Genomic DNA, 72,089 nt, shown 5'->3' with positions numbered 1-72,089 from the left:
GGATGTACTCTATATGTTGTCAACAGCCTAGCATTTTATTGTCTGTTAAGCCATAGTTGCAGAGACAAAAAACTTGTGCTATGATACTGCATACATAACTACTTAAAATTCTTTATTTATTTGAGAGAGAGAGAGAAAGAAACACACACACAGAGAGAGAGAGAGAGAATCTCATGTGTTGGTTCACTTCCCCAACCCCAAATGCCTGAAAGAGCCAAGACTGGGCTCTGAGCCAGGCCAATGCCAAGAGCCAGGAATTGAATCCAAGACTCCCACCTCCCAGGGTGTACATTAGCAGGAAGCTCGAGTCAGGACCCAGAGCTCACACCTGAACCTGGACAGTCTGATGCGTAACATGAGCATCTTAATTACTAGGCCGAATGCCTGCCTCCTCGGCATATTTTTATTCACAGGATAGCTGTCCTATCTAATCACTCTGCGTGTGCACTAAATACACTCAGACAACTTCACTACGACTTTGCTCTGCACTACCACCTTCTTGGGAACACCACTGGGAGCACAAAGAATTGGCAACCAAAAGCCACGGCCAATCACATGCTGTACATCAACTCCTAGCTCATTGGAGCAAGTGCCCTGTGTCCATGCATAGAGTGTGTTCTAAGCCTTTTGTTCCCAGAACAGCAATACTCACTTAACCCTGAAATTGCCGAAACGCAATCGAACGATGGAATGTTGGCAGTTAGCACTGAAATGCAGCTTTCCTGTCTCAGCTGCTTGTAGGGAGGTTAAAGTGGGGACCACGTGCGAAAGTCACCGTAAGCAAAGACGTCTGCTCACCTGTTCTCTTTGAACTGGAAAGCTTGCTCCCATCTGAATGAATCAAACAGGACCCTGAACGAAATCAAGCTAATTTCCTTCAGAAAGCCTGTCGCCAGAGGGCTCGGGGAAGAGGTGTATTGGCACATTTGCTGACTAACTGACTGCTGTTGCAACATCTGTATCCATCTTGCTTTGCACTTGGCCATAGTCCAGAGAAAATTTGGTGCTCTTGCTGCTTGATTTTGTTTTGGTACCGGTGCATTAGGGAGCTTGTGAAAGATCCTTCCCGAGAAATAGTTCAAATGAAATTCTGCAGCTCTGTAGTGCCTGTATAGACACACACCTGGCTGGCGGCAGGGTGGCACCAAGAAACCCCTGGGGGACATTTGAAGTCCTGCATCTGTTGAATTTCTGCAGGAACTAGAGTTAAACCTAAATGCTCCTTCTATACAAATACTCCCAGAGGCCTCCCGCGCTGAAAGAGAAATGAGCAGCATGCAAATGAGAAGCCTCCTGCCTTCCACGGGGTGGCGATTTTGGCAACAGCTCCCCACTATTTCTGGGGCCACAGCCCTCATCCCCAAGGTGACGTCCTGATCCTGAGCTCTCAGGCTCTGCTGTCTCAAGGATGGCTTCCACACTGTCCAGTTCACGGGGAAAACAGCGCCCTGGGTGGCTCTGTGTGCTCGTCTCCCTGCCGCCTATCTGCCTCCAGGTCTAGATTCACCCCTATAATCCACAAAAGGCATCTGGCTGTCTTTGCAGTGATCTGTTTCATTGCCTCAGCCTCAAAAAAAACCAAAACCCAAGGGGGGAAAGGACTTAGTTTCAAAAAGCCTTTGTGCAGCGGATGGTGGTGAAATGAGAGGAGGACATATTTGCTCTGCACACGAGAGCTCTCATCATTTGGCGCCGGAACAATGCAGCACCCGCACACATGAAAGCAACTAAAACCTCTGTTAAGCCTGGCATCTCTGTTGTTCAACACTCAGACCTTGGCCTTGAGAGCCCACCCATCTTAGGACAGCCGTTAGCTGCCACACTGCAGAGTGCGTGCTTTTGCAGGAAAGAGAGACGCCAATGGCCGGCACATCCTAGGTGCTCAGTACAGCCAAGGTACTTCAACAAGCTCAGGGAAATTGGGATTAAAACATAGATTTATTTTGGTGCAAACGATTTTGAAATGCATGCATAGTTATTTTTCATAATACACATTTTTCCACAAACTTTTATAAGACCTCTTGGATTTTTTGTGCTTGAGTTTGTTACAACAAAATCCCTAAGATACCCTGATAATTATCGATACGAACAAAACAAATGCATGTTAGGTTGTAGAGGGTCCACAGCTTGGCAAAAATGAGGCTGAGATAATCTAAAATAATCTTAAATATAGGTCCATATAAATGTTGTGTTCCGTATGCACACATATGCACACACATAACATACACTTTCTTCCCATAAAGCAAATTTAGTTCTGCTATGACATGACAAATTTGTGATCTAGTTTCTTTTTTTTTAAGATTTATTTTATTTATTTGAAAGACAGAGTTACACACAGAGAGAGAGAGAGACAGACAGACAGACAGAGAGAGAGGTCTTCCATCTGATGGTTCACTCCCCAGATGGCTGCAATGGCTGGAGCTGCACTAATCTGAAGCCAGGGGGCAGGAATTTCTTCCAGGTCTCCCATGTGGGTTCAGGGGCCCAAGGACTTGGGCCATCTTCTACAACTTTCTCAGGCCATAGTAGAGAAGTGGATTCGAAGAGGAGCAGCCGGGACGAGAACCAGAGCCCATTTGGGATGCTGGCACTTCAGGCCAGGGCTTTAACCCACTGTGCCATAGGGCCAGCCCGTGATCTAGTTTCAAAACTGTGTAGCCTTACATTCCCACATGCAGCCTGCAGCCTCTCCGCCTACAGTACAATCTCGACTTACAGGCATGGCCTCAATTGTGAGCTCATCCACACATGAACTCAGAAGGGAGAATGGAGAGGGGCCAGCATTATGTCAGTGGGTTAAGCTGCTGCCTGCAATGCCAGCAACCCATATGGGCACCAGTTCAATTCCCAGTTGCTCCATTTCCAATGCAGGTCCCCGTTAATGTGCCCGGGAAAGCAGTGGAACATGGCCCAAGTTCTTGGGCCCCTGCACCCACATAGGAGACTCAGAGAAAGCTCCTGGCTCCTGGTTTTAGCCTGGTCCAGCCCTGGCCATTGCATCCATTTGAGGAGTGAACCAAATAATGGAAGAGCCCTCTCCCCCCCCCCTCCCCTACCCCTTAACTCTGCCTTTCAAATAAATAAGATAAATCTCAAAAAAAAAAACCCAGCATGGAGAATGGAGGTTGCCCCCATGTCAGGGTTTGCAGCAGCGCCCAGTCCCCAAGCTCTGGCCTGGCCTTTGGGCTGAGAAGACTCCGCTCCCTGCAGCTTCATGAGGTGGGGCCGCTCTCTGCTGAATGAGCAGTCTGCATTCCAAGCCAGCATCTGGGGTGTAAGAACGCAGATCCTGGAACTTATTTCAAGGTCAATTTGCTTCAGAATCAAAACCCATTTGCCATAAAGTAGAGATATGCTACAGAGAGGAGGAGGGCTTGGGAAAGGGAAGGCACATTCATTACAACAGCTGCAGGGAAACCAAGCCAGCAAACAGGCAGGCATAGCCCCATGACCTGGGGGATTCTAACACCCTGGGCTGATCTGGGTATCCCTCAAGGTCTCCATGCTGTGGACTAAGCAAGTGTGCTCCACCTGCAAAGGAGAGAGTGAGAAGAGAGCTGATCCCGCGGCTCACCCCTTGGGGTGGGAACGGGGCCAGACTACCCTGCTGCAGCCCCATCCTCTGGCCTCACTGGTCCATGTGCAGTCACCAGGTCCTTGCCAAACTGTCACTAGTTTCTCACAGACCTGTCCCTGAGCCGGTCACCAACCTCCTGATGTCTACGCTAAAGCACAGGGGCTCCAGGAGAAAGGGGACAGTGACCATGTCCAGCTCAGGGTCAGATTGCTTCCTTTGTGTTCTTTTTTTTTTTTTTTTTTGACAGGCAGAGTGGATAGAGAGAGAGACAGAGAGGAAGGTCTTCCTTTTTGCCGTTGGTTCACCCTCCAATGGCCGCTGCGGACAGCACATCTTGTTGATCCGAAGCCAGGAGCCAGGCGCTTCTCCTGGTCTCCCATGCGGGTGCAGGGCCCAAGGACTTGGGCCATCCTCCACTGCCTTCCCGGGCCATAGCAGAGAGCTGGCCTGGAAGAGGGGCAACCGAGATAGAATCCGGCGCCCCAACCGGGACTAGAACCCGGTGTGCCGGCGCCGCAAGGCGGAGGATTAGCCTGTTAAGCCACGGCGCCGGCCTGCTTCCTTTGTGTTCTGTGCAGACCCGGATCCCCACTGGCCCTCAGTCTTGGTCTTTCCTCTCGCCTCCGCCCCAGGTTTAAGAAATGCGTTTCCTCTCTCCTTCAATTCCCAAACCATGTCTGCATTGGAGCCAGAGCTGCATATGGAGCAGGCTACACAGAGGAGGCCGAGAAGGAGACCCCTGGGTGCGGCCATGGTGAGTTAGATGGCAGTGACCTGTTCTCTTCTTGGTGCTGCTATTGATGTGGATGCTCCTTTGCCTCTGTGGACATGAACTATCCTTGGCCTATGCCCCCTGCACGGAGCCTGATGTGCAGGGGACTTGCTACCCCCTAGCTAAGGAGACTCTGTAACTGCAGGAAGTAGACAAAAGAATTGAAAGCGGCCAGGAGCCCCAGGCAACTTGTTGCAAAGATTCTCCTGCAGGCCATATCTAAGCAGCCGGTGCGCATAGGACTCTCACCCAGAGTCTCACTGTCCCCCTGTGAAGAATGCAATGGATGTGCTGCAAATACCCTCTGTCCCTCATTCTCACCATAGGCTCTGCATGGACTCCAGGTCACGACCCCGCTTCCTACACACACACACACACACACATGCTTCCCAAGGGAGGCCCAGGTCCTGTCACATTCATGGGTCGTAAATGTCCCTCCTGGGGATTAACGGCCACTTGGGACCCAGCATCCTATATCAGATTGCCTGGTTCAGGTCCCCATTGCTCTGCGTCAGACCCAGCTTGCTGTTCATTTGCCTGCCTGGCAGGCAGCAGATGAATGGCCCAAGTACTTGAGCCCTTGCAGCCCACGTGGGAGACCTCCATGGAATTCTTGACTCTTGAACTTCAACTGGCCCTGGCTATGGTGGGCATTCGGGGAGTGAACCAGAGGATGGAAGAGCTCTCTCCATCTGTCTCTCTGCCTTCCAAACAAAAATGAAAAGAAATACACAGAAGTGTAAAGAATGTCCATGGGGGCCGGTGCCATGGCTCACTTGGTTAATCCTCCACCTGCAGTGCCGGCGTCCCATATGGGAGCCGGGTTCTAGTCTCAGTTGCTCCTCTTCCAGTCCAGCTCTCTGTTGTGGCCCAGGAAGGCAGTGGAGGATGGCCCAAGTGCTTGGGCCTCTGCACCCGCATGGAAGACCAGGAGGAAGCACCTGGCTACTGGCTTCGGATTGGTGCAGTGCACCTGCCATAGCAGTCATTTGGGGGGTGAACCAACGGAAGGAAGACCTTTCTCTCTGTCTCTCTCTCTCACTGTCTATGACTCTACCTGGCAAATAATAAAAAGAATGTCCATGGTCCTAGCCAGAGGATTCCACAGCTACTCAAGGGGCCCCTGGCTTGGCGATTCTCAGCACAGCACCAGGGGCCACAGGGCTTACAAAAGAAGCATGGGAGAACGAACCCTGCTTCTAAGAGCTGGAATAGTCCATGGCCTGGACTCCTCATTGCACAATGGGAGCCACCATCTAATAAGAAGTTGCTGTGACTCAGGAAGGCATCCTGTGGAGCCTCCCACATCCCTTCACTTTGCCACCTCACCCCACGACACAGGTAACAACTACTCCCACCTTGCTAAGTCAGTGACAGAGGCTGGGAAAGGCTCAGTAACTGGGTGAGCTCCCCAGAGTCAATTAGTTCTGAAAAGCAGAGATTTGAACCCAGGTCCCACAGAGTCCGAGCAAGCACAGTGTGTCGCTGTTGTGTGCACTGTCCCAGGAAACAAAATGCCACTTTCACCAGAAATGCACCTGCTCTCCACCCTGCGGGGCAGGAGATGCTGGAGCAATGGGGAACCCCTCCCTGGGGGCTGGTGTTGTGGCATAGCAGGCTAAGCCATGGTCTGCAGTGCTGGCATCTCTTATTGGCGCAGGTTCGACCCTCAGCTGCTCCACTCCTGGCTGCTTTACTTCCTATTCATCTCTCTGCTATGACTTGGGAAAGCAGTAGAGGATGGCCCAAGTCTTTGGGTCCCTGCACCCATGTGGGAAACCCAGAAGAATCTCCTGGATCCTGGCTTCGGATCGGCCCAGCTCTGGCCTTTTGGTGAGTAAGCCAGCAGATGGAAGATCTCTGTCTCTCTCCTTGTCTCTCCTCTAACTCTAAGTTTCAAATAAATAAATAAATCTTAAAAACGAAGAAACAAAAACCCTCCCTGGCTAGGGCCACTTGTTTCCACCACATCACAAAGGTCAGAGGGTGCAGGAGACCAAAGGGAATGAAGGAGTGTGGCCAGTGAGCCACAGAGTAAAAAGAGGGCACTTTGAAAATGGAGTGAGGGGCTGGTGCTGTGGGGTAGTGGGTGAGGCCATTGCCTGCAGCACCAGCATCCCATATGGGCACCAGTTAGAGTCCCAGCTGCTCCACTTCCCATCCAGCTCTGTGTTGTGGCCTGGGAAAGCAGTAGAAGATGGCCCAAGTCCTTAGGCCTCTGCACCCACATGGGAGACCCGGAGGAAGCTCCTGGCTTCTGGAAGCTCCAGGCTTTGCAGCCAATTGGTGAATGAACCAGCAGATGGAAGACTTCTCTCTGCCTCTCCTTCTCTCTGTGTGTAACTCTGACTTTCAAATAAATAAATAAATCTTTAAAAAAAAAAGAAAACAGAGTGACAAGATAAGTTTGCTGTGATGTGAAATATTTCTTGATTTAAAAATGGGGCAGGGGGAGCAGTATTGTGGCACAGTGAGTTAAGCTGCAGCAACCCACATGAATGCAAGTTGTAGCCTCAGCTGCTCCACTTCTGATCCAGTTCCCTGCTAGTATGCCTGTAAAAGCAACGGAAGATGGCCCAAGTACTTGCCCCACCCTGCCACCCAAGGGGGAAATCTGAATGGAGTTCCTGGTTTCAGATGGACCCAGCCCATATGTTGTCGCCATTTCCGGGGGGAGGCGGTGAACCAGCAGACAGATCTCTGTCTCTCTCTATCTTTGCCTTTCAAATAAATAAAATAAACCTTAAAATAAAAACAATTTGAAATCCTTGCATTTGGGGGATCTTCAAAAAGTTCATGGAACACACACATTATGCAAAATTACATCGGATTTACTATCATATAAAGCACTAGAATCGCACGGGGGAAGGGGCCCCCAGGACACCTGCTGGTTATGTGATGATTCATGTCTCCTGTGTCTCCCTTCCACTCTCAGCACATTCTAAATCTGAGCACACTTTCCAATGCCATCATCTTCCTGGGCACTACGCAGCTGCAGTGGCCGCCTGTCCTCTGAGACCTGGGACAGACAGGGAGGTTCCTAACTCAGGGGAAGCTTTAAACAAGAACTGACAAGGCAGCCCCGGAAAACTGGGCCAAATGGCACGGAAGAGCTGCAAGCTGGCCCTGGCCTTGGGGAATAGCCCCGAAGCTCCCTCGGCCCCTGCCTCGGGCTTCCTAGGGGCCTGCTCTTTCTCCTAGGGTGGCCAGGGGAGCTGTCCTCCCCTCCAAGCTGGCTTCCTCTGTCATCGGCCCATCAGTGTTTCTGCCTCCTTTGGGAAGAAGAAGAGATTAAAAGAAAAAGAGCTGTCCCATTTTTAGGAAAGTGCTTATTTTCCAGTGTGGATTTGCACTTGCTAATAATAGAGCCAGGGCCAGGAGTGTCTTCACGGGTGTGGGACAGGCTTCCGCCCAAACTCCGCACAGCCCCTCTGGTTATCAGGGTATTTCTGGGAACTGCTCTCTCTGCCCAGGTCCCACCAAGAAGGCTCCAGAAACAGAGCGGTGCACACTGCACTCTCAGTCCCCCCCTCCATAGATTCTTGCCCTCTGCTTTGCAAGGAGAAAGCTCCCGTGGAAGAAGGCAACTCCCTACGACCTGTCCTGGATCCATTCTGGGCCTTGGTGACTTCTTGGGACACCCAGGCATCTCCATGTCATTATGTGCCTGGGTGTGTTGGGAAGCTACTCTGGGTTCCATTATGAAGGACTCCAGCATTGGCGGTTTTCTGCAGAACGAGGGATAGCACCATGTGTGTCTGCATGGGAAATGGAGCTTCATGGAAGACAGAGGCCACTGTGTGTGGAAGAAAGAAGTGCCAAGCATGGAGGGGGGTGCAGACAGAGGGCAACTGTGCTTCCTGGGTTTCGAAGTCAAGGATGCTGTGTGAGGTTCTCCCAGGAGCCCCCCCAAGAAAGATCTCAGATCTTACAGGCTGCGTGGCTTCAGGTTGAAGACTGGACTTCCCACAGTCCCAGTTTCTCCTTCTGTAAACTAGAATTGCTGAAATTATCTCCCAGCACTCCATGAGCAAGGAGGTGTCTGCACCACTCGGGATAGCTAAGATACGGAATCAGCCTGCATGTCCATTGATGAGGGAACGGATGGAGGAAATGTGGTATGTGCACTCACACACAATGGAACAGCATCCGGCTCTAAGAAAGAATGAAATCCTGTCATTTCTGACAACCTGGGTGGAACAGGAGGCCATCCTGTGAAGAGAAATAAGCCAGACAGAAAGACACTTACTGTGTATGCTCACTTATTTGTGTAAGCTAAAAGGGGCTGATCCAAACTTAGAATAGTGATGGTTAGAGGCTGGCAAGGGTGGGTGGAGGAGGTAGAGGGAGGTTGGACCATGGCTCCCCAAATGAAGTGGCCTAGCGCTCCACAGTACAGGGAGGGTGGCCGTTGTTCACAAGACTGTGTCACCTATTGTATAAAGAACTGGACAAGAATGTGTCACCTACTGTATACAGATCTGGTCAAGAGGTGACCTGTAGGCTCCAAACACACAGACAAGACAGAAAAATGGAAATACCAATCACATGATTCAATCACTTTATGCTGTATGCATGTGTTGAAATTGCACTGTATTCCATAAAAATGAACATGTGTTACTTGTTAATGAAGATATTTTTATAATTTGAAGGGCAGAGCAGCAGCAGCAGCAGCAGAGAGAGAGAGAGAGAGAGAGAGAGAGAGAGAGAGAGGATCTTCCATCTGCTGATTCACTCCCCAAAAGGCTGCAACAGCCAAAGCTGGCCAGCCCAAAGCCAGGAGCCAGGAACCCCATTCTATTCTCCTACATGGGTGGCTAGGACCCAAGTACTTGAACCATCTTCTGCTGCCTTTCAAGAGACATTAGCAGAGAGCTGGATAGAAAGTGGAGTAACCAGGACTAGAAGCGGCACTCAGATATAGAATGCCAGCATTGTAAGTGGTGGCTTAACCTACTGTAAAACAATACTGGCCCCTGAATAAATTTTCAAATAAATAAAATTTTAAAAAGAGACGAATAAACAAGTGGTGACTGTGTGATGTCATCAACACAGTGCCTATGCTTTTGTCGGTGGAAGTTGTAATTAGCAATATTTTAAATGTGAACGTGAGTCACGGTAAGTCTGTGATTTTTAGCAAATGGGAGAGAAGTTCCCATGCTCCCGTGGATTCCCTGCTCTGCCCAGTTTCTGTGACACAGTGTTGGAGGGAGGTGGCAGTGTGCTGTATCAGGGCCGTCTGAGCAAGGTGGCTGGGACACCCTGACTGATGGCTGGCAGACAAAATGTGCTCCTCCAAGGCACTGTCTGGGAGATCTGCAGTCACTGAAAATTCCCTTTCAGAAACCCCAGGATGAGGGCTCAGGCTTTGGTCAAACTAAGAATCCTGGGGTCTGGCATTGTGGTGCAGCAGGTTAAGCTGTTGCTTGCAAAGCCAGCTTTCCCTGTCAGAGCACCAGTTCGAGTCCCAGCTGCTCTGTCTCTGATACAGCTTCCTGCTAAGGTACCTGGAAAGCAGCAGGGGATGGGCCAAGTGCTTGGACCCCTGCCATCCACATGGGAGAACAGGGCGGTGGAATTCCTCTCTCTTGGCTTTGGCCTGGCTCAGACCTGGCGCTTGTGGGCATCTGGGGACTGAACCAAGGGGTGGAAGACCTCTGTCTCTCTCCCCCCTCCCACCTTCTCGGCCTCTCTCCCTCTAAATCTAGCTCCAAATAAACAAGAAAATACATCTTTAAAAAATTGACAGGTGTCTACCATCAGCGGGATGGAGAGGAGGCAGGCAGAGTTTTCTTGTAGGTGTGACCTATACTTGTGCAGAGCAAGCCCAGCACCCAGATCTGTAGAAGGGTGGCTAGAGCCCAGGGTAAAGCTCTTAGTCATGCCTTTTCCTGCAAGAAGTGGGTCAGATGGGGGAAGAAAGTCCAGTGAGGGAAGCAGGATGGAAGAATTGCATCTTGAATGAAGAACACAGCAGGGTAGGATTGGGGGCAGACAGCAGGAGGCACAGTGGGGTGCCACTGTGCTGTGGACTCAAGGAGCCAAATCTTAACGCAGGAGAAAGGCAACAGGTGCAGATAGTTTTACCTGCTTCCTGAAGAGGCAGGGCAGGACCAGGATCCTACAGTGAAGGCCAAGGGCGAGAACGACCACCAGGTCCTGGAGTTCAGAGGGGGCTGGGGGTGTAGGGCTGTGCTTCCGCTGTCTGTGCTTGGAGCCTGAGCCAGAGAGAAGCAGAAGCAGTTCGTCCCTGTTAGCTGAGCTCTGTTGCGTGAACCTGTGTTCCACTGCGTTAAGTGGAACCACGGAAGCAATCGCGTCGTACTCTGTTGTCAGGAGTTGTGCGTTTGATAAACATGTGAGATGACAATGTAAAGTGCTTCATCTGTGACTGTCTGCAATTGCAATTCAATTTAGCTCAATAAGCACATGTTTGACATCTAATATGCATCCATTTCTTGCCCGAGTTCTGTTTCCCTCCACGAAAGTTTGCACACTTCTCATAGACTTTGGGGCTGGAAACATTTTATTTTCATAAATTTCAATAGGTTGGTGATGCATTAAAGCAGCTAAAATGTTTTTCACATTCAACACTGAGAAGTGAGCTCTAAACAGTTCTAGCATGTTCTGTGTGACTCTCAGATGTTACTGATTTATTTCTGCATAACAAATCAGCCCACATCTTGGAGGCTCAATTGCAATAACAGCTTATCATCATCCAGTTTCTGTGGGTCAGGAGTTCTGGAGCAGCTTGGCCCAGCAGTTCTGGTTCAGGGTCACTTAGGAGGTTGAGGTCGGACACTAGCATAGGGCTGGTGTCATTGTCCGGGGTTGCAGGATCACATGGCTGAGGGCTTCGGTGAGGAGCTGCTTCAATTTGCTTAGGCTATGGTGGCCTCATTTTCCCTAATCAAGTGACACAGACATCAGAGAAGAAATGGTAGTGCTGTTTTAAAAAATATTTATTTTATTTATTTGGGTGAGATAGAGAGATCGAGGGAGAGAGGAAGAGAGGGAGGGAGGGGAAAGGAGAGAGAGAAAGGTCTTCCATCTGCTGGTTCACTCCCCAAAGACCAGGGCTGGGTCAAGTTGAAGCCAGGAGCCAGGAGTTTCTTCTGAATCTTCCACATGAGTACAAGGGCACAAGGACTTGGACCATCCTCTGCTGCCTTCCCAGGTTCATTGGCAGGGAGCTGGATTAGAACTGGAACAGCTGGGACTCAAACCGCCATCCTTATGGGATGCTGGCGTCACAGGTGGCAGCTTTGCCAGCTATACTACAACACGGATCCTGGTAATGCCTTTGGTAACCTCACCTATGAAGTCACATCCTACCACTTCTGCCACATTGCAGGAGCTGCACAGGGTTAGTCCTGATTCATTATGAAAATGGACTGTCCAAGGGCACATGGCCGTGGAGGAGGGGGTCATCTCAGAGGCTGGCTACCAAAACTCGCAATTAGTCTTAAAACTCCACTTTTGGCCAATATTTGAAACATGCAATCATGTACTCAGATGCATGAGTACATCATTATATGCAGGAAAAGCCTAGCTTCTCCCACCTGGGTTGGCCTGTTTTCGTTGGTTCTAGGACATCTGCTCCCTCACCCCATTGAAGTCCAGTTCCAGTGGAGACCTCTTGTTTTATTTCCTCTGTTTTCTCAGTGATTCTGTTCTTGTAGCTCCAGTGATTCTGCTTGTAGCTCCAGTTCCTTGCTTCTCGCTGTGCAACCGAGTGCTTGTTTAGGTTGCCAGCTCCTCTAAAATGAAAAACGTCTGCCTTTCTTCCTTGTTCTTGTCCTCTTTCTTTATGTGAGTGGCTTTCTCTTTGCTCCATCATTCTCTTAGTCCCAGAGAAATATGGTTCTACACAGAGGAGCTTGAGAGGCAAGCCCAGAAGAGTTATCCTGTAATTACCGGATCCATGTACATACACCATGGGTAACATATGATTACCTGAACCAACACAAATGCAGGGACCAAGAAGGAGTTCTGCACAGATCCAAGGTGTCATTGCAAGCTTGAGGTCTTTTTTAAAAATGTCTATTTATTTATTTGAGAGGCATAGTTACAGACAGAGATAGAGAGACAGAGAGAGAGGACTTCCATCTGCTGGTTCACTCCCCAGTTGGTTGCAATGGCCCGAGATGAGCTGATATGAAACCAGGAGCCAGGAGCTTCTTCTGGGTCTCCCATGAGGGTGCAGAGGCCCAAGGACTTGGGCCATCCTATACTGCTTTCCCAGGGCATAGCAGAGAGCTGGATTAGAAGAGGAGCAGCCAGAACGCGAACTGGTGCCCACATGGGATGCCAGTGCTGCAGGTGGAGGGTTAGCCCATTATGCCACAGCGTAGGCCTCTGGAAGCTTGAATTCTAATGGATGTTTTTCTACCTTCCTATGCTAGGATGCAACACGTTTTAATAAGGCCAAATTAATCATCCTCTTAAACTTAGCTTCCCCTCCTGATTCACCTTTTTCATCCATGTCTCCACCCTTTCCCACTGCTTTGGCTTGGATGTGGTTCATCTTCCAAAGTTTCATACACTGGCAAGATGGTCCCTGAGAGTGGTGAGGGTGAGGTGGTGGGGCCCTAGGAAGTAGGGTCTACTGGGAGGTAGTTCTCTTCAGAGGGTTTTTGCAAGTGTCTGACCTGGGCCCCACCCACCTCCTTGGCTGCCTGATGCATTCATTCAGTCATGCACAGGCCTCTGCCATTGCCATCAGCTGTCATAGGACAGCTGAGGGGACATGACTGCAGCCTGCACCATGCCTTTTGGACTGTGAGCTAAATCAACCTCTCTGCTTCATAGAGTATGCCTGTCTCAGTTGTTTCATTATAGCAATGAGAAGCTGAGATGCCCTTGCTGAGAGGCAAAGGCCAAAAACCTCCGCATGTCCTCAGCTTACTGAAGTCCACTGTTCACTCCCCTACACACACACACACACACACACACCAGGTGTCAAGGTTGATCTGCTTCGCTCCTCCACCGATTTTCCCATCCTTATGGCCAATCAGTCCAAGTTCACTTCTCATCATATTACCCCCATCAGGATCCCCAGTCATCTGGCCACCTCAAATGCCTCCAATCTGATTTCGTTTGCATCCGTTTTTCTTAAATGCACTTTGTCACTGCATTCTTCTCCATGAAAAAATGCTTTCAATATTTCACTCCAGGTCTGATCTCCTTGTCCTGGCATTTAGGCTCCTCAACACTCATTCCAATGGATACGTCTGCTGGCCTCCTCCCAGCGTAAGCATCTTAACCTCATGCTTCTACTCCAGTCTTTTTGTTACAGATTTATTTATTTATTTGAAAATCAGAGTTACACAGAGAGAGGAGGGGCAGAGAGAGAGAGGTCTTCTATCCAATGGTTCACCCCCCAGTTGGCCACAACGGCCAGAGCAGTGCCGATCCAAAGCCAGGAGCCAGGAGCTTCTTTCAGGTCTCCCACGTGGGTGCAGGGGCCCAAGCACTTGGGCCATCTTTTACTGCTTTCCCAGACCATAGCAGAGAGCTGGATCGGAAGTGGAGCGACCAGGTCTCAAACCAGCATCCCTGTGGGATGCTGGCAATGCAGGTGGTGGCTTTACCGGCTACGCCACAGTGCTGGCCCCTCTATTTGAGTCTTGGTAGGATCTTGTCATTGCACATTCACCGAGATCACACCTATCATTGTCCTACATCTTCCTAGAATACTTCTATGAGGGCTCTCACTTGTCCTTCGCGTCCTCTCTTTAGCTCCAACCTAGGGTGTTGTGCACTGTGCTCACTTGCTCCAGCTCCTCCTCTCGTATCAAAACCAAGCTGTCCTTGCTCAGGGAGCAGTTTCTCAAGCAGTAGTCTTCCACCCCACCCAGCTGGGTCGAGCACACTCTCCTACCCTACCCGGGAGAAGCATCCACTACTTATTCCCTAGTGAATTCCATGCACCAAAGAAACCAATGAAAACCCCAGGACCAAAGTTCTCAGTGGACTCCCTTCTTCCTCTTCTAGCTCAACAGTGGCCTTCAGTGGAAAAAAGTGGGGTTTCCTGTCTTGATTTAGTCCCGAAACATTTGACCCTGCCCCTGTGAGGGGCCTGTGGTACCTGCCAGCAGAGGAGCCACACTCCACTTACTCTGTTGTTGCTGCTGAATCCCCAGTTTGCTTGCTTGCTTGCTTGCTTGCAGCAGGTTTGTTTTCTCTCTCAGTTTACCCTGTTCATTGACAATTTAACGATTGTGTTGGAGCCATTGGCAACTGTCCTACTTTGAGCTACCCCACTGTGGGAAGCTGGAGTCATTTGTGCTTGTACATTTTTTGTTTTTGTTTGTCTGTTTGTTTTCCACAAGATGCTGCTAGAGTGCTAATGCCAAAACTGCAAAGGACTGAAATAAAGAAGAGTATTTCTCCTGCTATCAAGGGCAGGGACTCTCAGGCCTCGTTAGATAAGCGGGTAGAGGGAAGAGAAAGACAGACTTCCTGCGTATGCCTTCCCTGGAAAAGGAAGGCCTATCTTTGATGCCTTCTCTCTGAGAGAGAATAGCGACCTTAGACCAGCATCCTAATTAGCATTTATATTAAGTGAACCTGAGACAGGCCAGCAGGGTTGGAGGCAGAAGTGTGTTTGGCTGCTAAGGAAGAGTGAATAAAGGGAGTATTTACACATCCAGCAAATAAGGATCTGTGAAGTGCCAGGCCCAGGGCGTGGCATTGTTATTCACACAAAAACCTCTGAGAAATAGACCCAGCTCAATTGCAAGCTACAGGCTGCTTTTCTAGTGCCTTGTCCCCTTCCAGAAGTCTTCCATCTTCACAGAATTAAGTTGCTGGAAACCCAAACTGAGTTCTGGGCAGGAAACTACCCAGCAGGAAAGCAGAGCTGGGGACATTCAATGGGAAGTGGAGAAGGCGTGGGTCACAGCTTCCATTACCCAGTGTGGGCAAGGTGCTGCCCTGCAGGGTGTGCTCTCAGACCAGGTCTTGTCTGGACTGCAATGACTTTAATAATAGGGCTTTGACCGTGCCTCTCGGCACTCTTATTAAGCCAGGAACAATAGTCGTGAAATAGCACACTCTAGCCAGCAACCCACACCTAAGCTCTCAGTGCATCTGGAGAAAACCAAAGTTGGATATGTGGTGTGGGTGACCCAGGCAACATAACCCTGACAATCACATCTCCCCAGATCCAGCATCTAGAGCGAGAGGACCCTGTGGGAGCCCTGGCACCAGCCCTGATCAGTTTCCTAACGTCCAGAGGGGAGCTGAGACGGGGTGTATCCTGCTTTTCTTAGTTATAACTATGGAGCATGTGAGCACAGGTTTATTTTGATAAAATTATTTTCCTGGTAATTAAGAAAAAGTTCTAAATTATGATATTAATATATATTTGCCACAACTATCAGCTGTCCAAATACAAGAAAGCCAAAAGGATCAGGATCAAAAGTTTCAGTCTCATCATACCTTCGCCATCAGTGAATCACGGGACACCACTGAAACCTGATGTCTCCAACGAGTGACTCAACACAGCCAGATGGCGTCAGGGAAAGCTCCATAAGCAAGGTGTTGTATAGTAATGTTAGCCGTCACAAAACACACCGAACACCGGAGTAAGGGAAAGGGTTTATTGGGGAACAATCAACAGTCCAGAGTGAAGGGGCAGCAAAGGAAAAAGAGAGAAAGAGAATATAAGAGAGAAACAGAGAGGAGAGGAGCTAGCAAGGAGTGAAGAGAGAGAAGAGAGATGAGAGGAGCCGAGAGAGAGAGAGCCAAGAGAGCAGGAGAGAAGAGCCAAGAGAGAAGAACAAGAGAGAAGAGCCAAGAGAGCACGTGTTCAGGAACAGGCCCTTTTAAAACTTTGCTGGAGGGCGGGCAGGGAAGCAGGAGCAGTGAGTCCCATTAGGATGGGGGTGGAGCCTGGCTCAGGTAGCTGGGCCATGTGGCCACCTGGCTGAAACTGTGCCAGTTTCCTAACACAAGGTGTATCAGAATAGACATGAAGAAACAGAGAGAGGGTGAGAGGAAGGGAAGAAGGGGAAGGGCTACAGAAAGAAAGAGAAAGCGAGGGATCATTTGGGAAGAGAAGAGGAAATGATGCATACAAAGTTTCTGGGGGCCGGAGCTGTGGTGAAGCGTGTAAAGCCGCTGCCTGCAGTGCCGGCATCCCGTATGGGTGCCGGTTCGAGTCCCGGCTACTCCACTTCCGATCCAGCTCTCTCCTGTGGCTTGGGAGAACAGTAGAAGAGGGTCCAAGTCTTTGATTCCTTGCACCCACATGGGAGACCTGGAAGAAGCTCCTGGCTCCTGGCTTTGGATTGGTACAGCTCCAGCCATTGAGGCCAATTGGGGAGTAAATTAGTGGATGGAAGACCTGTCTCTCTCTCTCTCTCTCTCTCTCTCTCTGCCTCTCCTTCTTTCTCTGTGTGTAACTCTGACTTTCAAATAAATAAATAAATCTTTAAAAAGATTTTAAAAAAAGCCTAACAGCCTTCCTTCATTGTCCTTTAAAAAAAAAGTTTCTGGAACGTTCCAAGGAGCAGGACACTGACTCAAAGTGTCTTCTTCTGTCTGACCAGGGCATGGTCAGACACTTATGAAACATAGCACTGGGGATGGTGCTGTGGCACAGTGGATTAATGTCCTGGCCTGAAGCTCCAGCATCCCATATGGGTGCTGGTTCGAGTCCTGGCTGCTCCACTTCCAATCCAGCTCTCTGTTGTGGTCTGGGAAAGCAGTAGAAGATGGCCCAAGTTCTTGGGCCCCTGCATTCTCATAGGAGACTTGGAAGAGGCTCCTGGCTCCTGACTTCGGATCGGCGCAGTTCTGGCTGTTGTGGCCAACTGGGGAGTGAACCATCAAATGGAAGACCTCTCTCTCTTTCTCTCTTTCTGCCTCTCCTCTCTCTGTGTAACTCTGACTTTCAAATAAATAAATACATCTTAAAAAAACAGCCCTGTCACATGTAGAAGACCCTGAAAGAAGAAGGTCTAGTCTAGCTCTATAGAAAGTATAGAAATCACCTGAGAAGCATTCCAAGTGAAAGTACTGATTGTCGATGGCAGCACGGACATTAAGGACTGTCCAAACACGTCATCTCACTCACCTGTTTATTGAGCAAATGACCTGCACTAGGTTTGGGCAAGAAACAGAATCCCCTGCCTTCTTCAGCCTGGTTCACAGGCTAGTCAACAGAATGCTGGCAAACAAGTGGGTGCAACCACTTGTCACATTCTCTTTTAGTAATTGCTACGTGAGTATAAGGGGCCTTCCAGAGAGTTGGGAGAAAATGGAATTAAAGGATAAATCTACTTTGGTGCAATAAATTTTTGAAATCCATGTAGTTTTTCCATAATATATACTCTCCAAAAAGTTGCTGAAGACTCCCCATAAGCATGGATTTTAAAATTTTTTGCATCAAAACAAACTGATCTCTTGACTCCATTTTTGATGAAGTTTTTCAAGCAATAGCATGTGAGAGCCCTCATTTTGTAGACAAAAAGATGGAATTTTGGAAGGGTTCAAATATGCCATCCACCATTCTCCTAGCCAGTACACTTACAGGCTGAATATTAATACTTTCTGTAGGGTGCACACAGTCCACCTTCCCATCCCCAGGGGAGCAAAGTCATTATCTAGGGAAGGAAGAATTGGGAAACTGACAAAAATGTGATGATGCAGCATGCCATGATTTGGATTCATTAGTCCAGGAAAAGTTAACAGTTGCTCATCTGAAATTCCATATCTTCCATTTGGCCACTAAAGTAACCAGGATATTCTGCTAGGGCAAGGTTTGTTATAAAAGCAAATAAACAAACAAACAAACAAACAAAGTGGCCAAAAAGCACAGACTATAGGAAAGACCCTATCAGCAGCAGTGGGAAGCACTCCTCTGTACTCTGAACTAGTAAATAGAGAATGGTAAGGAGGTTGGCAGCTTCGGGCCTCCTGGGCCAACCTCAAAGGCAATTCCACTTGCAATTTCCTAAAACTTCCAGCCACGAGCGTGTCTTTCTTTGCCAGCTCCTGGCTGGTTGCAAGTGAGGCAGACATTTGTGTGAGACACACAAAGCCATTTGAGCTGCTCAAAAGCTATCAGCACTCGCATGCTAGGTTGGTGCAAGACAGATTCTGTGGTAGTCAGGGCATCAAAGGGGATTACCCAGAAACTGATAACAGATTTTAATTTAGATGATCGTGATGGGGGCTCGCTCAGGAGGAGGAGGCTAAGAAATGGACAGATTTAACTCCAGGGTGGTAAAAGGAATGAGATGGAACTCATGATAAAGGTACATTTAGAGGTCTGTTTAGCCAGCCACCATGTGGTCTCCTATCCACAGTCTCTCCTTTGTGCTGCACAGCAGGCTGGCAAAAGAAAACTCCCCAAAGCAGGCTGGCCCAGTGCCGAGGATTCTAGATTTCCAGAGAGAGTTTAATGGCTATTTTTGCTCTTTGTTACCCCAGAAAGAAACAAAATGTGCTTGTTAACTGGCAAGATTATTGAACATGATAAATTCTGGCTTCAGGTGAAATACGAGTGTGCCCCATCTTGACAGAACACTGTATGCAATCAGCTCCCATGGGCTATTTGCTATTGTGGCTATCATTTGAAATATTCCATTACAAAAGTTGTTCTACTGTTTGCCAGCTCGTGACTGTTGTCCCCAGTTAAAGTCCAATCACTGGTCCTTCTATTCAAAGAGAAGCCATCCAGCACTCTTTTATCTAGAATATCAGTCCTACATTTATTTATTCAATGCTTTAGCAACTATTGATTGATGGACTACCTACTATTTCGCAGGGACTGTGGTAGGTGAAGGATTACAGAGAAGTGAACAGGACACACTTTGTTCCTGCCTTCCTGGGCTTTTTTCCTTCATGTGATGGGATTGAGAAAGAAAACACATTTACTTTCTAATAAGCAAAGCAGAAGAGAAGGCACAGGACTGAAGCAATGATTAGCACAGACCATAGGTAACAAAGCCGTAGAGGGACTCTAAGTCAACTAGGGTTACAGCTTTCTAAGGAGAGCCCATTGAAGGCAGTGTAAAACGGAAGAAGCCACCTTTACATGAGGAAAAAAAAGCTCTCAACAAACTAAGACCAGGAAGGAATGTCCCTCTCCTGACAGAGGGCATCTGTAAAATCCCCACGGTGAATTTCAGACTGATCAGTGAGATGCTGAACACTGACCTTTGAGGTTAGGGCCCAGACAACGATGGCCACTCTTGCCACGTTAATTCAACATTACGTTTTAGCCAAGAACTTAGGTAAGAAAAAAAATTAAAGCTTTAGCTCTATTCTTAGATGGCATGATCGTGTAGAGAAAAAATTTTGAAGGAAACCGCTGAGATTATTAGACCTAAGGGGTAAGTTCAGAAAGGATGCTGGGTGCATGATAAATACGCAAAAATGAATTGCACGTCTAGACAGTAGCAATGAATAATCCAAAAATGAAATTAATAGAGTAATTTCGCTTATAACAGTATTAAAGAGAATAAATCAATTAGGAATAATTTCCACACAAGAACTAAAACCTGACACTGTAAAACCCACAAAGTACTGCTAAAATTTTTTAAGAGTCTAATAAAAGGAAAGTCATCTCATGTTAATAGTTTGAAAAACAATATTTAGGCTAAAATTCCAAATGTATTGACATATTCAATATAGACCTTATAAAATCAGTTTACTTTCCTGCAGACATGAACAGGTTTATCTGAAAGTTCACAGGGAAATGCAAGAGGCCCAAAACAACCACTCTCGAATTGAAAAAGAGGCAAGTCAGAGGTCTCACATTTGCTGATTTTAAAATGTACTCCTGAGGTCTGGCTAAGGGGTGGGCTAAGCCTCTGTCTGTGGGGCCAACATCTCATATGGGCACTGATTCATATTCCAGCTGCTCCTCTTCTGATTCAGCTCTCTGCTGTGGCCTGGGAAAGCAGCAGGAGACAGCCCAAGTGCTTAGGCCCTTGTACCCGTGTGGGAGACCCCAAAGAATCTCCTGGCTCCTGGCTTCGGATCATTCCAGATTCGCTGTTGCAGCCATTTGGAAAGTGAATCGGTGGATGGAAGACCTTTCTCTGTCTCTTCCTCTGTCTGTGTGTAACTCTATCTCTCAAATAAATATAATCTTAAAAAAAGTACTCCTCTGCTATAATAATCAAAGCAGTGTAATACTGACATAGGACAAGCATTTAGACCAACGGAATAGGTTATAGTTCAGAAATAACATTTATGATCAATTGATCTTTGAAAAAATTGCCAAGAAAATTCAATGGGGGAATAGTTTTTTCAGCAAATGGTACTAGAACAGTTGACTATCTACATGAAAAATAGTTAAATTAGATTCCTAACACACACACACATACACACACACTAACTCATAATTGAACATAGAGCTTAATATAATAACTAAAGTGATAAAACTTTTAGAAGAAAACATAAGTGTAAATATTTGCAACCTAGAATCAAGAAATGGTTTCTTATAAATGGCAACAGAAACACTAGTAATAAAATAGATCTAGGTAAGTTGAACTTTATCAAAATTAAAGCCTTTTGTGATTCAAAGTACACTATCAAGAAAATGAAAAAGAAACCCACAGAATGGAATAAATTATTTGCCAATCATATACCTAATAAGACTGGTTTCCAGAATATAAAAAGGACTCTTGCAACTCAGTCATAAAAAGATGAATACTCAATTTAAAAAGTGGGTACAAGATCGGCATAGACGTCTCTCCAAAGAAAATATACCAATGACCAATAAAAACATTAAAGTATTCTCTACATCATTGGTCATTAGGGGAATGCAAATAAAAACCACGGTAAGATATCATCTGGCACTATAGCACTAGGAATGTTAGAATAAAACACAGAGGCAAGAGCCAGGGAGGATGCAAAGAATTAGAACCCTTATATACTGCTCGTGGGACATAAGTGATGTGGCCCCTTGGGAAAACAGTTTGGCATTTTCTAGAATTTTTAAGCATAGGGTTACATTATGACCCAGAAAATTCACTCCTAGATACACACACAGAAATAAAAAATGTCTGCTGTAAAATTTGTAAATGAATATTCATAGCAGCATTATTTATCGTGGGTAAAATGTGAAAACATTCAACTAATGAATGAAGAGGCAAAATGTGGCATATATAAACAGAAGATCACTTGGACATAACAAGGGAAGGAGTAGACCATCCTGTTGCCTGGAAACAGCTGAGTGAGCATGTTCAGAATTACCAGTGACTCTTCTTGCCTGATGGAGTTGTATCCAAACCGGCAGAGCTACCCCACAATCCCTGCAGCCTAGGTCACTGGGGCATTCACAGAAGTCGCCAACACTGGTTAAGGTTGAAGACTCTATATGAGCACTACACCAAAGCGCTCACCTGTAAGTAGAACCAACCTAGCATACCCAACTAATGCCCTAGGAAAAGCTGCTAGCAGTAAATCTTTTTTGCTACAAAATCCTCCTTGTAAAGTTGATAGAAACAATTGATCTACCAGTTGCAGTGAAACCAACATAGGCACTCAAAAAACATTAAAAGACAGGTTAACATGCTATTTCCAAAGGAACACGGTAACTCTCTAGGAAGAGACCACAAAGAAAAGAAAAGAAAATTGAATTGCCTTAAGAAGAACAAAAAAAAAAAAAATTAAGGAAATTTAATGAGCTATAAGAGAATTCTTTTCAACAAAATTGGGAAGACAATTCATGACATGAATGAGAAATTTAGCAAAGAGATAGATATCACAAAAATAGAACCAATTGTACATCTTGGAACTAAGAAACTCAATAAACAAAATTAAAAAGAGGGGCTGGCACTCTGGCACAGTGTGCAAAGCCACTGCCTGCAATGCCAGCATACCATATAGGAACCGGTTCAAGTCCCAGCTGCTCTACTTCCCATTCAGCTCTCTGCTACGGCCTGGGAAAGCAGTAGAAGATGGCCCACGTGCTTGGGCCCCTGCACCCATGAGGGAGACCCCAAAGAAGATCCTGGTTCCTGGCTTCAGACCAGCGTAGCTCTGGTCATTGCAGCCAATTGCGGAGTGAACCGGCGGATGGAAGACCTCTCTCTCTCTCTCTCTCTCTCTCTCTCTCTCTGCCTCTCTGTCTCTGTGCAACTCTTTTAAATAACTAACTAAATAAATCTTTTAATTTTTTAAAAAAGATTAAAAATAAAAAATTTAAAAGAGTTGAAAGCCTGAATAGCAGAATTGAGAAGGAATAGGAGAGAATTTATGCATTTGAAGATAGGTTTTTTGAAATAACCTTGTTAGAGTAAAATGCGAGAGAGAAAGAGGGAGAGGGAGAGAGAAGAGTTGAGAACACAGACTGTCTTTGAGATATGGGAGACACAATGAAGTGAGAAAACATTTGCATTTTTTGTGTATTTTGGAATGAGAAAAGAAGGGAAAAGATATAGAAAAAACAATTTTACAAAAACACAAAACTCAACAGTATAATAGATACCCAAACCTTATCAACAGAGAAAATTACTAACCCACAAAGATGAACCACAGAAGAGGAAGAACAGAACAAAGGATATAAAAAACTACTGGGAAAAATTACAGATTGACAGGAGTATGTTTTACTTATTAATTGTAAGTTTCAATATAAATATTTTGAATTTTTGATTAAAATTATATAAAAATTGTATTTATGGATAAAAAACAAGACTCATTGATACACTGCCCATAAGAAACTCACTTCATGAATAAAGACACACACAGATAGAAATGAAGGGATGGAATAAAAAGATATGCCTTGCAGCTAGAAAAAAAGAGCAGGAATAGCTCTATTTTTATCAGATAAAATGGATTTTAGAATAAATTATAAAAGAGTCAATTACAATCATTATATAATCATTAAAGGACCAATTCAACAAGAAAGAAATAATAACTATAAGTATATATGCACCTAAACCGTGAGTACCCAAGTACATATATCTGAAAGGAGAGATAAACTCTAAAACTATACTATTTAGGAACTTTAACATCCCAGTTTCATTGATAGACAGGTCATCTAGGTAGAAATATCAAACAAGAAACATTAGAGTTAAACTATACTATATAGACCAAACTAGTATAGAGACATTCGCATTTCATCAAACAGTAACAAAATATACCTTGATTAAGATGGCTATTATTTTAAAAAAATTACAAATTCTGGCAAGGATCTGGAGAAAGGGAACTCTTACATACTATTAATGAGAACTTAAATTGGTACAGTCATTTTGGAAAACAGTTTGGAGGAGCCCCAAAAAACTAGAAATAGAATTACCATATTACCTACTAATCCCATTATTGAATATATATTCAAAGAAAATGAAATCAGTATGTTGAAAAAACCTTGCATTTGTATGTTTATTGCAAACTAGATGTCCATCAATGGATGAATGGATAAATAAAATGTGATATTTATACATTATAGGATAATTATTCAGCCATAAAAAAAGTAAAATTCTGTCATTTGCAGCCCCATGGATGGAATTGTAGGGTTAAGTATAAAAATTAGTCAGACACAGAAAGACAAATACTGCATGTTCTCATTTATGTGTCAAAGCTAAAGTTTATGTCAAAGATGTAGAAAGTGGAATAGGAGTTACCAAAGACTGAGAAGGGCACAGGAGGGAGAGATGGAGAAAGGATGGCCAGTGGGCAAAGGGGTGCAATTGGATAGATGGAATAACTCCTAATATTCTGTAGTCCGCCGAGATATCTATGACTGACAACAGCGAACTGAGTATTTCAAAATAGCTAATAGAGAGGACTTTGAATGCTTCCAACACAAAGAAATGATGGACATCTGAAGTGATAGAAATGCTAATTACCCGCATCTGAGCATATACCCTGTCTACTGTATTGAAATGCTACACTGTTGCCCATAAATATGTGCAGTTACTCTCTGTTAATTAAAACAACAGAAATAAAAATTGAGAAAGAAATGGAGTATTATGATACACACATGCTACAACATAAATAAACTCAAAAATGATGCTAAGTAAAATAATTCAGGCACAGAAGACCACATATTGCATGATTCCATTTATATTCATTGTCCAGAATCAGAAAATCTGTAGAGCTAGAAATAGACTAGTGGTTGCCTAGGGCTAAGCATGTGGGGGCCATGACAAGAGGGACTGTTAATGGGTTCATGGTTTTTCTTGGGGTCATGAAATTGTTTTAGAACTGACTGTGGTGATGATTGTACAACACTGTCAATAAACTAAACATTGAATTACACAACTTAAATTGGTGAACTTGAACTATATAAACGGCAACTCAATAACACTGCTTAAAAAGATGAGAAAACACTAGTCAGACCATTAGCTGATATAGGAGTGGCTCAAACTCACCCCTTTACTTCATTTATAGTCCATGGTCTATTGGGGTCAGCATCACTTGGAGGGAAGCTAATTGGGAATGCAAATTTAGGGGCCTATCCTAGATCTTTAGAATCATATTTTCATGTTAATAATCTTGCAGTCATTTATATGGTCTGAGAAGCACTTGTCTAAATAGAGAGAGAGAGAGAGAGAGAGTGGTTGCAAGAGCAGAAATGGAGAGACCAATTAGCTGTTGCATAGAAAAAGGTTTTGCAAAACTGACAGAATTTAAGAGAGAAATAATCAATAAAACAATAATATTTGGAAAAAAAAAAAGAGAGGTTTTGCCTGAACTAAGATGGCTGCGGTAGAGATGGATAGGAAAGATTGATTGCAAGATATAATTTGTGGGTAGACTTAACAGGGTCTGCTGCTGATTAAATATAGACAGTAGATGAAAGGAAGAATTCAGAGATGCACCTGCATGTTTGGCATGAGCTCTTGAGTGGATGGCGGTGCCATTTGCTGACATAGGGACCATTGGATGGGAGCAAGTATATAGCACAGGATAAAAAGGGAGCTCAATTTTGGGAATGTTAAGTTTGAGCTTTCTGAAAACTGTCCAAGTGGAGATGTCAAATAAACAGATGGATGTGTGAGTCTAGAACTAAGAGATGTTTGGGCTGGAGATATAAATTTGAGACTCATTAACATAAAGATGCTATTTAAATGAGATCACCTACGAAGGGTGCAGAGGATCCAAGGCAATTTTAAAATGCCAAAGAGGGATGTTAGTTTCATTCTCTGAAAGTCAAGCCAGGAAAGTGCTATGAATTCTTCCACGGAGTGGGTGTTAAGTAGAACCATTTATCCAGGATCTTGGTATCTAAGGAAGCATTGAAGGACTGACTTTTCCAGGAGGGAATTCTCCCCATAAAGACATCTCCAGCATATGTAATAGAAAGTAAGGTCCTGACACTAACCACTTGGACCAGGCTCGGGCCATAGTACTGCCTGGTGATGGAAATCCCTTTTGAACACTCTTTGTTTGGAAAGGGAGGTGGAGCAAGAAGATACTTGGGGGACTGGGTGTGTGTCCCCACCATGTCAGTATTTCAAACACTGGGGTAGCCATCCTACTGCAGTCTGGCTGGATAGACATCAGGTTTCCCAGACTTGGAGGATGGGAGAGGAACTTTTAACTGATGACATGCTTAAATAATGAACTATAGAGATATTTAATTAGCTTCTTTCTAGGAAAACAATAGTTGCTTGTACTTCCATTATGATGCATATTTCCTGTGTTCTGAGCTATGTGTAACAGGTTTGTCAGATGCCCATATTCCATTACAGCAAGTATCTTGTGTGCTCAATTTCTGTATTCAGCAGAGCTTGGCCTAGTGTGCTAAAGGCAATGCACGTGCAATTCCCAATGAATGTTGCTTACATAAATGGATATGAGGACTCCAAATATGTAGGAATGAAAATAAGAACAGGGAAGCCATTTGCTCACTTCAACGGGTCAGATGTAGGCCACAACTGAATTTCAGAAACTTGATCAAATACTATACCCCAGGAACCCCTGTGAAAGCAGAGCTGACTTTGGGTTACCTTCCTGGAGAGAGACGTGGGCTCAAGGGAAGAGGCAATTTGGTCCCCCAATCTATCTGTAACTAAAGAAATAGTTTTAGGGGTCAGTGCTGTGGTGCAGGGGGTTAACGCGTTGGCCTGAAGCGCCGGCATCCCATATGGGTGCCGGTTTGAGACCAAGTTGCTCCACTTCCTGTCCAGCTCTCTGTTATGGCCAGTTCGAGACCATTAGATAGAAGACCTCTCCCTCTCTCTCTGCCTCTCCTCTCTCTGTGTAACTCTGATTTGGCTTCTAAATTAGATCTTATTTTTGAAAAAATGAATTAATTACCAGCAAGTGTTTTAAGTACAAATCTAAAGAAGTGATGTGGTGCATATTGCTGATGACCTGGGAGTTTAGCTGAGTTTGCTGAACTTACACAAGTAGTCGGTAAGAGGCTGGGATAGTGAAGATGCTGTTGTTTCACCGCGATGTTTCTGCCCAACCCCTGCACAAGCTCCTGGGGTAACCTTGTGGCCATTGAGATCATTACACGTTCACCAAATGACCATTGGAACCAGTTTTTGTCAGCTTTTTTTTTTTTGTTACTCTAATAAAATGCACAAGAGGGATTTCTTAGGAAGGAAGATGGCTTATTTTGGTTTGCAGTTTGGAGAATTAAAAGTCCAAAATGGGGCAGACTCATTGGTTCAGGCATCTGGTGGGGCCAAAGGATGGTGGACAGACGACCATTTAGGAAACCAGAGAGAGACGGAAGCCAGGCTGAACTTGGCCTAAACAACCAACCCTCTGAGGACAACTGCTTGTCAAGGGCACGTCCCCGAGCCCAGAGTGCCCCGCACCCAGTCTCAAACCTGGATCTATGCAGGAGCCTTGCTTTGCATTTTATAGGGCAGATGATCTTCAAGCTGAGGAGCCGTCCTCTGCCAAGAAGGGGATGGAGAAATCAGATAATCCCTGCTCCGGATGCAGTGCATTATGTAGCAATATCAACTGTTAATAATTTCCCTCCAAAGAAACTCCTGGTTTCCCAGGGAGAAAATGGTGACTGTTGATTCAGAAAAGCATTCGCACTTCTGACTTGGCAGGGGTTGTGGGACTGTTACACGTAGGCTTTGCGTATTGTTGTTGTTGTTGTGTCTGGACCAGCAAATCCATTTCCCACCCTGTCTTCTTTCAACTCCTAAGTACTGGTCAATGGTCAGGTTGCTTCCTTGACAATTGCCATAATAAATGTAGGTGGGATATTTACATTTCCTAGGATACCTTTTTAAAATGTCTTTGGCAGAGCAAATGAAAATGCAAAGCAATAGTATGGCTGGGAGGCAGGGGGCCATAATTAAAATCCCTTTTTGTTTTTTAAATGGCTTATTAAAATGCTTGTGAAACCTGCTCCACAAAGCAGCAGCCAAAACCCCGGTGCTGCTAAATGGAATGAAATGGATTTTTCAAATGTCACGCTAGTATCCACTTAATAATACATTTTCCTATAAACAGGACAATAATATATATTTTAATCACTTTTCTACAGGCAAATAGACTGCACAGGAGCTGCCCTTCACTGGCACTTGGAAATTATGAATTTTTCAATAACCTTTTCTATTATTCATCCTGTGTTATTCCGTAACATTTCTGCATGAGGAATGTGCTTCCCAGACACTTTATGAGTCTCTTCTATTATTTATTAAACAGCAAGGTGTCTCCCTACAAGCCGTACCCCAATCCCCCGGGGATGGCTGCTTGGAGGAGGGTCCAGGCGTGGGTAGCTACACCCTGGGTTATTAATAATTTCATATCTATAAGAGATGCCGGTTGAGCAGTCTTCTCCACGTGGCTCAACTTTGGCTGCCAGAGGCCTGCTGACTCAGAGAGCCCATGTGAACTTGCTGGGAGGAGGCAGGGAAGGGAATCAGCCTGAGGAAGTCTCTGCTTCCAGCCTTGGTCTCTCCTCTGCTCCTGTATTGCACCTGTTCTACAAGGGTGCTCTCTTGGGGGGCCACAGCCCTGCCCAGTGGCATGGGGATTCTCAGGTTGCATTGAATGTTGCAGACATAAGATCTGACTTGGAGAAACCTCTGTTTATTCGTTCCCTCAACCCCACTAGTAATTTCATGGCCTGGATACTTCCGGTCCATTCTTCATTTCTCCACTGTGGACTTGCCTGCTCTGGGAAAGCCTTGTCCCACCTACCCCAAGCCCATGCACAGCTTCTGTGCAGCCCACGTGCCCTGTCCTCACCTAGCAGAACCTTTGTCCCACTATATTCTTTAACTGCTGTGAGCCATGGGAGGGAGGGCAGAGCCTCTCCTGCTCACCATGGTTATCCCAATGACTGGAAATATACTCAGCGCAGAGTAAGTGTTTGACAATCATTTAGAACAAGAGACCGGCGGATGCACACACACACACACAGTGCCCAACCAAATGCTCCTCTCTAAAGCAGCTGCTAACAAGTTCTAGAGGATGCTGAAGATGTATGTGGCAGAACTGTTTGCTGCTCATTGCAGGTATGTGTGTGACGTTTACCAGTGTCTCCATTCCTGTGGAGGGTGCCGATGTAGACAGAACACTTGTGAGCTGGTACAAGGACAATTAGCAGAGAGAGCAGTGATGGTGGAGTCCCTATGTTCCAGGTGGCCCAGCTGCAAGTGGGTGGCATCTCCAGCAGCCTGGGGACCCTAATGACTAACGCAGAGCAAGGGCCACCCTGCACACTCACACATGCAGGCAAAAACACACCTTCACCTGCAAGACAGCTGTGCCGTGTGCAAGTAACAGACCTCTGTTTAATTCAGTCCAACATAATCCTGCCCAGTGTAATCTGCCGGAACAGTGTGGAAGGGAAACACGTGTGTGTGTGTGGAAGATCCATTGCTTCCCTTAATCTGCTTTCTTTTTCACGTCCAAACCATCTCACCCTGGGGAGGGGGAATTTACTAGGATATTACCAGCTGCCACAACTGGGAGAGAAGGCAGTTCTAGAAAAATCTTCCAAACCTCTGGGGATCTGACCTACCCTTAAAATGCTCCTGAGGAATCTGCCAAAAAAAAAAAATCATTAAGGTGATTTATCTGTCCACAACCTGTTGCTGAGTTGCTTGTCTCCACATACTTGGTTTCCTATCTGTTGTATGTTCCTCTTGCAATGTGCAGAGAGGAAGGAGGGTCTGAGATGAGCCCCCTACCAACCCTGCAACTTTCCCACTAGTGGAGCAGAGAGGAGCAGAAATGACTCTGTCACAACCTGAGAGCTCAATCATGTGCTCTCCTCAGGGAGGCCCAGGCTACTGCAGCTGACAATGTTCAGGGTTTGTGGCTTGGCTTTCTTGGGAATTTGCTTTTATTTTGAAGACTGGTTTTCTGTCCTGGTTTCATTTTATGCTATGTGATGACTTAAAGTAAAAACATAAATAAATAAAGTTTATGTACTTGTCTCATGAGAGAAGTGATTAGCCAAAAGATTTCTTTTAAAATTATTTGGGACCGGTGCTGTGGGGTAGCTAGTAAAGCCACTGCCTGCAGTGCTGGCATCCCATATGGGTGCCGGTTCGAGTCTCGGCTGCTCTACTTCCGATCCAGCTTTCTGCTATGGCCTGGGAAGGCAGTAGAAGATGGCCCAAGTCCTTGGGGCCCTGCACCCATGTAGGAGACCTGAAAGAAGTTCCTAGCTCCTGGTATCAGATCAGCTCAGCTCCAGCCATTGTGGTCATTTGGGGAATGACCCAGCAGATGGAAGATCTCTCTCTCTTTGCCTCTGCCTCTCTGTAACTTCACCTTTCAAACAAATAAATAAATCTTAAAAAAAAAAAATTCACACACACACACATACACAGACATAGGCAGAGAGAAGAGATAAAGAATACTGTTATCAGCTGGTTCACTCCTCAAAGGCCTGCAACAGCTTGGGGGGGTGGCGTGCAAAAGTGGGAGCCAGGAGCTCAGTCCAGGTCTCCCATGTGGGTGTCCAGAATCCAAGCACTTGAGCCACATGAGCTGTTACCTGCTCGCTAGCAGGAAGCTGGAGTCAGGAGCTGAAGCTGGGAGTCGAATCCAGTTCTTTTGATGTGGCACATGGATGCCTTAGCCAGTATCTTAAACCACTAGGCCAAATGCTGTCCCTTTTTGGGATTTTCTGATGGGGCTTCTCCTTTATCTCAAGTGAATGGACCCACAAGGTGGCTGTGTTTGGCCAAGATACTTCCACCTGCTGTCTTGAGCCACAAACCAACCTCAGAAAACAGGATATTTTATTGGAGTGTTTTTAAGTTTCTTATATGCCCCTTCCCCTTGGTTTGAGTGGAAAACATGAAAAGAGGGATGGATATTTACTGTGTAGACCACTGAGTGCAAAGTTCAGGGGCTATAACATGAAGTTCAAGGCCCACCCTGCCCAGCTAAGGGTGGAGGACAAGAGCAGGTGAACAGAGCAGGAACAGGAAACCATTGAGCCGGTTGGGATGAAGGAGGGTTTTTGTCTGGAATGAAGGAGTGGAATTGGCTGTGGGGTCTGGGCCATCGGAAATGTGTTTCTCGGCTGAAACTCGCAGAGGGTGTCTTCTGCCAACGCTCAGCCACCAGCCCAGGGTGGGAGGGGAGTATCTGTGAGAGTGGAGGGGCTGGGGATCATAAAAGGAGAGAGAGACCAAGAGTCTGAGAGACAGAGATAGAAGGGGAGTGCAAGAGACAGAGACGAGGAGAGAGAGAGAGACCAGAGCAGAGAGTAAGAAATGGGGAGAAGCTGAGAGAAGGGGAGGGAAGAAAGGGAAGGGAGAGAAGGAGTGGGAGAGGGAGATTTTGACACTGAGACTGGGCCGGCGCCGCAGCTCAATAGGCTGATCCTCCGCCTGCGGCGCCGGCACCCTGGGTTCTAGTCCTGGTCGGGGCGCCGGATTCTTTCCCAGTTGCCCCTCTTCCAGGCCAGCTCTCTGCTATGGCCTGGGAGTGCAGTGGAGGATGGCCCAAGGCCTTGGGCCCTGCACCCCATGGGAGACCAGGAGAAGCACCTGGCTCCTGCCATCGGATCAGCGCGGTGCGCCAGTCGCAGCGCACTGGCCACAGCGGCCATTGGAGGGTGAACCAACGGCAAAGGAAGACCTTTCTCTCTGTCTCTCTCTCTCACTGTCCACTCTGCCTGTCAAAAAAAAAAAAAAAAAGACACTGAGACTGGAGAACACACAGGGAGGCAGGGAGGGGAGGTAGGGCAGGGAGAGGAAGAGAGAGGACAAGCGCGCTGGCTGCTGGGGACTCTCAGGTGGCATTAAAGGGGCACCTACATATCCTGGGAGCTTCAACTGAGTCTCACATTAGCTGGAGAATAATAACTCCAGGCTCAGCCCCAGAAGAACCAAGGCAATGCGGGGACTGCCTCCTAGTGGTGAATGTGGAACACTGTCAAAGGCTGGGGGCAGGCTAGGGTCTCCATGGAGTCCTCCAACTAGAACCCTGAATGAGTGCGTTCCCCACTCCATCGCCAGCACAGCACAGAGGAAGGGATAGGAGTAAGGGCGTGAGGAGGTAGGTGGCATGGAAGGAGAACCCAGGTGGCGCACGGCGGGCTCAGCCCGCTATGGTGGGCCTTGGGCCAAATTTTGCCCCCCTGGCTGGTTTTGTCCCGTTTTTACTGGAACGTGGCCAATATGCTTCATTTACCTGTGTTGTCACAATGAGTGTTTGCAGGAGAGACCTCGTGGCCCTCAAAGCCTAAAATATTCACGCTCTGGCTCTTTACAGAAAATGTTTGCTGATTGCCTGTCACTTAGATAACCTCGAGGTTGACTGTAAACCCAAGACAAACACCAGCCTGAACCCGACCCCCCCGGAAGTGATCAGTCTGCGGAAGAACACCTTTGAGTGCAACGGCACATCTTCCTGACTAGCATCACGAGATAGGCATTATCCTTACGTGACCAGGAAGGACACTGAGGCCCAGGGGCCACTGCCTCCCTGACACACAGTGGGAAAGGGTTGGTGAGGATGCAGGCACTCTGGTATTCCTGGTGGATGGCGACCGCACAGGGACCCAGCTCCTACAGGGAACATACTCCCCACTCCAGCGTCTCAAGCTCTGTTGAGGTTTATTCTCAGGGATGGACAGGATCCCTTGCTATTTCTCCTGCTTTCCACTCAGCATAGGGAACCATCCTCTCTTTAGCTCTGACCCTGAATTGGCACTGCGGAACTTTAGGGTTCATTTTTGAGGTCTTCCCGACCCACCATCCCCCAAACTGAGACAAAGTCCCTGCTAGCTTCAAACAGGGGGCAGAGAGGGTTGATGTGCCTTCTCCATCACCCCAGTGCCTCCAGCCATGTGCAGTTCATCCCGGGGCTGTCACGGAGACACCAACCTACTTTCCTCTAGCTCAGTCTGGAGGAAAACCTTCTTCACAAGCTGCAGCTCTCTAAATATCATTTATTTATGTGTGTTTTGGAGTTGCCTGAGATGGAGATGTCGTTTGCAAAATAATAGCAGCGCCCCAGCAATGAAAGGCAGACAGCCACAGTGGTGGGTCCTGCCGAGCGACGCGTCTTTCTTAACTGTTTAGCTTATGAGGACGCACGAGTGGAGCACTTAGACTAATTTCAGGGTCCTTTTTTCCCGTCTGTATGAACTGCTCAGCCCTCTTGAATGTCGAATCTGTGTTCCTAATTGGATCTCATCAAAGCTATCTCATTGCCTTCAGCTGGAAGAGGCGGATCTGGATTGAAGAGAGGGGACGGGATGGAAGGAGACGTCTGGGTGGTGGCTGTTGTCCTGGTGAGCCCTAGGCAGAGTGGCGAGTCTGTGACTTGGCTATGACCACCCAATCCCCTGCATGTCTCTGTTCTCACTCAAAATACCAGCATAGCAATGTTTTGCAAAGTCCTCTTGCATTAGAGGCTGCATGTGTATTAGACGTGGCTAAGGCATCCTGTGCACTTTGTGCGGTGTAAGTCCAACGCTTGAATGTGGCAGAAGCATCCTGAGCTCAGTTCTACAAATAAAGAAACAGAGGCAGAGAGAAGGTGAGTAAGAGGCTCAAAGACACACAGCCAGTGAGTGGCTGAGCAGGGATGGAATGCAAGGTGGAGGAAGAGAGGAAAAAGGAGGCAGTGATGTTTACAGTGGGTGTCTGTCCCTCTCCTTTCCTTCTCACAGACGCCGCCAGGGTTGAGCACAGGTCAGCAAGCCAGGACTCTCTTCCCCTCTCCCTCCTGGCAAGAAGCTGAGGGAAGATCACGACCAATCTTTCTTTTGTTAAAAAATTATTTATTTGAAAGGCAGGGTTAGAGAGAGGCAGAGGCAGAGAGAGAGTGTGAATGAAAGAGAGAGAGAGAGAAAGAGGTCTTCTATTGCTGGTTCACTCCCCAATTGGCCGCAATGGCTGGAGCTGTGCTGATCCAAAGCCAGGAGTCAGGAGCTTCTTCCGGGTCTCCCACCTGGGTGCAGGGGCCTAAGCACTTGGGTCATCTTCTACTGCTTTCCCAGGCCATAGCAGAGAGCTGGGTCAGAAATGGAGCACCAGGACTCTAACTGATGCCCATAAGGGATGCCAGCACTGCAGGTGGCAGCTTTACTCACTACGCCACAGCACCAGCCCCCCATTCTTTCTTAAGTTAGTAAGCTTTCTTCTTGTTAACAAAATGACCAGGAGAGCATTCCACAAGATTTGAGAGGAAAGGCACTAAGAAGACCCCAACTTCTGATATATTCAGTGCTCACATGCATTCTTGGTATGTGGTACAGAACAGCTTCATGGAGATTTACTTCTTATTTTATTTTATTTTATTTTATTTTATTTTTGACAGGCAGAGTGGACAGTGAGAGAGAGAGACAGAGAGAAAGGTCTTCCTTTGCCGTTGGTTCACCCTCCAATGGCCGCCGTGGCCGGTGCACTGCACTGATCCGAAGCCAGGAGCCAAGTGCTTCCTCCCGGACTCCCATGGGGTGCAGGGCCCAAGCACTTGGGCCATCCTCCACTGCACTCCCGGGCCACAGCAGAGAGCTGGCCTGGAAGAGGAGTAACCGGGACAGAATCCGGCACCCCGACCAGGACTAGAACCCAGTGTGCCGGCGCTGCAGGTGGAGGATTAGCCTAGTGAGCCGCGGCGCCGGCCGGAGATTTACTTCTTTAAAAAAATCCACAGGACTTAACAGAAATGCTCTCCTAAAGCCTTCCCTGTGCCAGATCTTATAAATGAGATAAATGAATCTCACTGTGGACTCTTCTTCTTGAATCCAATTGTTGTAAGCATATACTGTGAATTGTCCTGCCTTCTAACTCTATCACAATCAACATTATGCATCTAGAGGCAAAGAGTGTTCGATGTTTACCAGAAGCAAGAGTGTAGTATGAAATTTAGCAACATAATCAAACATATATTGGGCCTTGAGATGCAGTCATCTTTATAAAATTATTTATTTATTTTCATTTATTTGAAAAGCAGTGGGAGAGTGGGAGCGAGGGCGAGAGTGATAGAAATTGATTGATTTATCTTCCTTCTGCTAGTGTATCTCTCAAATGCCCACAACAGCCAAGGCTGGTCCAAGCTGAAACCAGAATCCCAGATCTCAATCCAGGTTTCTCATGTGGGCGGCAAGGACTCAAATACTTAGGCTATCACCTGCTTCTTCCCATGATGCTCATTACCAGGAAGGTGGATTGGAAGGGGGTTAGCCAGTACTTGAACCAGACATCCCTAATATGGCATGCAGGCATCCTAAGTGTCATCTTAACAGTTGCCCAAATGCCTGCCCCTTAACTCTTTCATCTTAGCACATACGTGCAGGAGATACACTAGGAAAACCATGCTGAGAGCTGACAGGAGGAGCTGGATCACACGCAGCCCTGCTCTCAGTGCTCTTACAGTCCCACAGCAGACACACACACAAAAAGCTGTGCCAAGTGCAGAGAATGCCTCTTCACAAGGCCACGGAATGTGGTGGAAGACAGAACACAATGCAATCAAACTCAAGCGCCTTTGGAACTAGGTGCCGTGGGTTTTGAATCTCCGCTTTCTTTATAGGTGACCTTCAGCTGGGAACTGGGGTTTGATTTTCTCATCTAACAAGCAAGGATAATAATGGTTTCTTTTTTTTTTTTTTGCAGATCTGTAAAGGATAATATGTGACACCTGCTTAGAAGGATGAATGACAGTGGCCTGTTTCAGATCCATGGGACGATTGCCTTGAGCCCATGGACTCTGTTGAGGCTCCAGCCCCTTCCCTGACCAACCAGCCAGCAACCTGTCTCCAGCAGATCCTGGGCATCTCACCCCCTGGGAGAGCTCAGCGTGGAAATGGCTTCCTGGCTTGTCTGGAGACAATGGTGTACAGAGAATGTAATTCCCTCCCTAATCACCACATTGGCTAAAGCAAAGTCAGTGCTGAAGCACGAGACCCGGTGGGGAAGGGGAGGTGTGCACATGGGTTTATAGGGGGGCAGGTCTACTCCTTGCCTTGTTCATCTCTTGAGCAGAGAAGGAGAAATAAGCAATCGCTCCCTTTTTGTGGGGTGTTGGAGCACATTTCCTGCCAACAGTACCTCTCACAAGGGCAGCGGCTTGACACCTAGGCAAGGGAGTGTGTGGGGAGAGCAGGACAAGATAAAATTGCAAGTGACAGCATAGCCTGTGTCTGCAATTACAATGCATTGTAAACAAGGAGAATTGCAATTCCAACTGCCAGGCATGGCCAGGATTGACGGGGACAGGGCCCCATCGAAGGGGATGGCAGAACATCGTTGCTGAGCCCAGGACAGAGCAGGGACAGGAACAGATAGGGTTGACCTGGGGGCTGCACTGGGGGCATGGGACAAGCAGGGGCTGGAAAGACACCAGGAAGACCAGGGAGCAGGCAGTAGGGAAGGAAGAGGAGAGAGCACCAAAGGTCAACTTTGAACAAAGAAAGGTGTGTGTGTGTGTGTTGTGAGGGTCAAAAAGAAAGAAGAAATTTCAGACCCTGATTGCATGATTCCTGCCACTGCTGTAGGGCAAAACAAACTCACCTAACTCTTTTTGAGAAACCTACTACCTGCCAAGTCATTTAAAGCTCACATTGTTGGGACCAGTTCTGTGGTTCAGCGGGTTAAGGCCATGGCCTGCAGCACCAGCATACTATATGGGTACTGGTTTGAGCCCCACCCGCTCTACTTCTGATTCAGCTCCCTGCTGGTGTTCCTGAGACATCAGTGAGGATGCCTCAAGTCCTTGGACCCTTGCACCCAAGTAGGAGACCTGGAAGAGACTCCTGGCTCCTGGCTTTGACCTTGGCCCAGTCCTGGTTGTTGTGGCCATTGTGGCCATTTGGAGAGTGAACTGGTAGATAGAAAATCAATCTCTCTCTCTCTCTCTCTTTATCCGTTTTTCTCTGTAACTCTGAATTTCAAATAAATATATTTTTTTAAAATCACATTGTCTCTGATTTATGATGACTTTGACTTATAATCTTTGGACTGTATGGTGGTGCAAAAGTGATACACTTTCAGCAAAAGCAATACATGTAATTTGGAATCCGGATCTTTTGCTGGACTAGCACTGTGCAGTCCCAGTCTCTCATGCTGGATAGTGTGATGACCCCCAGTCACCCTGTGGTCATGGGGGCACAGCACCAATAGTGTATGTACAGAGTGGCGAGCGATTGAGGTGCATAGGGATTCAGTAAATTACATGAGATATTCAACACTTTCTTATGGAATAGACATTGTTAAATGATGATGCCCAACTGTAGGGTAATGTAGGTGCTCTAAACACATTTGAGGTAGGCTGGGCTGACCTGGGCTGTTCAGCATGTGAAATGTGTGAAATACATTTGTAATTCATGATGTGGCCACTTTACAATGGATTTATCAGGAGCTAACCCCATCCTAAGTTGAAGGGCACCTTTATGGTATTTCTTTTTTTTTTTTTTTTTGACAGGCAGAGTGGACAGTAGAGAGAGACAGAGAGAAAGGTCTTCCTTTTTGCCGTTGGTTCACCCTCCAATGGCCGCCACGGTAGACGCGCTGCGGCCGGCGCACCGCGCTGATCCGCTGATCCAAAGGCAGGAGCCAGGTGCTTCTCCTGGTCTCCCATGGGGTGCAGGGCCCAAGGACTTGGGCCATCCTCCACTGCACTCCCTGACCACAGCAGAGAGCTGGCCTGGAAGAGGGGCAACCGGGACAGGATTGGTGCCCCGACCGGGACTAGAACCCAGTGTGCAGGCGCCACAAGGCGGAGGATTAGCCTAGTGAGCCGCGGCACTGGCCACCTTTATGGTATTTCAATTGCCTATATAGTACAGGGGGTCAAGAACTGACCTATTTATAACACAAGTCGTTTTGAGCATCTCTGATTTCCAGACCCCAGGCTAGACTTTGAATCTTAGGTTAAAAAAAATGTAGCTACTGCTCTTAAGGAGTTAGATACTATAACACCATTTTGAAGATAGAAAAGAACTCCCATCCACTGGTTCACTTCCCAGATACTCATAACAGCTAGGATTGGGACTAGGGCCAAAGCCAGCAGCCGCAGACTTAGTCTGGCTTTCCCGGTGAGTGGCAGGGACCCAATAACTTTAACCATTAGTGGTGCTTCCTAGGATCTGTATTGATGGAAATTTTAATTTGTAACCAGAGCAGAGATTTGGACCCAGGCACTCCAACATGAGAGTCAAGCTTCTTAATTGTCTTCTTAACTACCAGGCTGAACTTCCAGCCACTCCCATGAACTTTTTGAAGTATCTTTATATTTTTTACAAAGCTGTCAATAATTTTGTATTGCAATGTCGGAGCTATTCCTTTGGCCCTCGGTCAATGGGATGAGAGCCTGTTAGATGCTTAAGAAAGCATAGCTCTCTGTGATGGGTGTTGTGACATGGCAGGTTAAGCTGCAGCTTGGGGTGTCTGCATCCCATATCAACGTGCCCACATCAGATCTATTCCTAGTTCCCACTTCCAATCCAGCCTCCTACTAATGCCCACCCTGAGATGCAACAGATGATGGCTAACATGTGGGTTCCTGACACCCATGTGGGAGTTCTGGGCTCCTGGCTGTGGCTTGGCTCAGCCCTGGCTGATGTGGGAATTTGGGGAGTCAATGAGTCAATAGAAGATTTTCTCTCTCTCTCTCTGCAGTTCAAATAAATGAAAATAAACTTCAAAAAATAGATTTCTTCTCCTCATTTACTCAACCAAGACCAATACCTGACATAAAGAGTGTTATTATCAAGCAAGAGGCAAAAATATTACTTCTACAGGCAGAAAACAAGAAAGGGATCTTCAAGTTGCCATAGGCAAGGCTGGGAAGTAACATGGCTGCATACCAGTCTTCCGACAAGGTGCTCCTATTCAGAGCAGAACATAAGAACTGCTTCTCCAATGAAACCAGAGTGAAAATGGGCTTGACTTGGAGGAGGAGGGATGTAGGTTAGACACACACAAGCATATTCCAAACATGAAGATGTCCCTTTGTCATTCTACAATGAGGAACTGCCCCCTCATCTTTCCAACAAGCCATCCTCTCTACAAGCACCCATATATCTCATTGTAGGGCTATCAGATGGGAGGGGACTTTGCAGACTGAGTCCTAACCCACATGGAGCAGTGGGAGGTGGTCCTGATTTTTCTTCCCAGCTCAGCTGCATGGGCTGTCAGTAGCACATAGGCCTACAGGTCCACAGGAGAATTCACCTCTCCCAGGAGGGTCTCCAAACACAGCTTCTCTCTGCAGGAAGTCATTTAGTCATTAGTTACAGATCTGCCTCCACTATCACCCTCCTTCCCTCCTGCCCAGGAGGGCCTCCCTTCCCTAGGGACCTTTCAGTGATCAATGGAGCTTTCAGGTTCCGAGATGAGTGAATGGTGTTGAGAAGATGAGAATGAGCAGTGAGTTGCGGGAGGAGGCGTTGGAATTGGAGATTAACAGCTGAGCTGGCAAGAAACTTCCCTTTGAAGTTGAAGCTCCTGCTGAATCAACACTGCTAACTCTCCCAGCATGGGTGAACTGAAAACTGTGCCCAAAGATCTTATGTGGTTCACCCAGCCAGCTTGCTGCTCTTGTCACCTTCTGTTACCTTGGGACCCTTCTCCTAAGGGAGTCACTAGCTCACAAAACAGGGCACAACCCAGGTTCCAATCCTACCTCACCCCAGGGCAACAGAGCTCTGTCTACACGGTGGACTTCCTGAGAGAGCTTAACGGGATCTGTCCAAGGAGTAACACATAAATGGCAGACCCAGGTTTGAGTGTAGGTTTGACCCAAACCCTGTGCCCTTAACCATTGATGTTGGCCATCCCTACAAAACTCCAAGGGGAGGAGAGCGTATGTGGAAGTCTGTTTCTCATCTATAACATGGGGAAATGAGCCTTCACACCAGGTAATTGATGTATGGATCAAAACTGTGGAAGCCTTACATAGGGCCTAGTACAGAGTAAGCATTCAAAGAAGGAAAACCATTGTCATAATAACCCTTAGATGCTGCCAGTGGCTTGATATTGGGACAATAGGAACCCATCCAAGTGCTCACATGCTGAACATTCCACGGCACACCAACAATCAGATTCTGTCATATTCTCTTGGAGCCTTATCTGCATGATCTGCTTTGCACTGTTTTCTGTTCCTGTTTCTGAAACCCCATGCTCTTACTCCATTTCCTTGTTTGGGTCCACACACTTGGCTTCCCCTCATGACACTTGGTCCTGCCTCTCTGGTATCAACCCATTTCCTATTCTGAGGTCTAAGGAGCACTCAGCTCTTGGGTAGTCCACATGTGATGGCTTCGGGTAACTCTGCTCCCACCTGCTTCCTCTCGGAACTGGGAACTTATTTTTGGCACAAGTCCTTGGGGCCCTCACGGCGATCAAGTGGTCCTGGCTTGGCAAAGAAAGGACACGGGCTGATGATATCAGCTGGGACAGGACAGTTAGGAGAATGAGCTTGACTAGTAGTAGTGAGGACCAGGACATGAGCCCAATGGTCTGAGAGACCATGGAGTTATATCAACCAGTCGTCTTGGAAGGAACCTTCCCAGAATGGGTGAGAATGCATTCTAGAGCTTCAGTGAATATCTGTATACTTATTAAGCTGCTGGCCTATGGCTGGGTTTTAATTTGGAAGATATTCCAAAATGCATTACCTGCCTGGGTATCAAATCAATCCCTCTATTTTGCCTTAAACCCCCAGCTAAGGAATTTTAGACAGGGGATAATCACTCCCTGGCATCTATTGGTTTTATTCTCCTAAGCAGTGAGACTAGGGCAGAAATGCCATTGCATCCACTTAGCTTCTCATATGGGTGTGTGTGCAGAAGTTTTTCAACAAATATGATGAGGAAGGGGTGGATTGTGTCCCACCAGCATGCCTGTGTCATATTAAACCTGGCCCATGGGAGGAGCCAAACACAAAGTAACAGGTAGGGATCTGGAAAGAAAGAACACAGAAGGGGGAAACCATTGTGGTCTCATCATCGGGGATGAGAGGAGGAGGCCACTTTACCTCTGCAGAAGCTGGCCTGAGAAGTCCAGGTCACAGTGACAGGTGGGGAAGGGGCACGTGGGCAGCTTTTGATGGCTTCACTAATAGAGGGGAGCAGGTGTGAATAATACAAAGGTTCTTCAAGATAATCTCCAATCCCATCACTTTGTGGTGAACAACATGTGTCTCAGAGGAGAGAAATACCCTGTTTCAAATCACCGAGTATTAACGGTAAAATACTTACTAGAAACTAGGTCTTCTGATGTCTAACTCGGGGTCTTTCCACCTCAACCAGGGCACACACACACACACAGACGTACACATTTTTTCAGGTTAGCCATGGCATAACTTGTATAACTCTGCTTTATGAACCTCCCTTAAATATGAAGATACTTCAAAAGTTTCATGGAAAATGAAATAGTAATGTAAACTTGTTTTGATGTAAAAAAAATCTTGAAACCTGTGCATTGTTCTTCCATAGTACATTTTTTCCATGAACTTCCTGAAGACCTCTCGTACTATTTTGAGTCGTGTTTCCTGTGTCCTCACAAATCTTCGGCAGCTGCCCAGGACCTAGAGGCTGAACACAAATCTCCTCGGTAGGGCAATCAGATCTTGAGACCCTGCAGTGCCATGCCCCACTACTCTCCTGTACAATCCTTCCCTTTCATAGTACGTGAGCTACGGCTGTGTCCCTAGCATTTTTCCTTCTCTCTTGCTCACTCTGTCTGGCTTCTTGCTCATAGGCCACCAACCCACAGCAAGCTCTCAGAATCACTCAGCAGGTGATGGCTTTACTCCATTGATCAGTAAGTACACTTGGCCTTGAATTAAATGTGTCGGTGTGTCGTCTCCCTAAACAGGATGGGGATGTGGTCTTCTATTTCTTCATCTACCCAGAATAGAATAGATGCATAGTAAGTATCAGCTATCTGGTGTTTGGGAAAATTCTACCAGCACTGAATAGTCCTGAGCTTTATCATTCCTCCTAACTGCTCTAGTTCTAGGTGGAGGGCTAAGTGCTCAAATCCCTTCGTGACAGCTGGTTTAGGTGCCCATGCACTCAGATGCAGCAGATGAACGCCTCTGCTCATTTCAAAGGTGCTCCATAACCTTGAATGACTCATATCCCTGCCTCGCACCCTATGGCCAAGAAAACCTAGCCGCGGGTTCAAGGGGAAGAATGTCAACTTCAGGCCATTTTGGAAGCCAGTGGATGTCACTTCCCCAGTGAAGTTACAAATGATAATGTGGCTTTCATCTTGGGCATGCTCTCTCTCAGGTTGCTCACCTGGAGCAAGCCAGCTGCCATGGTGTGAGAAGAGGCCAACTTGGCAAGAGCCCAGCAGGTGTCAACAGCCCTGTGAATGAGCTGGAAGCAAGGTCTTCCATGGGGTCCCAGCCCTGTCTATTGGCTAACAGTGGCTTGGGGCCAACAGCCATTTCTATGCCTCAGGTCTTTCCTCAGTGAAATAGGGTAAGTTTTCTAACCACCGTGTTCAGTGATACAAGGAACAAATGACAACATGAGTAAATTATTTATAATAGTGCCTGGCACTAGGCAAGCACTTCACAAAGGTCTATTATTAGTCACCTGTCTCTGTCCTGGCCTTACTTGGCGCTCACCTGTGAGACACACAGACTCATAAACCTCCTCCTAGACATAGTGATTTGGATTTTTCTCTGTCTCACATTTTGTTCCACCAAGTCTGACCGTATTTTGATCTGTGGCCACCTGCTCTTTAATGCTATTGACCACTGTGCTTCCCTCTGTCTGATTTTCTTCCTCCCATTGTTTCTGATCAGTGGTCATGAAAAGAACAGAGTTCTGTACCTGGTGCTATGGAACACTGAAAACAGAGCTGCACTTACGGCAGCGTGAGCTATGATGGGCAAAACAAGGCTGGCACACATGAGGTTGGATTTAAAAATCTACCATCCAGCACTAAATCCGTTCCATGCCTGGGTAACTCATAAATTGTCCAATTAACCAATATTTGTGAGTCCGCATACCTGATTAACCTGAATAACTCGAATCTGTCCAGGATGGCAAGGCAGAATAATAAGGTGGGAACAAGTATGGTCTTTGAAGTCAGCCTTCTACTAGCTGTGTATCGCTGAGAAATGCATGTGGCTTTGTGGCCTCATCTGTATTATGGGATGGTTACAGAACCCACTCCAGAGAGTGAATGTGAGAACGAACGTGGGGTAACAGCCGGGCAGTCAGCACTGCCTAAGGTCCCTCTCTTTTTCCACCTGCCCCTACTATCCTATCAAGGACTGACTTAGTTTTTAAGTTAATATTGATACAGTGCAGTGCCTGATACTCTTTTCTATAAATGCAGTTGCCCCAGATTTAGTGTGAGATCAGTGATATAGATTATTCCTTCCAAAGAGTTAAAATTACTTAAAAAGGAATCCCTGAGAGCTGAAGCTGGTTATGTATTTCTTTTTAAGAATGCACAATCCTTTTCTTTAAAGCACCTATGAGAAGAATGGAGAATGATAGTGTCTAGAGAAACCACCATATTAGGTACCCACTGCTGTGTAGCAAAAAAAACAGCTACACAGAAATCTACTGTTACTATTTCATAGCTTCTAGGCTCAACAATCTGGGTGCTCTGGCTCAAGGCTTCTCATGAGGTTACAGTCAAGCTGTTGTCCAGGGCTGTGGTCACATCTAAAGACTCAGCTGAAAAGAGAAGGTCTATGACCTGTTCCCTCAGCTAATCTTTGGCTGCTGTTGGTCCTTTGACAAGGGGCCACTCCTGAGGGCCACCTCCTGTCCTGACAGCTGGCTTCCCCCAGGAGGATCAACCCTACACAGAATGGGAGGGCATGCCCAGGAGGAAGGCCATTGTCTGTGTATAACTGAATTATGGTCTCTTTGTTTAGATTGAGACAAGCGCCTGGCACTGTAGAACAGCAGGTTAAAGCCCAGCCTGCAGCGCCTGCATCCCACATGGGCATCGGTTGAGTCCCAGCTGCTCTACTTCCAATCCAGCTCTCTGCTATGGCCTGAGAAAGCAGTAGAAGATGGTCCAAAGTCTTTGGGCCCCTGCACCCACATGGGAGACACAGAAGAAGCTCCTGGCTCCTGGCTCTTGGCTTTGGATCAGCTCAGCTCTAGCCATTGTGGTCATTTGGGGAGTGAACCAGTAGAATGGAAGACTCTCTCTCTCTGGCTCTACCTCTCTCTGTAACTGTCTTTCAAATAAAACTAAAATAATTCTTTTTCTTTTTTTTTTTACTTTTTGACAGGCAGAGTGGACAGTGAGAGAGAGAGAGACAGAGAGAAAGGTCTTCCTTTTGCCATTGGTTCACCCTCCAATGGCCACCACGGCTGGCGCGCTGCGGCTGGCGCACCGCGCTGTTCTGAAGGCAGGAGCAGGTGCTTCTCCTGGTCTCCCATGGGGTGCAGGGCCCAAGCACTTGGGCCATCCTCCCCTGCACTCCCTGGCCACAGCAGAGAGCTGGCCTGGAAGAGGGGCAACCGGGACAGAATCCGGCACCCCGACCGGGACTAGAACCTGGTGTGCCGGCACCGCTAGGCGGAGGATTAGCCTGTTGAGCCACGGCACCGGCCAAATAAAACTAAAATAATTCTTTAAAAAAAGATTGTGTCAATAAACCTAGCACATACCCAAGGGGTAGGGAAGGCACAAGGTATAGGGAATACAGAGGGCAGGACTATCAGCAGGTTAGGTCTTAGGGCTGACCTACTGGCTGCCTGCCCCAAGCAACTGGACAAGCGTGCTTCAAAGGGCTCCTGGGAAATAGAATCTAAAGAAAAGCTTATTTTACCACCCCCAATTCTAAAACCCATGCATAGGTTTTCATAACTTGTATTTTCTTCATTTTAAAAATTCATACGAAGAGGACAAACTTCATATATCCAATTTTAAGACCATAATGGGACTTCCCAATCTGCATCACTCCCTTCTCTTTCTTTTCTTTTTCTTTTTTAAAGTTTTTGCCAGAGCATCCTTCCAAGCTACTTTATAGTCACAGACTTAATCCCCCATAAATAAAGAAGTCAAGGGGTGGACAGTAGAAAGTCCACTCTTCCTCCGGAGAAGAGAGAGGGACTATAAACAAGAACCATGGATTTCATGAAAGCTCCTTTTATATACAGATTTCAGAATTCTTTTTTGCACAAAGCAACCTATCGTTAATTCTACCTTCCATAAAGTGTTTGAAGCATCCTTGTTCAGAGGTGACCTCTGGAGAGACGTTCATGCAGGTAGCTTTGTAGGCCTGAGATAAAGAAGAAAGAACTGAAATAGTGTTCAAAAGGCTGAGCAAACACACACACTCATACACATGAGAGACTCCAAAGGAGAATCTGTGACCATGCTGGCCTTTTATTTATTTTTTCTTAAAGATTTTATTTATTTATTTGAGAGGTGGAGTTACAGACAGTGAGAGGGAGAGACAGAGAGAAAAGTCTTCCATCTGCTGGTTTACTCCCCAAATGGCCGCAATGGCTGGAGCTGCACTGATCTAAAGCCAGGAGCCAGGAGCTTCTTCCAGGTCTCCCACGTGGGTGCAGGGGCCCAAGGACTTGGGCCATCTTCTACTGCTTTCCCAGGCCATAGCAGAGAGCTGGATCAGAAGTGGAGCAGTTGGGACTCGAACCGGCTCCCATATAGGATGCCGGCACTGCAGATGGAGGATTATCCTATTGTGCTACAGTGGTGGCCCCCACACTGGTCTTTTAGAGACTGGGTCCTTGTAGGCCAGGTTCCATGCTCAAGATTTTGTGAGCATCAGCCCATTTAGTTACTAGAGAGAACTTGAGGGGAACAAAAGCCTTGAGTTGGTTCTGGAAACTTGATGAGAATGTGTCTGGGCAGGGAGAAGAAAGGCAAGATGGTGAGAAAAAGTACCAGCAAGGGAATCTGGTCTGAAACCAGTGGCGGGGGGAACAAAAAGGGGGGTGGGCAGGGGAGAACATGCAGAAGATACCAGTGGCCGTCGACCTCAATCATCTCGGGAGGGCCTGATTCTGTCTTGGTGCTTGGATGTGATGTCCTAGCTGGAGACAGAGCTAGGCAACATGGATTCCTTGGCCTCCAAAGGCTCCTTGGACTTTGCACATCGGTGATTCTCTATGAGATGGCGGTGGATGAGAGTTAGCCAACATTTTGTACCAATAGCCAGGTTTGTTGTGTGAAGTCAGACTAAATGGTGCTGGTAGTGGTGGTGGTGGTGGCTGGAGCGCCCCACTGTGAGCGGAGCAGATTTCAGTCCTATTGAGAGGTCTCTTTGCCTTGCTTTGCTGCATGCCTTAGCCCCCAATTCAGGGGGCACGGCGAGCATCTCTGGGGGCTAAGACTAGGAGAACTTGTCAGTAGCAATCAGCCACCAGTGTGGTTCCCCGAACCAGGCCAGCTGGCGGGGAGGCTGCCAAGGCAGCAGATCTGACGAAAGAATTCTCAATCCCATTTCCATGTGCGTGGTGCAAAAAGGGAAGAAAGGAGGGGGAAATCCCTCCGGAATCCAAAAAGAAAGTCACTAACTAGTCCACACACACACACACACACACAAAATCAGTTACAGATTTGTCTCAGATGTTCTCAAATTGCTGTCCTTAAAAGCTCTGCTTTCCTGCCTCCTTCCTCCTCCCCTCCATCCAATCGCCCAAGAAAGTCTCTAATTTTGCCTTAATTTGTGCCTTGGTTGCAAGAACAAAACAGGACGTCACTGCAGCTTCCCGCAGCCCCTCCCTTGGCCTCTCAGCAGCTGTGCCTGCTCAATGGCCTGATAGAGGCCTTTCTCCGAATCAGTCCCTATTCTATGGGAGTGGATCCTCGGGCGCAGCCAGCCCAGCGCAGCGCTGGGAGGGGGAGGCCTGCATTCCACCAGACATCCCAGGGTCACCCTTAACACCAGCACACCCCTGGGCTTTAGGGTACCAAGCACTGCTGGATCAGGGGTGTGCGAGAGCACAGGAAAACGGCTCCGCCTGGCGTGCCACTCACTGCAATCTCACACAATTACAGTCACCACAGGCATTTTGCCAGGACCCCAGGGGGAGTGACAAATTTGAATATTTATATCATTTTTCAAATAAAAAAATAAACAGGCATGGCCTTGTTATTTCCTCCTCCAAACCGAGTGCTTTTGGAATATCCGAGGACGGATCTTTTCTCTGTTGACTGCTAATGGGACGCAGGGTTTTACAGCAGGATAGGGTCTTGGCCTGAATCAGGCAAACCCTCATTTACAATCACCACTTCCCACACTCAGGGGAGGTTAATTCAACTCCCCTCTCACGGCCTCCACCTCGCTCTCCACCAAGGAGGAGAGTTTTGAGGTGCTGCTAATTAATCTTTGTGAAAGACTCTGTATCCTGGGGTGCGGAGGCCAAGTGTTATTAGAAAATGCTGGCTGGGTTAGGTACCAGTGATGCTGATCAGCTCACTCTTCATGCTGCAGTGACTGGCAATGGTTGCAAGCGGTCGGATGCGATGGGTGCAGGCTAAGACCCTAAGAAAAGCATGAGACAGGGACTTGGGGACACACAGTGTGACAGGTGGTAGCCAGATGACCAGGGAGTTTTATTCTAGTCCTGGTTGTGTTTGAATCCTGGTAAGATGCTGTGGACCCTGTGAATTGGGTTCTGCCAGAGGCACACTCTTCTCTCCACTCTTCAGCATCTAGACAATATCGCTGGTGGCTAAAAAGAGCTCTGGAAAATAAGTCACCTCCATCTTGTTAAGTGGGAAGCAGTGGGGCAGGGCAGGGTGGGGGGAGGGTGCTCTCCACGACAACACCTCCCAGCTCTGGACACCTAGGATGAACAAGTATTTGATTGAAGGAGCAGGGAGTGAAAGCACCTGTCCTAGGTTCCTCTCTGGGGTTCTTAAATGCCAAGGATGGAAGAAATCCATATAAAATGTAGTATTGATAACCCTTGATCCATTAGCCTCCCCCATTATGATTTATCTCTGATAAACTTGCAAGGATTTAGAATTCTTGCCTCAGAGGGGTGGGGTGGGGGTTGTCAGGGTGCAGCGGGTTAAGTCACCGCTTGTCATGCAGGCATCCCAAATCAGAGCGCTGGTTTGAGTCCTGGCTACTCCGCTTCTGATAACCTCCCTGCTAATGCACCCTGGAAAGCAGTGGCTGAAATGGGCGACTCCAGGTGTGGGTTTTGGCTCCTCGCTTCACTGTGGCCCAGCCCTGTGCCTGTTGCGAGCATGTGGGGGAATGAACCAGTGATTGGAAGACCTCTCCCTCTCTCTTGCTTTCTCGTTCTGTTACTCCACCTTTCAAATAAATAAACTTTGGGGGGGGGATATTCCTGCATGGTGTGAATGTTCATCTGGGTTTAGCTGGGTCTAGTGAACACGTCGGGATATTAGGTGGAATAACTGATCGCTGTTTAAACGTTGCTCTTTGAACATGGAGCAGCACGGTATCTGGAGGTAAGCCGTGCTCGTGCGTCTGAACTGCACATTTGCCAGGCTGATTTTTTGTAGAGATACACGACCTTCAGAAGGAAAACACCCAATTACTGCAGTTTGCTGATTATTTCACATGAAAACATTGTTAACACAGACAATTTCCCTTAATAATTTATGAAGAAGTTATCTGAGACAGATTTCATATTTTCATCTCTATTTGCTACAAGAGCTAAGCAGCAGATAATGGAAGGTATGCATAGCGTGTTGGTGGGGGCTGGGCTCGGGTGGCTCCAAGATGCATTAAATTCAAGACACAGAGAGGTGGTCTTCTCTGCCACCCAGGACCAGGGGAGGGTACTCCGCATGGGGGTCTGAATCCAATGGGAAGCCACAGAACACAGTCTCAGTTAGAGAGGTGTGGGCCATGGCATCACAGACTGGACAGGGAGAGATGGAGACCATAGGATTCGCAGGGGCCCATATCTGAGATCACAGCCCTGCCCCTAAACTCAGCAAGACTTGGAAAGAGGCTTTTTTTAAAAAAAATTTTTTTACAGGCACTTGTCCAACAGACACATAATGGACATAGGGGCATGGTGGACCTTGGTGATTGCTAATAGCGTCCATGTACAGTGAGTGTTCACTGTGTGCTAAGTATCATCGCTTGATCAGAGACCCCTCCCACCATCACTGAGACAGACCATAATATTATTTTTTTCTGCTGAGAAAATGGAGGCTCACTTGGAGTGTATATATAAAAAAAAGCAAAACAAAAATGTATAAAAACGAGGAAAGTGGCGAAGACTGGATTTTAAATGAGGCCATCTAACTCCAAAGCGTGGTTCAACTGCTAAGTTGACTTCAGCAGTATGTTCTTTAAATTTAGAAGTGCAGCTACGGCCATGGTTCTATAAACAGACAAGGGATTCATCACACAGAATGAACGTTCCAGAACAGGGAGGGGCTGGCTGAGAAGCCAAAAAGCCCCCTCTTCACGTTCCACGTGCACTGCTTGGCGCAGACTCTGGTCTGTATTGTCTTGATGTGCACTTAGAACAGACGCCCTTAGCACAGAAGACCCTGAATGGCCAGAGCTGTCAGAGCAGCAGCCCCGTGACTATAGCAGGATCCTTCTTTGAGTAGAGCTGCCCATGGGGCAGTGTGTGTGTGTGTGTGGGGGGGGGGGGGCTGTGATGAATGGGAGCCAGGCTCTGAGCATCCCTTTGGGAGGCTTCTTGATCCTCACTGGCAAGAAGTCAACACCAGGCTGGAGGTGAGCTAAGAGCCTTGGGAGGTGGAGTTCTCCATAGCTCTGTTTTCTCTGGAAGCTGAGCAGCGATGAGGAGTTAGGATGAGTGCTGGGACTAACTAAAAGGCCAGGATGGGGCTCTGGGATTCAGGGCGTCAGGGCAGAGAGGACCCTGGGACACGCCGAGCATGTGACATCCAAACTTAACCTTACTCAATGTCTGTGGGAGGTCCTCCATCTGGACCAGACTCCTGCACTGGCCCCAGCAGACCTAGGGCAAACCAGAATGGGGTCTCCTGGGCTGAGCAACACACCATCAAACTGAACTGGAAATGGGACAGTTGTGCCAAAATAATAATAAAATAATAATAATAATAATAATAATAACAATAAAAGTAGGGGGAATTCCTGGCAATGGAAGTCAATGTAATAACTAAGCCCCACTGTTGTAAGCCTAAAAGGAAATGACTTAATCTGCCTCTCAGCTCTCTGTGTCTGCTCTTTCCAGCCCTCCTCTGTCAAGCCAATATCCTCTGCTCACCTACAGGAACGTTGAACATTCACTTGATTTTATGGAACGAGGAGAACCACCCCACCTCCACCCCAATTCTAGGCTAGCTTGATCTTCCAAGGAGATCACTCATTAGAGTCCTCCTCTTCCCTGAAGCCCTCCCCCATTACCGTACCACCTGGATAACTGCGCCTTGTTGGGGGATGAGGAGCAGAGCCAATTGAGGTTTGTGGGGGAGATGAAAAGATAGGTAGAAAGAGGTAGGAAAGATGCAAGACAGCTAGAGGTGCCAGGTGGCTGAGCTCTGGGCAGGGTCTCAGAAACAGGAGAGGGCAGGCTCCTCTACCTCCCAAGTGACCAGAGCACGTCTCATGGCAGAGTGATAGGCAGAAGGAAGCAGGAGCACAGATGTCTGGTCCAGCAATTAAGATGCTGGATGTTGACTGGGAAGCCTATGGCCCAGACTGAGGGTCCTGGGTTTGGTACCCAGCTTGCTCCTGACGATGGATTTTCACAGCCATGCACCCTAGGAGGCAGCAGGTGATGGATCAAGTGCTTGTGTCCCCACCACATACATGGGAGACCTGGATTGTGCTTCTGGCTCCTGACTTCAGCCCAGCCCAGCACTGGTCATTACAGAAATCTGGGGAGTGAAATAGGAGATGAGACCTCTACAGCTCTCTCTCTCTCTCTCTCTCTCTCTCTCTCTCTCTCTCTCTCTGCCTTTTTAGATAAACACATTTGGAGAAGAAGAATGAGGAGGAGGAAGAAGGGAGGAAGACAAGGACAAGAGGAGTGAGAGTAGAGGAAGAAAAGGAAGAGGAAGGAGAAAACAAGGCTGAGAAGACCAAAAAAGTAATTTGTTTCTTGGTTGAAAAATATTTTCTTTGCATATGAGTGTGTCAGGTACCACTCCCTACACCCTTCTGGAAATGACTGAGGGTTCCATAGTTCTCTACAATTTGCCCCCCAAACGTTTCCATGCACCCACTGACTGAGTATAGCTCTTACTTTTGATAGCCACTGTGACTTCCACGAGAGAGGGTTTCTGCTATGTCAGCTATGACTGCTGCCCAGGGCCCATTCATAGCAGAATGCAAGGGAGGAGAAAAGCGATGCTGTCTTCATCTCTATAGAACAGAAGTCCTATGAATGGGATAAGGATGGTGCAGAGAGAAAGGAGAAATGCTAACTTACATTTCCAATTTCATACAGAAAATAAAAAAAATTCTGCCACCCATGGTCAGCTTTGTGACCCCCAGGTTGCTTGGAAAGGCCAATGACAATCGATGACAATATAGACTCTCTCTCTCTCTCTCTCTCTCTCCATCTGCCCAGTCACCTTGCCAAAAGCATACAGTGCTGGGAGTTCTGAGCCCGAAGGCACAGCTCTGCCCTACTCTGTCCTGGAAAAAGTGTGCCGGATTCTTTGTTGTCTCCTTTTGAGATCCCATTTTTAATTGTCTACTGCATGATTCATGGCTGCCCTCAGAGGCAGGGGTGGCAGGTGGGTGGGAGTGAGCCACGCCACCGCCTGTGGCCTCACAGTGCTTATAGGTAATCACAGCTCAGCCATACACCATAATGTGGCCATAAAGACCTCAGAACCACAGTCTATGAGAGTTATGCCGGAAACGAAGTCCAATCTGTGATGAAGCAGCCAGCATTAACGCCACAAATATGTGACAGCGGGCAGAGAAATGACTGATTGGGGATGTTTATAAATATAGGAAGTGAGCTGCTTGTGGCATCCAATAGAGGGGTTAGCAAAATGAAGACAGATGGTGGGCGGTTAGCACTCACATTCTTTAGCTACCAATCTGCAGAGAGAACCTGCTGCTGACTTCCGGGTGTCGCTCCCCATACAGGGTCCTCCAGGTCCCTTATAGGCCATCTCTCTCCACCTCCTGGCTCAGGAGAGAACTACAGGCTGCTTCCCAAGGATGACTTCCACAAAGACAGCGTGAGAGATGTTGCCACAGCATCCGCTTCTAGAGATGGCATTGAGCGTGAGAACAACAGCCAACATCCGGGAACTTGCTCACCTGCCTCCTAGCCATTTGCAAAGACATCTAGAGCACCATGTTTGGGGAAAAGTTTAAGGACTCTAATTCAGCTCAGCTCTTCGGGCAGGGCTGGAATGGCCCCTGGACACCTGTGCCAGCCTTCTCCCAAGGTGTAGCCCCTCTGCTGGTGGCATCACATTGACCTTGAGTGGAACAGGGAGAGTTCTCTCCCTAGAGCTTCCACCCTCTGGTCCTTGGCAACACAGTGGGCAGGCATCAGCCACTCTTTCTTTGCAAGACAGCCCTGCAAATATTAGAGTGGATTGGCCTTGGGTCCCTCCGAGGGACACTACCAGCATCCCTGCACTTTGTTCATGAGCCGTGGGCTCCTGTCAGATGAGCGACCCAGCCAGCACTTAACTTGTGTTGCAATGATTCAGCGCCATGCTCTGAGTACTGCTAGAGCAGTTCACAACAGCAAAGCACTCAGGAAAAGTTTATTCTATATGATGTAGAGGGAGGAAGGGACCTTTTTGTTTTAAGGAAACCTACAGTTAGTTAAACCAGTCCCCCCCCCCCCCATATATATGTATCTATCTCTCTCCTGCTAAGACCAAACTATTCTCCTATCTCTCAGGCTCTCCCTAGTTCTCAGCCTCTGGCCCCATCACTCCTTGGAGCTGTGTGGCCGTGCAACAGTTTTCTCCCTGCTACTTCCCCACAATCAATGCTGATCTCAAAAACAAGAGATTTAAAGAGCGTGGTGCACCACCTCAGGCTCTCCATCAATTATGAGTTTGACTCGGACCTTGCCTTGCTTTTGATCACCTCAATTCCATTTTATCCTCACACCCCTGGACTCCTTGTTATGCAGCCCTGGCGGCTGGAGCCCCACCTTCCCGCTGTGATGGTCTTGCTGTACTTCCAGGCCTCCGGGACCTCCCAGCGCAAGGTGGACTGTTTGCATCTGTGCCTCATCCTTTCTCCTCCATCAGGCTGTGCACCTAGTGAACAGCAGTCAAAATAATAAATACCAGGGGACTCCAAAAAGTTCATGAAAAATAGAATTAAAAGAAAATTTTATTTTGGTGCAAAATAAAAGTGGATTCCACACTCCTTTCTCTGTGCATCCTATGCATTCCCCATGAACTTTCGGAAGACCTCTTGCACTTCGGATGCATTATTGAACCGGAGCTCTACAATAACCCTACAAGATAAGCAGCCCCAGGCACCAGGGTACCCTGCTGGTTCGTAGCAAAGCCACTTTTTAATCCCACACGGTCTGAGCCTGTAACCTATGCTTTTGGAGACCATACTCTTTGGCCTTGTGATGGGTAGATTCAGAAAGAACCCGTGAAGGAGTCTTCATCTCTACTTGCTTGCCTGACTTAGTGCTTGCCTACCCACCACCCTATCCTGCAGCTGCCCCTCTCAGAAGCCACGCTGTTCTCAGTGCTCTGGGCTCCTCCCTCTGTCCTATCACCTTGCGCTCAGACTTACCTAGACCATCCTTTCAAAGATTCCCTGCCTCTTACTGTTAGCCAGAATAAGCCTGAATGCGACTTAAGGTATGACATAAACCCATATTTGAATAATTTTCTTTGGGGATCTAATTATAAAAGATTGCATTTTCTTTCCCCTGTGAAATTTCATCATCTTAGATTTGGCCCGTTCCTTCAGCCTGACAAGATCTTTCTGGATTCGATCACCTGATAAATTTGCTTTTCCTTCCAATTTCATGTCATCCACAAATTTGATAAGTGTCATCCCAGTGTCTTCATCTATGCTGCTGATGGAGGTGCTTAATGACACAGGACATATCCAGCACCCTGGGCATCCTGGCAGGCCACGGCTTGACAATGATCAATTAGCCATTCAGCACCTGTTGGCTAGAGTTGTTCATCCACTTACTAAGCTGCCTAATTTGACTAGCATTCAGGGTAAATTTCTTCATCATTCCAACAGAGCTATTACAAAAAGCCTTGTAAAATGCATTCCTGAAATACCAATTCACTGTGCCTACTACATTTCCCTGGAGAATACTGTCAAAGTAGGAAATGAGGTTTGTCTGACATGACTTAATCTTAATAAATCTAAGCCGCTAGGAAATCACTATTAATCCATACTGCACATTGGAAGAGTCTGAAGGCAGTTCCATGCCTTTACAGTGTTGCTGTTTAAATGGTGTCTTGGGGAGCCCTAGATTTCCCAAGAGGTGCTGCAGAACAGACCGTAGGGGGTGAGGGAGAGAGAGAAAGAGAGAGAGAGAAAGAGAGAGAGAGAGAGAGAGAGAGAGAGAGAGAGAGAAGCACACCCCCACCCTCCTTCATGCGAGAAGCTCTACGATTTTATATCTACTAACGTTCTCATTTAGTCCTCCTGGAAAAAGTGAAATGCAAAATACAATTTGAAGCCGTTGCTGTAAAGGCAGGAAGTGATCTGTCTGTCTGGAGTTGGATTTGATTGTGCTTTATTGACTGGTGCTTGGGACGCTCACTTTGTTAATAAAATCGAGACACCATTATCCGCATTTGCTCTGTGCCTCACAGAAGTGCTAAAAGAGTTGATAGATAGCCTAAGGACAGAGCCACTAAGCAAGTCCATTATTGAAATGCACGCATCCAAATGCCCAGAAGAATCCTTGTCATTTTTTCCAAGTGATCTGCTCCCAGGATGTTTTCCCCATCCCTAAACATTTATTGATGCCTCCTGGCTGCGAGGTATTTTCAAACGCAGGATTTCTTCAACCTTCACAACAATCCTAATGAGAGAGGTGCAATTATTCCTGTGTACCGCAGAGGAAAATGATGTTGAAAAGAGGATAAATAAATAATTCGCCATCACACAGCCAGGAATCAGAAGAGACACCATTCCAAGTCTGGATTCATTGACCCCAAAGTCCTTGGAATTTGCCTCCCCACTGCATGGCCTTTTATTGTTCATGGTGTACTGAGATCTCACACTTTTCTAACGTGCACAGTGGGTCGGGCACTGTGCTAAACATTCGTAAAGCTTAACTCATTTAACCTCATGCTGTCAGTCTGATCGGTAACACTGTTATCCTCTGTCACACTCAAAAAAATTAAGAACCTCTCCAGGGTCACATAGTAAGAAATTGACAGAACTAAGATTCAAACCCAGGTGGTCTGACGCCAGAGAGAATTAATACTATCATTTGTTATAACAATTATGTTACTATTTATGATAGGATCTGTCTTACCATCGGACCTGACAGAAGCAGGCACCCATTGGCCATTCTTGGAGGGGTCCTGGAAGCTGTGCCTGTCCCTGGGAACTCTCCTACAGGAATCTACCCTTAGGGATTGTCTTTCGTCTTGAGCTGGGCGTTTTCTTGTGTTAAAGGGGAAGTCATCTTTGCCAGTGCTTTAAGGTTTGGTGTGATTTGGAGTTCCCTCAGTGTGTCCCATTGGGAGAAGAGCATTGAAAGAAAGGAAGAGAAAGGCCAGGAAGCTATGCCAGTGGGCTGAAGAATAGGGGGAAGACAGGTCTGCGCCACAATCCTAAGGGGTACAGGATGGGGCACTATGGTTGGAGAGAAGCTAGCCTCACCTTTAGCACATTTCGCTGCCGACTAATTCTGGTTCTTTGGAGAGGAGACCCCTCAAATATCTACATCCTGCTGTTTCCTCTCATCTTTCTCCCACTGTGCTGGAGAATAGTTGAAAGGGACGCAAGCCTGTAGAATATGTCCCTCATGTGAGCAGAGCCGGGCTCTGAAGCAGGGGGAATTGGGGACTGGAGCTGTTATTTATGGTCCGGGAGCTGGCTCCCTCCCTCCTCTAATTGGCAGGAGCAGACTGGAAAGAAGAGAGCACAAATCACAATGACTCCCTCCCTCTAGCCCATCTTCCAGCCACTGAGTCGGAGGCTGGCTTTTTGCCGACATATATATTTCTATTGCCTATTGAGCACCGAGGAAGATAACAGTCCCGAATAGATCAGACAAGGAATGGAATGAAAATTTAACCCTGGTAATGTAAGATGCATTGCACTTCTCCTCCTTTTAGAGTATATTTGCCACTTGAGATAATGTGACCAGCATCTATGGAGGACCCAGTGAGCTGGGAGGCATCAGAGAAGGAAACTACCAGAGAGAGGATGTGGCCAGTGAGGCAGAGGGAAGTACAATCCAGCATGCCTGCATCTTGGACTCTTTCTGAGCTGGGGAAGGTTGAGCAATCATTGCTGTTACTGACTTCTCTTTCCCTACCATAAAAGTATTTCATTGAAGACACTCAGCGTGGGAGGAACCTGAGTATGCGAAGGAGTCCAGGCTGGGAGTTACACACAGGGCGATGCTCAATCAATTAATTATCTGTCTCTAAAAGGTAGAGTGATCTAACAGTGGAACATGTTTACCTTATTAAAACCAAGTCAGAACTCTATTACTTTGTAAGGTTTTGGTTTTTTGAATATTTATTTATTTGAAAGGCAGAGCAATAGGGAGAGGTAGAGGCACAGAAAAATCAATCTTCCATCCACTGGTTCACTCCCCACAAGACCACAATAAGCAGAGATGGGCCAGGATGAAGCCAGGAACCTGGAACTCCATCCTTTTCTCCCATGTGGATGACAGAAGAACAAACACTTGGGCTATCTTCCACTACTTTCCAGGGTTAAATAGCAGGGAAATGGATTAGAAGTGGAGCAGCTGGGACTCAAACCAGTACTCTGATATGGATGCCAGCACTGCAAGCAGGAGCTTAATCCGCCACACTACAATGCCAGCGTAATTTTACTTTCTCTATATGCCCTGTTGAGAAAGGAAGTATTGAGCATATCTGTAGATTGTGTGCTGTGATAGAAATACTACAGTACATAATTGTTGTGTTCCAGAAACATTTAAACTAGAACAGAAAAGAAAATACATACATAGGAGAAAACACCCAAAAGTTCATGGAAAATGGGATTAAAAGAGAAGCTTATTTTGACGCAAAAACTTTTGCAAACCATGCATTTTGTAAAGTGTCTTCAGATGTATATTATGAAAAAGCTAGGCATGATTTTCAAAGCAGCTTGCACCAAAATTAACTGAAGTTTTGATTCCATTTTTCTGGAGTTTTTGGGGAGTTCCCATGGATACACAGAGACATAACCTGCAAGAGTACTTTGAGAAGAAATGCAAGGGAATAATGGGCTTTCTGTCACTGATGCTGATTAGACTGCCAATAGGAAAGTATACTGGTTTCGCAATAATTAAAAAATATTCAATTGACTTGGTTGCTGCAGAACTTTGCACAGCCTTTTTAGGCTACATGTCATGACAAATCTCTTGGAGGAAAATACTGAGAGTAAAGTTGGGGGAGAGGGGTTGGCTCTGTGGTGTAGTGGGTTAAAGTCTAGACCTGAAGAGCTGGCATTCTATATGGGCACTGGTTCGAGTCCCAAGCTGTTCCACTTCTGGTCCAGCTCTCTGCTATGGCCTGGAAAAGCAGTAGAAGATGGCCCAAGTCCTTGGGCCCCTGCACCTGCGTGGGAGACCTGAAAAAGCTCCTGGCTCCTGGCTCCTGGCTTCAGGTCAGCTCAGCTCTGGCCATTGCTGTCATTTGGCGAGTGAACCAGCAGATGGAAGACCTCTCTCTCTGTCTCTCTCTGGCTGTGCCTCTCTCTTTAACTCTTTCAAAAAAAAAAAAAAACAGTTTGGGGAGAGTGATGTGGCACAGTGGGTTAAGCTATTGCATGGAATACCCAAATCCCACATGGGAGTCCCAGGAACTCTGTGCTTCCAATCCTGCTACCTATTAATGTGCCTAGCAAGGCAGCAGAAGATGGCCCAAGTGCCTAGGCCCTTGCAACCTACCTAGGAGACCCAGATGGAGTTCCTGGCTCCTGGCTTCAACCTGGCCCAACTCTGGCTGTTGCAGGCATAGGGGCAGTGAACCAGCAGATGAAAGATTCTCTCCCTCTCCCTCTCCCTCTCCCTCTCCCTCTCTCTCTCTCCCTCTCCCTCCCTCTCTCTCCCTCTCCCTCTCTATCCATCTCTCCCTTTCTGTCTGTCACTCTGCCTTTAAAATAAATAAATAAATAAATAAATCTTTTTTAGACAGTCAAGTTGGCATTTAAACTGATTTGAATTTCACAAGGCTGAGCTGGTCCTGTCCCCCCAAGTTCACAGTGACTCCTTCGCACATCCCCTCCACAGACATATGCACTGGACACCAGGTTTCCCAGCCCCAGCATTTTGAGCTCAGCCATGACACCAGTATGTTGGAGCTGCAGAGGGGCACAGCAGTTTGCAGAACAGGAGGAAGAAAGATCCAGAAAGCCTCATCACCTATGCTGGCCTGCGTCTGCCATGGCTGCAAGGACCACATGATGTTGGTGGACAAGAGCCCAGGATCTCCAGTGTCCTAGGTGGACAACACTTGGGGACATCCTAGAAGAAATTCACAGAGAGGCAGGCTCTTCCTCTTTCCCAGGACATGAATGATGAAATGAACAGCCCACGGCAGGTTCTGATTTCCTGACCGGGCTCCAAGTGTTCTGCCAAGTGGCAGGATTGGGCACCACCATGATGCTGGTGAGATGTGGGGGCAGGGAAATGAGAGCCGGACAGAGTGCAAAGTTCTCTGTTGGGCCTTCTTCCTGCTTCTCCCTGGTTGTCTTAGGAAAAGGGACTGTTGAGAGGACAGGGGCTTTGGCAGGGCTGGATTTGCCTGGGAGAGGCACCCATTCTACTGAGTAAAACTTTGGTTCTATTTCTGTTCACTAATTGGAGCAAACAGAAGTTACCTTCACTTGTACTCAATCCTAACCTGCTGGCTGGGAGTCCTCACCTTCACATTCTTGCTATGGGAAAAGAGCACACAAGGTACTTTGTAGTGGATTTCTACTGAGAGGTGCTTCATAGAAGGCGTTTCACCTGTTCTGCTCTGGAACCTTGAATGGCAGGAATTTTGCAAATGAGCAAATGGAGGTTCCAGGCTACAACGATAAATCAACAGAGCTGGAATTTTTTAAAATTATATTTTTTAAAAAAGACATATTTAGTTGAATGAGTGGCAGAGAGACAGGGGAGATGGAGATAGAGGAAGAGACAAGGAGAGAAAGAGAGAGAGGGAGGGAGGAAGGTAGGAATGGGGGGAAGGGAGAGAGAGGGAGAGAGAGAGAGAGAGAGAGAGAGAGAGAGATCTTCTATTTGCTGGTTCACTCCCCAAATGACTGCAATAGCCAGGACTGGGCCAGGTCATAGCCAGGAGATAGGAATTCCATCTGAGTCTCACAGGTGGATGTCAGGGACCCGAGTACTTTGAGCCATTGTCTGCTGCTTTCCCAGATGCATTAGCAGGCAGTTGGATAGGAAGCAGAGCAACCAAGACTGAATTAGTGCCCTGATACAGGTTTCTGGTGTTGTCAGTGGCAGCTAAACCTTACTGCACCATAGTGCTGACCTCTAGAGCCAGAATTTAAATCCTACTTTAAACCAGTTCCAAGTCACTCCCCTGGGTCCAGTTCTGTTTCCAGAAACAATGTAAAAGGAGACTGACTCCGGGCAGAAACTGAAATTCTCCAGTGCCTCTCAAGCTCTGTCCCTGCAGATCACCAGGGCAGGGGCTCCAACAGGCTCTTCTTGGGGGCTCCCCTGGGTCCTGTCGGGAAGACAGAGAGCAGAACAGAGCTGGTGACCCCCCCCCCCCCAGCTCTGACGTGGATTCTGGCCGGGCCCCTATCTTCTTCTCAGCCCCTTAGGTGGGTTCTAGCGTCAGCGGGGACATGAGAAGCAGACACAGGACCACACGCCACCAGCCAGGGCAACACGCTCTCGGTCAGGCTGCTGGTGTGTACCTGCCCCTTGCTTCTCATTCCACCTGCGTCGGGCATGTGCTTCTTCATCAGTGCAGGAGCTGGATATCTTAAGACACTGAAGTTTTCATCTCCTCTTGATTGGGCTCTACAGCAGCTTAAAAAGCCTGTGCCTGAAAGTGAGAATTGTGTCACACCTTAACAGCCTCATTTCTTGGACGACGTGGGCTTTTGCCACTGCCCGCACCGCAGTGGGACATCCGAATTACCGGCTTTACCTGTCTGCTCTGCATTTCCATTCAGGGAGCCGCCGTCTCCGCCAAGCCTTTCATTGGGCACACAGTCGTCCAAAGGGAAAGACAGACATGCACGCCATGAACATTCATGGCAGCTGAAATTTGTCATCCCCAAGATAAAAAAAAAGCCACAGCAGGTGAAGGGAGACAAAAAGAGAATGGGGCAGGGGAGCAGCAATGCTGGCAGCCCCTGGGGGTGGAGGGTTTGAGTGGGAGTAGAGGCGTTTCAGGGGAAGAACAGTAAGTATGGGAGCTGCTTTAAGGGCGACTGGCTTCACCTGCCACCATATATCATCACATATTAGGGACAAACAGTTTTGTCTGCAGCCATGGCTTTCTTAGGAACTCTCTGGGCTGGCAGGGTCCGTTCTAAAGAGGGCAGCTGCTCTGTGTATGCAATTTTACATGGCCAGATTGCCCAGACAGCCCGCCGTGCCCTGCCTTAGACAGAAAGCTCAGACTGCAGACTGCAAATTCCCCTCTTCTCCCTGTGTGCTCTGCTCCCTGCAAAGCCCATAGTCCCAAACAGGACTCTGCACTGAGACTTCTTCTGGGACTCAGTTCTCAATGGACATGGGCTGTGCTACTGCTTGAATTGAACAGCAGTACAGGATTCAGCCTGCAGCCACATGTGTCATGGGGGAGGGGAGAGAGGGGCTCGGGGATCCCCTTTGTGTCTTCTTGCTCTGCTCCCTTAGTAAAGAACCTGAGGACCACAGGATGCCCCTGTAGGCAATGTGGCTTCTCCAGTCCAGCATTCTCCTCTGACCACGGCACCAAGAGGCATCGTGTGCAAGGGTCCACCTGCTCTAGCGTATCCAGCCACCCTCAGTAACTAATTATGGGATGTCTCTCTTACTGCAGCTTGCCTGGTCTCTGAGCCAGGACCTGGGTCCATTTCCAGCTCTATGACCTTGCCAATTTACTGGAAAATCTCGATTTTCCAGAACGAGACGCATCATACCTTCCCCACAGGGCATTTGATTTCCTGATGACACATGTACATCACCAAGGACTGCGCTTAGAGTCCCTGCCATGCCATTTCAGCACAGATGGTCTCCCAGAACAGGTATAAAGCTCCTGAATAGCCTGGGACTGCACTGCCCTCCCCTACCTTAGCAATGATCAACAATACCACTAACTAGTTATCCAATAAGCAAGTCTTACTGAGTGCCTAACGTGCACTAGGCACTGACGACGAAGTACTTCCCTTTAAACAGAGACTCTATGAGATGCTACTGTTATCCCCATTCTAAACACTGGAGTAACCAGAGGCACAGAGCAGCTGTGTGAAAGACCACAGCCACACAACAGAGCTGGGATTCGGCACTTCCGCAGCCACCTTTTCCATTCTGGCTCTCACTCTGGCGGGCTGGCTGGGGATGGGGGATTTCTCTTGCTCATTTCTGATCTGTGACCCTGTCTACAGAATGGATGGCTTCTGCTTTTCAATTGTGACTTTAGTTGCACCTGTTCCTGTGGATAAAGGGACCTGCCAACTTGGGCCCTTTACTTTTCTCTGCAGGTGGCTCCTTCAGGGTTATCTATTGCTTTCGGGTTGTTGGAGTTTTTTGGTCTTACGTTACCTCTCCTGCAGAGGCTGGGCATCAACCTGAGCCAGCTGGATCCTACCCCTGCTTCTCCCCGAGCCTGCTGCAGATCAGCAGAGCTTCCATTGCGTGTCTTCACTCAAGTAGGAAGTGGGGCGCCCTGCCTGAGTGAAGAGAGGAATCCCCTAGAATCCAAGGGAGGATGAACTTTCCCTTCGTCAAAAGACCCTGGCTTTGTAATGATGGCCAGCTTCCCTCTTTTCTGGGCCACAGTCCCTGGCAGGTCCCTTGCTCCAGCCCTTGTCTTGCTCTGGGGTCCTGCTCTGCCTGCCCCCTCCCATCTGCTCCCCCTGCACATCTTTTGGCAGCTTCTTTCAGGCTCAGCTCCTACAAACCTGTCCTGGAAGCTTATGGAGGAAACTGCCTCTCCCGAGTTCCTTGCTAACCTCCACCCTTCTCCTATGCATGGAGCGCCCTGCATGGACCTCATTATTTCTGCATCATGTGTCTTTTGTGAGCTCTGGGTCTGTCCTGTGTACTGCCATGGCCCTGCTCCCAAAGCACAAGTGGATGTCCCAGGCACGTGACAAACGGTGAGGGCACCAGTAGGGAGCTGGTCATGCACTGAGTTCTTCTCCAGGGGGCTCAAGGGCCTTGTAGGTTTTGCATCTCCCATTCTCAAGTTTAGCAAGTAGGTAGAGACAGGAGGGCAGGGGGAGCTGGATTTTGGGATTTCTGCATGGTCGGGGTGGGAGGGAAGGCAGGGGTGAACTGGGTGAGAAGTGGATCTTGCTGCCTCTGGGCAGAGCTAGGACCAAGGAACACAGGGGACTTCTGGACAGGGAGTGAAGCTGAAGACAAGAGGGACACCAGGACCAGCCACTTCAGAACTTCCTGGGGATCCTATGCAAAGTGCTGACTCTGACAAGCTGAACAGCAGCCACAGAGGCTTAGTGAGGGGCAAGCTTCTGTCATTGTGCATACCTTGTGACTAGGGGAGCATGGGGGCAAATGCCTTGAGAGCAAGGCCAGATGACCCCTGAGGAGAATGTGGGCAATCCACAAACCACACCAGGGACAACTGAGCTCCGGGGGAGGACCACAGGCCAGACCCAGAACCTCAGCTTCCACATAAGGAGACATTCCCACGACGTCAGCCTGCAGCCTGAGCCAAGGAGGCCCTTGTCTTCCTCTGTCCTGGAGCAGCCTGGATCTGTAAGTAGAGCTGAGAAATGTAAGTCAGGAGCCGGAGCTGTGGCATGAGTGGGGTTAAGCTGCTGCCTGCAACTCCAGCATCCCATATGGGCACTGGTTTGAGACCTTGCTGTCCCACTTCTGTGCTAATGGCCTGGGAAAGCAGTGGAAGATGGATCAAGTACTTGGGCCCCTGCCACCCACGTAGATGACCTGGATGGAATTCCCAGCTCCTGGCATTGGCCTGTCTCAGCCCCAGCCATTGTGGTCTTTGGGGGCATGAACCAGCAGATGGAAGAACTCTCTCTGTGTCTGTAATTCTGCCTTTCAAATAAATAGATCTTTAATGAAAGAAATTTCAGTAAAAGACATTGGAAGGGAAAAGAAAGCACTTGATAAAAAAGGAACAAAATCCTGACAGATGCCGTAGCAGGGACTGACCTTGAACGCATCACACAAGGTGAAAGAAGCCAAGCGTGAGAGACGGTGTACCCTGTAATTCCACTTACATGAAATGTCCAGGTGAATCCACAGAAGCAGAAATTGGATCAGTGCTTGCCTAGGGCTGGGGGATGAAAGGACATGGGAGGGGATGATTCAGGGGTCCAGGGTTTCATTGAGGGGTAATGAAACTGTTCTAGAATCGACTGTGGTGATGGATGCAAACTTCCAACAGTCAAATGGCTCCACCCTGTAAACAGGTGAGACTCGCAGGTGGATTGTATCTCAGCAAAGCTATTTAAAAGACAGAACATCTGGAAGTGATTGTTTAATACTCACAACTGGGCCCAGCTGAGGAATGTGCTCCCTCCACAGCTCCATGAGCAGAACTGACTTTGGGTAATGGATGCTGCATATGCGACTGGCTAGCATATACAGTGCTGAGTGGAACTAGCCTGTGGATTCAAGGGAGAAGCTACTGCTCCGAGCTTGATTGCCTAGTGATGGTGTTGACAGGCGCCCAAGGTGAGATTGGTGGCAGCCTGCCCCTGGGGGGACATCCCTCTTGTCACATTTGGCCAATTACACTTGCATAGTGGTCTCTGGATGGATCATGGTCATGACACCATATGACACAAGGACAATTTTTCTGATCTTCCGGGCCTAAATCTGGACTAGAATGTTCTTTCTGGCATCCCTGTGTGACTTTGGGCAACTGGCTTAGACTCTCCAGGCCCTAGATTCCTCCTACATAAAATGAAGATTCCATAGAAAGGGAATATTGACAATTCTCCATCTGTAGAGCAGATCTCACCTTCACCCTCATGCAAAGTGACTCTGAAGACTTAAAGAGACACAGGCCAGGCTTGACTCTAAAAACACCTGTCTCCTTTGCCACCAACTTTTCTTTTTGCTTTGTGACCGGAGGCTCATTCATTGTGAAAATCCGTGGATAGCATCATTGCAATTGGTTGTAAGGTGATTCTGTGAATGACTTATGACTTGTGTTCCCAGCACCTGGTGCAGGCTCAGTAGGAGTCTACTACTATGCAGAAGTGATAATAATAATACCATCATTGTTGTTTATTACTGTATTCATTTGCCAAGGGCCTTACCAGGCACATATCATGTGTGGCGACAGAATCCCTATGTCTATAAAGGTTTGTAAAAATTTAAGTCCCTGGGAATAGAACTGGTGCTCTGTCCACCTGCCCCACTACAGTTCCTGCCACCCTGCTCATCTCTACAATCAAATGAAGTAGCTCCACGTAGCTTCCTTGTGAAATAACTGGGGGCAGAGATGCACCTTATTTCAGCGTTTCCACCACTGGGCTGATGCGAGACTGCATTTCCACTAAGAACTGTGATCGGTTTTACAAAAGGAAGTACTTTTTTTTATGTATGGGACACATTTTATTCCTCAGGCAGTGAAAGGTTCCTAGGAAGGGGCTGAGCGGCCATGCTTCCAACAGGAAGTTTTACCTGTGGGTTTCCATGCCGGAGCTCCCCCAGGTGTCTCAGGCCAGACTCCATGGCTTTTCTTAAATGCTCTGCCCCAGCCCACCTGCTATGATTTAGAGCTGGCTTGTCCCCCAGTGCTTGGAGCACCAGAAGCTTGGTCCCTAGGTGGCGCTGTGGGGAAGTAGTGCAGAATCCGGGAGATGTGGATCCCATAGAGAGGTCCTTAGGTTGTTAGAGAAGCAACCCTCAGAAGGCATTCAGGGAACTGCCGTGGATCACCCGAGCTCTCGTGACAGTGAATTATTTCAAGAGGCAGCCCAGCCCCCGAGTGTCCCTCTGTCTGGCAATGAAATATTTCACCTGTGCACCTGCTCCCACCAGGATGCCACCTGCCACTGGCCCTCACCAGAGACTGAGCCAATGGCCCCAACACAGCACTAAATAAATCCCACTTCTTTGCAAAGTCAGCCCGCCTTGTGTGTTCCATTATAGTAATACAAAGCTAATGCATCCCCCAGCTCCCACACTGCTCAGCGCTGAGACAGCACAGGGGCCTCTCACAGACTTGCCTGCACCCTGCCTCCTGCCGTCCTCCCCTCCAAGCCCCCACACCCTGCTCTGCCCACCTTGAGGACCTGATTTCAGCCGAGCCCTTTTTTTTTCCAAGTCGAAAACGTGTGGCTTCTCTGAGGAGCCACTCTCACTTCTACAGCCTCTCCTGTTTGAGCTGGTACCTGGCAGGACTTCTAATCACAAGCAATTGATATTCTACTGAGCATCTTTGGAAAATAATCTGCAAACAAGAGGCTGCAGGCTATGAAAGTCTCTGTCTCATTCGCTCCCTCTTCTCCCTCTCTCCTTCTCAGAACATGGCTGACAGCTTAATGAAAAGACGACCTGAGCAGGAGCAGAAAACCTTCGCACTTTGCCCAACAATATTATCCTTTTAAGACTTTTATTAATCGGTTTACAGTTGCGCTGCATTTGGCTAAGAGGTGCAAGGTGCCATCCCCTGCTGACAAGACTGTCCTTGCCTTTCAGGACTTGGCACAGTTGGCTCAATTAACAGAATGGTCAGGAAAAGAGGGTCAGCCTTGGGAGGCTCAAGACTCACACTGTGTGTGTGATGAGTTGAGCAGCAATTTGCTTCTCCCGCTGCATGCCGCTTGCATCCAACATGTGCGCGCGCACACACACAGACACACACACCCCACTGGTGGGCACACTGAGACTCCCTCCTGGAGAAGGCAACAGAAAGGTAGAATAAAGAGGTTTCTGATTTGTTTTTATCTCCTTGCTGTTAGGGAATGTGTAATACCTTCTGCAAGGAAGCCTTACTAGCTCGCAAGAACAGACACACGCATCTGTCAATTTAGCAGCATCGTTGGAGCTCAATCAGTGTGGCGCTGGAGGAGTCCCCTAAATGTTTAATTTCTCCCAGCACCGTAAGCACACTGATAGGTCTTATCATGATTGTATTGACTGCACAAAATGAGACATGGTGTGCAGTAGTTTTCTAGAAAGGAGAGACGTTAAAAGCACACACCAGGAACCCATTTAACAGGTTTCTAATAATATCTTCTTATATCGGCACTGCATTTTCATTCATACCCACTTCAGTCTCCATGTGTACACAGGTTACTGATCCTCCTCTAACATTGTGGCTTCCAGCTTGGAGCTGATGGGACTTCAGGTGGAGCAAGGTAGTGAGTGCTTCCGATTGCTTAGATCAGTCAGCAGAAAGATCAAGACTCCTTTGTGATATTGACCAATCACTTGGTCACTAAATTTTATATATATATATAATTTAGTATATATATATAAAATTTAGTATATATATATATAATTTAGTATATATATATATATATATATATATATATATGTAAGATCCATTGCACTCAGTTCTGTCAGAAGTCATCATTTTGATAAAAGTTCCCACAAGAATTCTGGGCCCTTTGCAGATTTCTCTGACATTTGTGTCACACAGATGCAAAATGGATCAAATGTAGGACTAATCTTTCCCCCTTAAAATGAGGAACACAGAGGCACTTACATGCTCACTCATTCATTCATCAAACATTTATTGAGCTCCAACCAGGGACCGGGCTGGAAGGGGATGGAGCAATGCTCCACCCAGCACAGAGAGTGCTAATGATCGAGGAGTGCACAAGGCACAGTGATCCACGCTCCCTGCCTGGGAAGGCAGAGAGGAGACCTGGCAATTTCACTCAGGAGAAGCTTGGCCCGGACTAAGAATACTGTAATTTTCTGGACAGAAAGTAGTGTTAATGCCAGACAAGACAGAGGGACAAGCATGGACGGAAGAAGAATGAGGTGTAACATGTTCAGGAAATGACCAGTAAGTCACTGGTGCTGCAGTAGACCATGAGTCCAGATGTGTAGGAGAGGCACTTGAGCAGCCTAGGGGTGTGGATGAGGTCTGCTCTGGCTCAGAGGGGGCTGAGATACTCCTCACTTAGAGTTGTCCTCCTTCTCATCACACTTGCCTTCACAAAGGGAAGCCGACCTTGAGCACGGGAGAGCTGCAGGACCGTACACCATGATGGTGCAGGGGACAGACACCCAGGATCCAGCAGAGGGAAGGGTGCCGTGGCCTGGGAAACACACATGGAGGAACTCTGTCTCAGTCTGTTTTCTGTTGCTGGAACAAAACCCCTGAGGCTGGCTACTTTATTAAGAGGTGGCTTTAGTTCACATTTCTAGGGGTGCAGAGCACGGTGCCAGTGGCTGCTGGCTCTGGTGAGCACCTCAAGGCTACATCACACGGTGGGGAGTATGTGTGAGAGGGAGAGCAGTCATGTGACAGATGGGAAGCAAGAGGGGCTCATGGGCCAGGCTTGCTTTCGTGTCTAACAGCTCACGCTCTCAGGAGCTAACGGGCTACTATAACAGCTATAGGAATCCCTTCAAAGGGCAGTGTCCCCAAGGACCCATTCACGTCCCACCAGGCCTCACCTCCTTCATCTCCATGCTGGAGACCAGGCCTGCAGATGTCCAAGCCATAGCAGTACCCAAAAAAAGACAGGACTTAGCTTAGGGGAAAGTGTATGTGCGTGTGTGGGGTGCCAAGTGTGTATGATGAGATTTGTGTGTGCCCATGAGACTAAGTGTGTATGACTGTGTGGGTATGTGTAACTGTGCGTGACTAAGTTTCTGTGTGTTTCTGAGTGTGTGTGGGGGTGACTGTGTGTGTCAGTGTCTGTGAGTGTGTCTGAATGTGTGTGGAGTGTGTATGTAAGTATAGGGTCCAACTGTGTGTGAGTGAATATGCACCTGTGTGGCTGTGTATGTGGCTGTGAATATTTATGTGCGTGACTCTCTGTGGGTGAATACGGGTCTGTGGTGTGCCTGTGTATTTCTGTGGGTGCGTGTGTAAGTGCAGAGTGCATTTGTGTGTGTGTGTAAGTATGTGTGGCTGTGTGTCTATGCATGTGTGGCTGTAAGTGTGTGTGACTATGAATGGGTTGTTAAGAGGTGAGATCTCATGGGAAATATTCCTCTCTCACACGCACACACAAAGGAAGAGACGAACAAACCGCAGGGACTCAAGGAAACCTTTATAGGTGGTAGCTCTATTTATCTCCTTGACTGAAGGGATGCTAACATAAGAATGCACATACTGCCAGACTCACCAGGTATACATTAATTACCTGCAGGTTTTTGCATACTAGAGACACTTCAGTAAGTCTGGAAAAATAAACAATAACTAGTAATAAAAGAGATCCCTGACAGTATGCATCTTTTCTGCCCCTATTTCTGTGTGTGTCTCTCCCTCCCATGTGGAGGAGACAGAGTGAGAAGACAGCTATCTAACAATCCCAAGGAGACCCCCACCACAGCACAACCATGCTGGCCACCTGAGCACAGGCTGCCAGCTTGCAGATGGTGAGAAAGGTTCTTTTTAAAAAATTAATGAATTAGGCTGGCGCCATGGCTTAACAGGCTAATCCTCCGCCTTGCGGCACCAGCACACCGGGTTCTAGTCCTGGTTGGAGCACCAGATTCTATCCCGGTTGCCCCTCTTCCAGACCAGCTCTCTGCTATGGCCTGGGAAGTCATTGGAGGATGGCCCAAGTCCTTGGGCCCTGCACCCGCATGGGAGACCAGGAGAAGCACCTGGCTCCTGGCTTCAGATCAGCATGATGAACCGGCCGCAGCAGCCATTGGAGGGTGAACCAATAGCAAAAAGGAAGACCTTTCTCTGTCTCTCTCTCTCTCTCACTATCCACTCTGCCTGTCAAAATAAATAAATAAATAAATAAATAAATAAATAAATAAATAAAATTAATGAATTAGGGGCTGGCACTGTGGCTCACTTGGTTAATCCTCCACCTGCGGCACCAGCATCCAATATGGGTGCTGGGTTCTAGTCCCAGTTGCTGCTCTTCCAGCCCAGCTCTCTGCTGTGGCCCAGGAGGGCAGTGGAGAATGGCCCAAGTGCTTGGGCCCCTGCACCCACATGGGAGACCAAGAGGAAGCACCTGGCTCCTGGCTTCCTTTCGGTGTAGCTCCGGCCATGGCAACCATTTGGGGGGTGAACCAACAGAAGGAAGACCTTTTCCTCTGTCTCTCTCACTGTCTAACTCTACCTGTCAAATTAAAAAAAAATTAATGAATTAATTAAATAATCAAATCTGAAAGTCAGAGAGACAGAGACAGAAACAAAACACACATTCAGACACAGATTTTCCATCTACTTCTTTACCACCTAAATGCCTACAGCATCTGGACTGAGCTAGGTGGAAACCAGGAGATCTGGAATTCCATCCAGGTGTCCCATGTGGATGGCAGAGACCCAAGCACTTGAACCATCACTGCTACCTCCCAGTAGGAAACTGGAATAGGAAGCAAGGCCGGGACTTGAACCCTGACACTCTGATGTGGGATATGGATGTCCCCGGAGGTGGCTTAGTCATTATCCCAGATGTCAACCCCCAAAATAAATTTCTGTGGTTTATAAATAAACAGAGAAGTAATGAACAAATAATAAGCGAAGTCATGGGGTGGCATAGGGACTTATTGTGCACACACACACATATGTAGATGCATGGTCACCCCATACCTATTGTGCACCAGGAAGGAAAAAGAAGGAACTTAAAACCATCTCTTGGGTAGTCAGTTTCTTCCTGAGCAAAATGGCATTGACAGTGGACCCCTAATTTCAAATTAGGAACCCACATGGAGGAAGTGAGGGTGTACAGCATGGACAAAGCCAAGCTAATAAGCAGTCAGTGTTCCTGGGGAAACAAACACTAATCTTTCTTTCTGAGTAGCCCAAGATGGCCACCAGCCAGGCACGGCCTGAGAGCTAGGGTACACCGGCCCTCAGCCATGCAGCCAGGTACACACTTGCAAGTGTTTTAAGAAACAGCAAAGGAGAAATACTGGAAGTTGGTTTAACGTACTTCAGGGAACCAGGTGGTCCATTAAGCATCACGGACTGGAAGACAAGAAGAGGAGAATAAATGCCGTGACCTCACACTATTTTTATCCTTGTGGAAAACACAGGGAATTGTCCTGGGGAAGGTGGTTCATTTCACAAAGTCAAACAATCTGATGTTTTCCATAGAGAAAGTGCCACTTACTTGAGATCTGTCTGAGGTACTGGATTAAGTCTTCTTGCCTAAAAATATTGGGGCTGGCACTGTGGCATAGTGGGTAAAGCTGCTGCTTGCAGTGCCTCACCGGCATTCCATATGGGCACTGGTTCTAGTCCTGGCTGCTCCACTTCCCATCCAGTTCTCTGCTGTGGCCTGGGAAAGCAGTAGAAGATGGCCCAAGTCCTTGGGACCCTGCACGTGAGAGACCTGGCTCCTGGTTTCAGATCGCCTGCCATTGCAGTCAACTGGGAAGTGAACCAGCAAATGGAAGACCTCTCTCTCTCTCTGCCTCTCCTTCTCTCTCTGTATAACCCTTTCAAATAAATAAATAAAGACAAATCTGAAAAAAAAAATCTTTGGCATTTGACTTCCAGGCAGGATTAAAGGAAGTGTCTTGACCTGAGAGCAGCTGCTGTAAGTGGGCAGCCCATGGACCCCCAGCTCACCCAGGAGACAGGAAAGAAGCATATTTGGCTGAGGTCTTGCCCGTGGCACTCTGTGGGGAGAGAGAGAATGGGGAGAGGGGAGGGAAGAGCTTGGAGACAACGTGCTCCAAAAAGATGTTGCAAGATGAAGAGTTTCCGTACAACTTTCCCCAGAGAGGGGCTGTTGGAACTTCCATTTAGGCAGTGCTGCCCTTGATAAATGGTAATTTTTTTTCCTCCCACTCCCCAATAAATTACTTGGAGTTAAAATTAATAATCTTTTTTCTCCAGGAAGGAAATAATCACAAGCCTCAGAAGCAAAATTGGAGTTGAGGCTCCAGTGATATAAGAATAATAATTTGCACGCACACAGAGTCTTTGGAGCAAAGGTCTCGGCAGCTTTGCCAAACCTTAATTAATTAAGCCTTGCAGGTCCCCCTCCAGAGGCAGGTGGCTATTATCTCAGCTTTCCAGATGTGGAAACTGAGTCTCAAGGAGGTGAAAGTGATTTGCCCAAGGTCACTGCGGGAATGGGAAGCGGAACAGAGATGGAAATGAACCTGCCAGACGCTCCGAATCCGGGGAGCTTCCTTATCCCGCCGGGCGCTGTGGGGCCAGATCTGCACACAGGACGCAGAGAGGGGGTGGTGGTGTCTACCGTCTGGGAGGATCGGTGAACTCCAGCCCACTGAGCACGCTCAGAGTGGCGGGAAGCTGCTCCCCGAAATATCCATTCCCATTTCCCTGCGATTAGGAAGAGCAGGGAGTGGGAGCGGAGGACAGGATTCCAGCACGTTCCAGAGAGAAAGCAGCACCTGCAACACTTTTCAGAGGGTCACTCAGACTTGACTTCCACATCAAGTTTTTTTTTTTATTCAAATGTTAAATTTATTTTTTTTAAATTTGAAGGACTTTTACACTCACTATATTACCATGTCAATTTACTATGCAGATTTTTTTAAAGAAATTTGAAATTTTTCTTTCACATAGTATGCTGTTATGTACATAATTTCATAAGTGTAATTATTTCTAAAATGAAGACATTTGTACCAATACCAATATAATGATAGTATTATAATTAATAGTTTCTAGAACATAATCAGTCTTTTAATGCATTATTCAAAACTCAGATTTCTACAGAGAGAAGCAGTAAGGAGGGTGAGCTCAGTTCTGGGGAAGGAGACAGCAGGCAGTCAGGGAGGGCTCCTGGGTGCATGCTGGGTGCCCTGATTCTGTGCACAGTGACATGACCTTGGTCCACGGTGACATGACCTTGGTCCGGGTGGGCTTTCTGGGTAGCTTTGTAGGAAAGGCAGTTTGAAGAGACAGGGATGCAGCCCAGAGACTACCCCCTCCCATCTAGCCTCAGTTGACAAACACCACTGGTGGCAAATGCCACGTCCTCTCCCCATCCTCCCATCTTAAGTGCTGTGGACACTCTCGTAATGAGTCTGATCTCCCCTTGCCTCACAGCTCCGCAGAC

This window comes from Lepus europaeus, chromosome 7 (assembly GCF_033115175.1).
Source record: "Lepus europaeus isolate LE1 chromosome 7, mLepTim1.pri, whole genome shotgun sequence".
Classification (NCBI taxonomy): domain Eukaryota; kingdom Metazoa; phylum Chordata; class Mammalia; order Lagomorpha; family Leporidae; genus Lepus; species Lepus europaeus.
Note: the sequence above shows the minus strand (reverse complement) of the source record.